Source organism: Leiobunum rupestre, chromosome 7, assembly GCF_980474605.1.
Source record: "Leiobunum rupestre chromosome 7, qqLeiRupe1.1.hap1, whole genome shotgun sequence".
NCBI lineage: Eukaryota > Metazoa > Arthropoda > Arachnida > Opiliones > Sclerosomatidae > Leiobunum > Leiobunum rupestre.
Genome location: NC_143390.1, coordinates 1,941,584 through 2,013,672, shown reverse-complemented (window position 1 = coordinate 2,013,672; position 72,089 = coordinate 1,941,584). Strand labels below are relative to the sequence as shown.

The following is a 72,089-nucleotide window of genomic DNA, read 5'->3' as shown; positions in this document are numbered from 1 at the left end:
TAACCGTTATTAAAGAACCATTTTTTTTAATAAAAATTCGAAGACACATTTAACATGGGAAACATTAAGGTAGATTTGACAAAATCAAGGCTTCCCCGAGATCTTCGGTTTCCCCTTCCATAAAAACTTGTCGAGGTTAACGGTAATAGACGCATTCACATATTGCCTACAGGGAAATATGCAAGAAGGGGCGAAATCCACCAGAGGTAACTTCCTATTTAAAGGGATCCATCACTCACAACAGGGGGAGGCATAGGGGTAACATAAAATCCAGAATTGCAGTGTGCTTCAAAACCAGTTTTTTGTGACCCCTATGCCTTCCCCTGTTGTGAGTGAGGGATCCCTTTAATAATGTTTGAGGTAGATGGCGACACTATAAAGTTTTTGAAAAATAAACTTTTTAAAAAAAGTTATTTATTAATTACTAAATTATAATACTTTAAATTCTTATTAAAAATACATAATTTTTGTAATTTAAATTAACAATTAGTTTTATCAGTAGTTAACACTCTCCGCCATAGATAGCACTATAATACAATTTTAAACTATCCAATCAGGGAAGATAATTTTGTATTTTAAATCTCGACAAAATCGTTCTCCACTAAAAACTGAAAACTTTCAACCAATAGTTGAAAATCAAAATTATGACGTCATGTTGCTATCAGAGCGCCATCTACTAACAAATAACGCCATCACCACGTTACCTCAGATGAATATTACCCCTTTAAAGTTGTCTCTTCCCCTTAAATATTGTAAATCGATCTATAGTTAGTGTAGGGAGCTGTTAGCTCGCGTGGCATGAAGGGCTTGCCACCCCCTCCTACGCATTGTAATCCGGCCACCAAAATTTGACTCGCTTCATGACTTAGGCCTAAGGTGAAGCCTTGTTTATTAGTCTAGCCGATGAATATTATTATAATCTGACCCCCATTGGTACGCCCCTGTACCCACCCCTACTAACTTAATATAAAGAAGTTCTTTATCTCTTCATTCTCGATAAGTTTGGCTGATATTTACTTTTGGGTTAACTTAAAGGGCAACGCAAGTCGTGATGCAGACGGATGAATGTATATTTTCCAGATAAAAACAGCATCTGGCCATGCACCCCTGGCTAAGGAACCAAAACGTTGGGTGAGACTGAGAGCAAGAGAACGCCTGGATTTGAGGGTAATAATAATCACCGCCTTAGGCCTAAGTCATCAAGCGACTTTTGAAGCCATTAATTCAGGTGCGTAGGAGGGTGGTCACGGTGGTGACAAGCCCTGCATGCCACGCGTTCGAGCCAACAGCTCCCTACACTAACTACTACTGTTAACCTCAACAAGTTTTAATAGAAGGGGAAACCGAAGATCTCGGTGGAAAACCTCTTAAACCAGTGGGGAGAGAACTTGCAAACGCAGAAGGAGTGGTTCCAAGTTTTCACCCAGTGCCACAAGCTGCGAGGTGAAAGTGCTAACCACTCCGCCACCCCAGGGTGATTGGCGCATGCGCAGATACCGATTTTATTTATAAGATACGATTCCAACATGAACTAAATAATGTATACATTATTTAGTCCATGATTCCAACCTGCATCATGACTTGCGTTGCCCTTACAAGTGTTAGAGATTGGCGTTTGAATAAAAAATTATCCAATTATTTTTATTCATAACCGACAATTATCCAAGAAAAGACCCATTATTTTTGTATGTTAAATCGTTGTTTCTTCGTATAAAATGTTCATAAATAAACAGTTAACCAAAATTTTTATGATTAATCGAAATTTTGCCGTTTAATTTATTTGTTCCGCCGATCTCTAGTTGACCTTTAACTATTGGAAATAAATTAAAAATCATCCAAAAATATCCAGATTTCCCATACTTGAATAAAAATAGAAACGAATGTGAGCTTTTGATTAATGTTATCCAGTGATAAATATTAATCCGAAAATCTTCAGCATGATATCCGCTATTTACACAAAATCCAAGAGATTTGTGTGTATTGGTTTCACGTACAGTGTCGGCCAATGCCGCCGTGTCGTACATAAATTTCAGCGATATCTAATTCGACATTTACCGGTCTCGGTATCCCAATTCCCAATATATTTATTTTGTATCCGAGACCAAGAAGTTAATCATTTTTCCATTTAGGTGGTTTTTCGTGATATTCGACTTTAATCCACATAATTTTTTAAATTAAGACCTATTTGGTTGAAAATTATATTTTTAATTAGCACTGATCATTTCTGAACTACGATTTTGGTTTCATTAAGAAATTTTAAGTGAGATTTCTGGCCAATTCGCTGGAGCTCATAACTTATGAGGTCCTGCGCTATTGTGACACAGGTTCTAACTCCAAAAAACATGGCTACCTTATGTTTGCGTTTCGCTACCTTATATCCAATACCAGGTGACTCTAAAAATTCTGGTAGTCTAAAAATTAGTTCAAATTAATGAACGTGTTCGCGTTTCGCTACCTTATTTCCAAAACCAGGTAACTCAAAAAATTAGGTTTGTCTAAAAAATAATTTAAATTAGCGTGTTCGCGTTTCGCTACCTTATTTCCAAAACCAGGTGACTTTAAAAATTCGGGTTGTCTAAAAATTAGTTCAAGTGAACGTGTTCGCGTTTCGCTACCTTATTTCCAAAACCAGGTGACTTAATGAAAATTCGGGTTGTTTAAAAATTAGTTCAAATGAACGTGTTCGCGTTTCGCTACCTTATTTCCAAAACCAGGTAACTCGAAAAATTCATTTTCGATAACATTCCTCTTGGGGTTATTAAGTTGATGTACAAGATGATTGAATATTTTATTAAATTTAGATTTAATATTTAAAATATAGTGTACTTAAATGTCTGGACATCTTATTTTGTATTTAAAGCGCGTTTGGAGACCAAGCATCAAATTGAAATGTAATAATGCTATAAACTTTCAAAGAGGTTTCAAGCATCTTCTAAAAAAATATTAACGTCGTTATTGTGTTTTAACAGTTTACAAGGTATATCTGTACTACAAGTTCTACACAATCATAAGATAACTAACGAGATAAAGTTACTCACCAATTATAGCAACCGCGCATAATACAATTTTATTAATCCGTAGTAGAGCGAAATGAACCATTAGCCTCAAACTCGGGCACCCGGCATAAAATTCGCATCTAATAAAATCTCGATCGTAGCGACTGCAGTTAAGGGAAGAGGAAAAATAACAGTACGGGTGTGCGATTATGTCTGACATATTATTGTAAACATACACGATAGAAAAATAACGAGGATATACTGGTAATAATTATCTACGAGATATCGTTACCAAAGTAACCAAAACGCTTTTACATATTTTGGGAATTATCGCGTTTTGACCAAGAAATTCAATCGTTAACGGCAGAGCATAAAGACTTCGTTACACGCCAAACTTAGGCGTAGTGGTGATTGTATTAGCAAGAAACTATGTACATGGTGTTTCAAAAGTTTATGCAAAAAATTTAAGGAGTTGTAGGGGGTGAGTTGAGAAGTATGCCTGTTTTTTCCCCTATTTTCCTACGATGAGTTAAAAGAGCGCCAGAGAGCTTCAAAGTGTGGCCTACTAGCCCCTGGAATTAGGCTGCAACAAGCGCAAAACCAAGTTTACTTTTTTACGCTGGTTACCTCGATTTGTTTACAAAAGTCCTTTTTTACCTTAACCCAAACCTTAATGTTCGCATTTCCCTGCTGCTTGGCTTATTTGTGCTTGTTGCAAGCTATATTAATTCCAGGGTATTATAATATATTATATTAATATATCGGGAATTCAATCAGTTTATAATTCTAAGTAAAACAGAACCAACGACGTAATATGTAAGGCAGAAATGAATATTTATTCCTAATTTACTTTATAATATCAAACTTTTGAACCGAGCGCCACTATACCCTTCGGTACGCCACTGTGCAAAGCTTCTCGTTTAAATCCGCTTGTTAGTAACATTCTTAACATAAACACATTAAATTCTTAATTTTTTTTTAACCATACCTGTAAGAGTTTTACCTCTGAATTAGATACACTGATGGATAATTTAGTAGTTGGGGTTATGCGTAGACCATTTCGCCAACCGCCATTGTATCCCGGAATTTAGTTGGCGTTATGAGCAACCCACAACGCCAACTGCCCAAAATACCAACTGCTCATTTCTCCAACCTTTGGAGTAATGAGCAGTTGGTGTTGTGAGAAAAACAGGGTGTAAGTTGGTTGGGGTAATGGATAGTCAGGGTTATGGTACTTAAAGGGGCTCCAAAGTTCGGTGGAAAAAAAAACAATTGAGCATGCTTTTCCTTCCCCCTAACCCCTCACTCGGCCTTGGCAGAGGCGGGCAGAGTCAACCGTAAATTTCGCACTTTACTGACATTTTGCCACCGAACTTTGGAGCCCCTTTAACTGAAAAGGGTTATCTACTATTTATTAAACTAATGTAACTCAAATAATTTAACTTCTTAACTATAAATTTCATAATATAACTATTCAAATTGGTAAGCCTCACTAAAATAATGTCATTGCCTTCAAGAGAAATGGAGTTAAGATCCGCGTTCCTACATCCCAGCTACTTGTTTTATATATAAAAAGAAAATGAAGCCAGTTTAGTTTTTCAGCTTTCTCGGTTATCCTCTATAATTAATTTTGTACATCACGCGTCATAGAGGTACGAAATTGCGATAACTGGTGCCAGCTTCCACATTCCGAATTCTTAAGGTCTAAACATCTGAAGGCTCGTAATTACTAGAAGCTTAAATTACTGTGGCCAATTATAATTAGAAATTCCGACGTAATTGCCTCGCGCAATGTATTTTGACTGTCTAGAAAGACATTGAGAGAGCATACCATAAAAGAAAAAATCTTTCAATATTTATTTTTACAACCTTACTAAAAGGTAAATTTTTAATTTAAAAATATATTTTTGTAGTAGAAAATGAATGAAAGATTATAAACGTTACATTTCTTATAACTTGGAAACTTGGGCATTTTACTTATGCAAACACTCATGGATAGTGATGCAGCCTTTAAAATAGGCCATTCAATAAAACATCTACAAGTAAATTGCCAAGAAGTGTTATTTCTGAAAGCCAGGACGTGCAAGACACTGTTTATTTGGTGCTAGTTGAAATAATGGAAACATAAGTTCAAAGACGAGGAACTTAGGATAATTTTTTAGATTGATAACGTACAAACATGTTTCTTTCTCCTACCGAGTTTCTTCTTAAGCTTGCGCAACCTTGCAGGTACCATTTGACAAGTCTACGGTTTTTTACAAAGTAAGAAATCGAGAATAATCAACACTATTGTCGTTCAGTTGCGTAGAAGCTAGGTAGAAGGCTTATGGCGTAAACTGAAAAATTGCCGCCCGGAAAAAAACTTATTCTTACGAGGTATCTCTGCTTATTTCTAGCGCCATTTTATGTCTGCTAATAAACTTAGTGAGTGCCAGTGGTCTGCTAAAAGAAATGGAGAAAGAAATTGATGTGTTTTAAATATGCTCCTTGTCTAATTTATAGATAATTTTGTACTAAAAGCCAAGTTACAGTATGTAAATTTTTCAGATGTTTTTAACGCAAATTATTTCAGCAATGATTTCATTTCTTTCAGATGACTTTTAATACATTCTAGTCATTATGTGAATAGTCATGGAAACTTCTGATAAGGAACCAAAAAGTGTACTTTTCATATCTAGGCAGACAGGATTTCAGCTAAAACCCAATATGGAAAGAAATATTACAAAAGACGATTCTAGTAACTCTGAAAAACCTTCGAGGCCTCGAAGTCTCACAGCTCATGATTGGGAAGGTTACAAACAAAAGGATTTTTTTGATGATGGAACGATGACATTTTTTTGGTATGGCGTATATTTGCATGCCATTAAGTTTCAGTGACGTTAGGATAATCAAATGTTTTCTGAAATGGATAAAAAACCTTGTTAAAAATATTGAACTGTTCTTTGGAAACTAAGTTTCACAGTTCAAATTTCTAAGCTTAAGCTTCCTCTTCATTGATTGCTGCATAGTGACTGATATCAGATGTTGTGAATCCTGAAAGTGGAATAACAATTTATTAGCATTCACACATATTTCTAATTTAAATAGATGTTTTTTTACATAAGATTTGTTCAGCTTTTAAAATTTTACTGAAGAAATATCTGGAAAATCTTGTTGCTTCCAAATTAAATTATTTATATCGTTCTTAATTTCTAATACTTCTGTAAATAGTGTTTTGTCTTAAAGTGTTGGTTGGACGAAAAATCAATAGCAATAAAAACGAATGAATGCAGGCTTGTTTTGAAGCCCTGGACGTTCTCTATCCAAAAATGTGATTGTCGAAACAAATTTCCAAGCCTAAGTGTACTAATTTTGAGTCCGAAACTGACCTTTTTCGCTCTCCAAAATCCTGAAATTTTCCGCGAATTTTTCTCCACCATAGCACGAGGAATTTCGGGCAAATCGAAGCTGTAGTTTTATTCCTAAAATAGAAGGAACTGAAGTGGAGCGATTCTGTTTACCCGTAGAAGTTTTCAAACCAGAGATTTTTAATAGGGGTGTGAGAGTATCAATTTTTGACTACCGAGTCGAGTTTGAGTTTTTATAAATTTTCTTATCGAGTTCGAGTTCGAGTTTGAAAAACCTAGCGAGTTTACGAGTTTTAAAATATCACCTTTTCTAAGCTTCGAGCCCTTAACGAGTCTTAAAATTCTTAACGAGTCTTAAACATTTTCACGAGTTTAAAATTTTTTTACGAGTTTCTATTGAACCATTACATTTGGGAGTTTTAATATATTAAAAGAGTTAATTAGATCATCACTTTCATCCATGATTACTTGTAATGAAATGCGGAGTTCACGCAGTATTTAATTTTATTTTTGAAACCAAAAGTAAAACTTAAAACGACACAGCCAATGCTAGCTGTTTTAAACATCACATGACAATTTAAAATTAGAAATCTGTCACATGATCCAATGAAAAAAATAGCTGATAAAGTATGACGTCGAATGTTTTTTGTGAGCCCTAATTGGTGGAGAGCTATGACGTAATATTTTTGAAACTCTATAAGAAAAACGAAAGCTCTGTGAATTTTTCCATTTTTTATCCGAGTACTCGAACTCGATTCGAGTAATTGGTTTATACGAGTGCTCGCATAGCCCTGAAACTCGTATATACGAAAACTGCTTAACGAGTCTTTATCGAGTTTAACCTTGAACCAATTTTAAACTCGAAAGTTTGGCGAGTTTCTGGACAAGGCTTATCGAGTTTTGAGCAGAGTACTCGAGCCCGAACTCGATTTGAGTACTCGATTTAAGCGAGTGCTCGCACACCACTAATTTTTAATCATAATATTAGGCTTATTATTATTAATTCAAAATAAAAGCCTAGAAATTATCTTTTCAAATCACGCGGCGCATACATCTATAAAAAGTGTTATTATTTGGAGAGCGTGCTTCCTAATATTTCCGTGTAGTGGGTCTCTTGCGTTTTCGCTCGACCTCAACACAAACAAAAATGGAGCGCGCTCTCTAATTTTAACTGCACGATGAATGAAATTGCTCGACTCTACGGCGCACCGTGTGCCGCGCACGGAGCACGAGCACCGTATAAAAATTCTGTTAGTAGAATCCCATGGTTCAATAGGGTTTTTTTGTTTTCGTCCACGGAATTAGTAGTACTATAGTGGCACCAAGAATTTGTATGCAAGCCTAAACTCTATGTTGGGTAAAGCGACCAATGAGATAACTCGTTGTCAATGACATCAATGACCACGGCAAAATTAAAAAAAAACATTTCCTGTTCTTTTAATTATATCTAATTATCTACGAAACGTGAAGCAAGGAAACTTTATATTCGGGTATTTTAAACGTAATTTCTTCATTTAAAAGTAATATTAAGGCGGTAACGAATAATTTGCAACTTACTCTTTAACTTATGATGGTGTTACACAAACCTTTTTGTTCCAGTTGTAGTAATAAATTTAGGACAGTAATAAAGCCTTATAAATCTTGGGAATAACATAATTATGGGGTAGAGTATAATGGTCGAAAAAGATATTTGGAAAAAGTAAAAATGAATTTAAGAAAACCACTTATTTTGAAAGTTCTTAGAGCTTCTAAATTGGCGCTTCATTTAGTTGAATGGTGAAATGTTTTAATGTTGTGTGTCACCAACATACATCCTAACAGTGAGTAACTTATAGGGACTTGGCAGCATGACGTGACGCTTTGGCCATAGCCGCCATGCTGGTATACCTTTGGAAAAAGCATGGGTGATGTATTATCTACGTCATGCTGCCAAGTCCCTATTGTTGAAAATATTTCATGGAAAGGAAAGGTTCACTTTGGAAATTTATTATGAATGACTAAGAAAATTTTACAATTTGTAATTATTACTATTTTTCTGTTTATAAAAGTAAAAAAGTAATTATTAATATTTCTGAGGGCTACTCCATTTTGGCCATGGACCTAGAATCTGCAAGACTCACTGTTCCCAGTTTATTTACCTCTATAGGCGTGGCCTTAAAGTCCACTGAATGTAAATTTTGGTCTTAATTTCAGTTGTTTTTTCCACTTCCGTCACACGACTCAGGTATACTTTCAGCTTCCCAAAACATGTCGTTGTGTAGCTGATTATTATGATGAGATGTCCTTTAAAAATTCGACTATTGCTACACAACGTGGTCGGAAATTGTTTGTCAATGAAATGAAATATGCCGCGGTTTGCTAGTTACTTATTGTAAAGCAGAATTTTAGGCCAGACAAAAAGTCCTTCAAGATTTTTGGTCTAATTTTTTTTATGACTTGCCGTGAGGTGAAGTGGCTATTGCAGACAGTGATGTATGGATTTCCACATAACATAACTTTTTTCTAGTTTTGCCATTATTTATTACTGAATTAGCTTAAACATGACTGAACAACTAAATATTAAAAATTTTCAAGCATCATTTCGCGATGCAAAAATAAGGGAATAATTTTTTTGTAAGGAATGGTTTGAATCTAAAGAATAACTACCTATTTTGAGAAATTTTCACATAATGCATGTTGATAATAACATATGATGAATAAAATGATTGTTGGAAAAATTTAGTTAAAAGCTGATGAAATCATTCAAGAGATTTAGCCAGAAAAATCTGAGTGTTTTAAAATAGTTTTTTTTTCAGGAGAGCTCATACATTCATAACACTATTTGGCCTCACCTGTGTGTTGGTTTATGTGGCTCTGTTTGAAACGCCTATGACTGATTCTGAGTACAATGCTAAAAGGTATTTTCTTTTTGGTCTATGGTCCCGGAATGTACATTCGATATAAGGGTTCAAATAAGCTCCCTAGGAGTTAGACCGACCATAGTGGTAATGTTAAGAGTAATATCCTGAAAGATCCGTCATCTACTAGTGGAGAAGCTAAATACTAGCTAGCCTGTGTGTTCTGGCTGTTTCTTTTTTGGATTGGTTGTGGATTGAAGCTCATTTAATCTTTGAGCAAGTTAGTTGTGAATAGACAAGCTTAATCAAAAACAGATCCATGTTGTTGTTATGCTAAAGAGTTAATTTGGTAACAACCTCGAGTGATTTCAAAATGTAAAAAAAACGGTGCCACTTAGCCAGTGCTGTTACACTACGACTGTGGGACAAAAATGTTGTATAGCGCAATCTTCGTCATCCTGGAATAAAAATTTCCTTATTACAGAACATACTACCTAGGAATAGAAAATGTAGATTCATTTAATAAGTGGATCTTAAAATTCATTGTTAGGGTATAAAAGCAGGTAAATAAGCTTGCTATACCTAACAATGTAATCACGCGCTAAAACGTGAAATTGGTCAATTTCCTTTTTTCTAGTTTCTAAAGATAGGCTACTGTTGACTTACTTATTTCTGGTTCATCTGACTTATGTTCTTTAAGGTGTTACTTATAGCGTTTTCCATTTGATTGCTCGAGATTCGTTATAAATATGTTTCTGACGTCGTAGATCTCGCCCCAATCGACTAGAGTAAAACCGCAAATGGAACATGCCATTCGCATATTCCTGCACTTCGCTGTTTTTCATCTGCTAGTAATTTGATTTTTCGTATCTTGGTCAAAAAATCTAAAAGGAAGATGCAAAAATTTTCTTCGATCTCGATCTTGATCTGCTAATTAAAATCTGTCGAAATGGGCAGATTGGTTTTGGGTGATCTCAGAGCACCCAAGAGTGTGAAATGGAACACGCGAAACTTGATCGGAGCAGATCCGAGCACACAAATGGAACATAAAATTTTGATCAGAACGATCTAGAGCGCTAGAGAGCAGTCAAAAGGAAAACGCTATTAGAGCTAGTCGTGTATCTTTTGCTTTTTGCATATTGCAAATTATTCACAGTTGTTTTATTTAAAAATGTTCATATCATGTCATTTCAGAGGGTTGGTAGCTCTACTATTGGTTTTTTTACTTCTTGGAGTAACTCAAATTCCAGATGCATCTTTTATAAGACCTCATCCTGGTAAATTATTTTTAAATATTTCTAGTGAATTCCTTCCTAGATGTAAGGGTTTTGATAATAATTTACTATATGAAAAGATTTTTTACAGTTTAACAACTCCAGCTATTAACTTGGGTTAATTCCTCCAAGGAAGTAATTAAATTATCATAATGGTTTTAACTCTTGGATGATATGGATTTAATGAAACCCTCATTTACTTTTTCTTTGAAGAACTATTGAAATCCAGTTGCATTCTATGAAGAAGAAAATATAGCAATAAATATCTGATTTATTTATTATCCCAAGCCTAAGGTCTCCATAAGTTAAGGGTTAATTCAATTGTTAATTAGGGATATAAGCAACAACAGGAATGAATACCTCTACTTGGAATGCTTATTCGTATCGTGTATGGTAAGCTCACTCTGACGGCTTCGGCCCCGCCTACGAGATAAAAAATCCCCTTTGCGCGTGCTCCCCTTTCATGTAGTTGTTTGTTAAGTTAACATAGTGACGTCGAAAAAAACGTCAGCCACATCAAGACGAAAAATCTACCGCTATAGGAATTCCTGCCAAAAATAGACAGATTGAATGAAGAGGTTTTTGTGACGTAGGGTCCTATGTAGATGGCATTGACAATGAGAAAACAAATAAATTGGGTAGTAGAACAATATTTTTTTCAACTTGGCCCAAAATAATTCTCTTATTTTCCAGATATACTACCTGTTTAGGTTAATGATAGAAAATCCCACACAAAACTCATAAGTACTATCAAAGTTGAAGCTGTTGTTTATAACAATTTGCCCTGATTGAATAACTTATCACTATTTTACCAAAGTAAGCGTTAGTTTTACTTTCATCTTCCCGTAAGCCAAAACAAGCTGGCAGAGAAGATTTCTTTTCATTTTTCAGGTGACGTTATATGGATGTGTATTGGAAGTTAGATACAGCAATAAGTTAGACTGTACCGTAGGTTGGAAGTTTTATAACATGCATGCCTGGTTCGCAATCATACCTTTTGTGAAATAAGTTATTAGAAATTCCTAGTTGAGTACGAAGCTACCAGGACCAGCCAATTGATAATACCTACCACTTCAAAAATAATTCTTAGACCTTGACTTATGGGGGCCTTATGATAGATTTATTTTATTACAGGCCCGGACTGGGACCTAAAACCAGCCCAGGCATTTTAGAGACGTCGGCCCCCTACTTCCCACAAAAACACTACATGTGTCAAAGCACGACCCTTTCAGCAGACCGGCCCATCGGGCTTTTGCCTGTTCTGCCCTATGGCCAGTCCAGACCTGTTTTATTATCTATATACAGGTGCTTCATGAAGGATTTTTTTTTAATTTTCCCACTTCATTCAAGTTTATTTTAGGAAATTACTGATATAGAATCATTATTTGACAAAAAATAACAAAATTATATTTTGTTAATTATTTAATTTAGGAACGAAAAAGTGTGACCAAGCAAATTCTGTGTTACGTTTATAGATTGATAAATTTATTTTACCTAATCTGGTTTTTACTCATCTTTGTTTAATTGCTTTTAAAGTCTAAAAGATAAAACATTTAAAACATTGAAATGATAGAATAATTTTTGACTAACAAAAATATTACGTGAGACACACTATGTCTCAGTACATTAAGCTCGAAATGTGCCTGATAACAGTTGTTCTATAAATTCCAGCAAGATTTTCTAATATTTGGTGGCTAGTACCTCACAAGTTTATCATACCAGGCATAGTTCAGGAATTTGAAAAATAAATTTCAGAGTGAAATTTCATGGGGAATTTTAAAAAATTATTTAATTTTTCTCACCCTATTTTAGGTGATTATATTATATACTTATTAATAAAATAATAATTGTACATTGGTTGTTGAGGTTTAAGGGTTAAAGAACCTAAATTTTTAGATAACACATTTACATTGCATTAAAATTGAACTATTACTTCAATAGTTTGCTTTCTTGGTTTAAGAGTGAACTTTTCATTGGTTTTGGGACCATTTCAAATATTTTGGCTGTATACAAATAATATGCACAGATAAAATGTAAGAACATAGGGTGGATGTAATGCACAACAATTTTAACATCTTGGCAAATCAATTTGACGTTTCGTTTCCGATATTGAACTTTTTCAAGTCCAATTACTAGGGTAGCATAATGGCCTCTGGTCAGAGTGCTTGATTGGGCTGAACCCAACAACTAATCCCCTCTTAAATAAATAAATAGGGTGGATGTATTTCTAACATTAATATATTTATTTCAACCATGAATATCAAATTATATCACTACCCTTTCTAACATCTGGCGCTAGGATGGGCAGTGTATTTTATGTAATCATGCACTCTAGCCAATCAGGAGACAGACGTATGTCATTGACTCGATCTAGATACAAAACGTTTCTGGGATTGCGATTTTTAACTGGTGATGAAAATATCTTGTTATTCTTAATTAGAAAAATACCTATACAGTTTATAATTATAAAGAAAGGTATTTGCTGTTAATGTTTTTAACTATTTTATTGAACTAAGCCTATAGGTATTGAACGCAGCTAAGTTTCAAAACATTGCCAATCATAACAGTTTTTGAGAGGTGGCATGTGATCAACCACCACCATAATAACGAAAACCCTCCCATACTAGCGATTTCGGGGAAATTATCCAATGCAATTTGATATTCATTATTGAAATAATGAATACATTCATGATATTTGTCTGTTATGCTAATTTTCTGCAGGTTTCTTAAGTACTAACACAGTCTATCGTGTATCTTTTACTAGCCTTATGGAGATTTGTTTTCTGCCTTACAATTGTCTATGAACTTTCTCTTATCTTCATATTATTTCAGGTAATGCAATTACTTATACATTTGTTTTTCATAATTTTTCTAATGGTATATTTCTATGAGGTAAACCAATACCAATACAAATTTTGTGTAAACTACTTTCGGGATGGTATATGCATAAAATTCACCCAAAATGCTATTTAAACATGGTTGAAAAACTAGAAAACCTAATATTAGTTTATTTTACGGAACGTTTTGAGAGACTTGTCTAAGATAGAATGTTTTGTTGATTCTTTTAAATAGATATTAGCCTAGGATTACATTTTCCATTTATAATTTTTCGTGAAATATTTTATACAGCCATCTAAATGATACACTTTATCCTTCTTTTTATCAAACAGAATTTAATTAATCCTAACACGGCAATAGAGCCACGGGGGCTCTTACAGCAGTGTCAGAGTAGTATTAAACATTCACCTTAAATTTTTGTTTTTTTTTGGAAATTTTAATCTAATATTTAAATTATTTAACATTTTTAATTTTTTATTTCAGACACCAAATGATGGTAGGAAAATGTTAACGTATTTAGACAAAGATTTAGGAAAACCTTTAGCTGAAAAGGATTACGGTGGTAACTGCAAAATCTATGATCCGGATAATAGAGCGGATCCTTTTCATAATGTTAAGGTAAAGGATAGAAATTTTTTGATTCTTATTAGAACTTAATAAGATTGTTTGTGAAACTGCAGGCAGAAAATATTAATAGTAGTTTAATCTAGAGGTCATTCTTTCTCGTATCAATAATAGTTCAAGAAGTACTCTCACCCGTGACATGGCTCTTGACAAATTAGCTCTTCAATGCAGCACTCTATACTGCTGTTTTCAGTCTCCACTCATAAACAGCAAAAAAAGGAGATCAAAACAGCAACCCTCATTCCTAGCTTTCTTCAATCCATTTCCTGAGGAGATTTCTGTGCTCTCACTCTCTCTCTTAGCTCCTAGTTGCAAATGCCGCTCCCATTGTCTGAGGGGCTGTTCTTATGTTGAGAGAAATTTATTAAGTTGTTTTCTCACTTTGATTTACTTTGTGGGAGCGAGTTTCCTTTTATCGGTGGTAGTGAGTGGGGGGTAAGGTCTTTAATTTTACAGGGTTCGTACATGACCTGGAAAACCTGGAAATGTCAGGGAATTTGAAAATATTTCCAAAAAGTCAGGGAATTTGAAAACGATTCCAAATGGTCAGGGAATATTCCGTGAATTTTAAAATGACCCCAAAAAAATCCGGCAAAATTTGAGGCCGCTGTAGTTCACTTCACCCTAAATGTTGAAAGATGTATTGAAGATACATAATAAATATTTTTCAAGATTTTACCTCAAAACATTTATTTATTCTACAAAAATGGTCAGGGAAATTTGGTAAGGGAAAACCTGGAAATGTCGGGGGATTTAATTCCGGAAATTGTGTGTGAACCCGGTTTTACAGCATCGCCTATTCAGAAAGTTAATTTGACCTGTGTAGCTTTTGCTAGAGAAATACAACTCCATTGACATTGATTTAAGTATTGTATCTATGGTAATTGCATTTGCAAAATAAAATATAGGATGACAATAAAGGATTATATCCCAATTTTAAAAAAACATGGTGGACAAGTTAAAATAATTTAAAAAAGCACTATACAAAAGCAGTTTTACTTACAACCCCTACTGCTGATTCAATATTCTTAAATGGCATCCTCGCCATTTAACTAATTTTATGTAAGATGTACTTGAACAATTGGTAAAGCTCGCAAATGCTTCTGGTCTCACACGGTTCCTACAAACTGGAAATGTCAGGGAATGAGACTGTTGACAAAAGCCAGGGAAATTCGATATTTAAAATAAATTGAGGAAATCAGGGAATATTTGCCTATAGTTATAGTAGAATGCATTAAAATTAAGTTTCACATATACAGTACCCTCTTAACGACAATTTCAAATTCAATTGGTTATTATTATTAGCATAAGTAACATAATAACAATAAGTATGACTATTAACAAGATTTACAACCAAACTGATTTTCATAGTTATTGCGTAATCAAGATATATTTCTCAGCACAGAGCCCTCTAGTGTCTAAAATATGCAAGACTTCTGCTAAGCCGAAATATCTGGTTTCCAATAGATAGGCGGAATATTAGGCTAAAATAATAAATATTAAAAAAGTTTTTCTCCAGAACGTGCTCTCTGATATAAGGCTTAAATTTTTATCAAAAAGTAGTCATCCAAAACGGTAAGTCGCGAATCCAAGTCATAGCTTTAGCTTGAAGAGAGTATCAGTGCCGAAAAAAGGTTCAGTTAGAAAATTAGCATTAAAGCAATAGAAAGTGTCATTCTTATTGTTATTATGTTACTTATGTTATTAGTTATTATGTATTATTTAATTAGTAATAGTGGACTTGTTTGTATTATTTATACTAAATAACTAATACCAAATCTATTTTTTATAATTTTTTAGTTCTAAATGTTAAAGGAAATGCAATTAAGTATAGCCAGGCTCAGGGGTGGCAGTAAACATGGTCAGAGAACCAAATTAATTTACACACTGCTTTCCCCATTCATTCTTCCTCTGCACCATTTTGGGTATTACTACCTTCAATGATAGATGGATGACATGTTTCCCATATCTGAACAAAACAGTAAATTTTATCTCTATTTGTATGGACAATGTTTTTGCGACTCCGTGCCCAGCCATTTGCGTTGCCCTTTAATTAAAAAAAAACCTTTCTTCTTAAAGATTTTTTTTTTTCAGGATAAAATGGATGTTTTTGTACCTTTCCATTTCTTTGGATGGTGGACTAAGGTGGACTGATATTTTTAGTACAATCTTCTCATACTGATAATGATGTTTATAATTTACAGATGTTGATGTTTCGTGACTGGTGGCTCTGTATGGTCATAAGCATAATGTTTGAAATTTTGGAGTATACTCTAGAACATCAACTCCCAAATTTCAGCGAATGTTGGTGGGATCATGTATGTTTCTCTTATTTTTTTATAGTGTATACATTGACTTACAAGGAGACGACCTGAGGTGGTTCTCACCGATTTGGTTCAAAGTTGGGGGATTGTTAGACCTAGATGTAACATGAAACCCGTTAAAGGGAAAAGTTACGCTGGGCTTCCGTTTTGCCATGGCAACCAAAAATGTTTTTGACAACATAAAATAAGAAAAAGTCTATGTAAAATAACATGCGAAAATGACAAATTCCTGTGCAAAAAAACTTCAATTAATCAAAAAAAAATTATTTAAAAAAAATAGTAAATTTAACATTTTTGGATTACTTTGGACAAATAGGGGGGAATAAAAACCTTTTTGGGTGAACTCGAGTGAATTTAAATAAATACATCAAAATTTTAGATATAATACTTAATATTTGTAAAACTTATGCCGTGATTACTGCCATATATTTTCGCCGATAAATCTTAAAATTTCTACATTACATTATCTGAACGATGTAAACAGATTTTTAGATTTCGATAGAAAAATGACTCCATTTTATAAAATGGCGGATACAAATATAAATCATGCCATAAGTTAGGTAATTTTTATCCGACTAACCTAAGATTTTCTACGGTACATTATCTGCCCGAATGAATTCGTACTATAGATTTTTATAGAAATCCAACACCATTTTGGAAAATGGCGGATATCAATAAAACTCATCGTGCTATAAGTATTCGTCGATTAATCAGAAATTTATTTATTATTATCTGCCCGAGTTAATTAGACCTATGGATTTTCCAATATTAATCCGACGCCATTTTGAAAAATGGTGGATACAAATATAACTTATGATGCGATAACTGCCGAAATTATTTGTTGATTTACGTGAAATTTTCTACATTACATTATCTGATCGAATAAATAAGCCCCTTACACTGTGATAGAAATATGACGCCATTTTACGGCAGATATCAATATCTCATAATGCGATAACTGCCGAAATTATTTGCACATTAATTTGAAATCTGCCGTATGCAAAATAGCGCATAACAATATATCTCTTGATTGTTATTAGAAAAATTATCGTTGATCAATAATTTCCCGAGTTATAAATAATTTCCCGAGTTATCAATAATTTCCCGAGTTATCAATAATTTCCCAAGTTATCAATAATTTCCCAAGTTACCAATAATTTCCCGTCTTACCAATAATATCCCGAGTTACCAATATTTTCCCGAGTTACCAATAATTTCCAGAATTACCATTAGTTTCCAGAATTACCATTAGTTTCAAGAATTACCAATAGTTTCCAGAATTACCATTAGTTTCAAGAACTACCAATAATTTCCAGAATAACAAATTATTTCCCAAATTACCAATTATTTCCCAAATTGCCAATAATTTTCCAGATTACCCAAAATTTCCTGAATTACAACCATTTTTTGAATTAACAATAATTTTCCAAATTACCAATCATTCTACAATGCCAATTGAAGTAATTTAATAATATTTCAATTTTCCCAAATTACGCCTAAATGATAAATTTAACCATAATTATTTTCTATTAACCCATTTTATATGAAGTTTCCTATAATTTTTTTTAACAATAACAATATAGAATTTATCGCTCCAAGGGGAAGCCTCGGTGGGTATGTTTACGTTTATAGTACCCTCAGGAGTGAAGAGATGGCGCCACCAGTCCGACGGCGGTCGGCCTTATCTGGGGTTAAACGGTCAGCGACGGCGGGCTCTTTCGGATGCAATATAAGTAGCGGGTCGAGGAGGCCGGGGGTCACTTCTGCCTTGCGGTTTTACTGTATGTTATCGGCTGGCTAAAATAAAGACTTTTTCCTAAGAACGTGTTTCTAATTCAATTCGATTTAACAAATAACTCAGTGGCCAAACCTTGGTCTCACGTACCCCTACAAAGAAATAGGACTAATTTACTCGGTTAGAAATAGAAAATTTCAGAATAGTTGACGAATAATTACGGAACTTCTCAGACATGCGCCATTTTGCAAAATGGCTTCGGAATTCTTTCAAAATAGAAAGGACTTATTTATTCGATCATTTAATGAAACAAAAAAATTCAGATTTATCGCCGAATAATTATGGAACATCCACCATTTTCCAAAATGGCCTCGAATTTTATTAAAATTAATAGGATTTATTATCTTTAATAGGTATTTTATGTTGTCAAAAACATTTTTGGTTGCCATGGCAAAACGGAAGCCCAGCGTAACTTTTAACGGGTTTCATTTTACATCTAGGTCTAACAATCCAACAACTTTGAAACAAATCAGTGTGAACCACCTCGGGTCGTCTCCTCGTTAGTGGGAAATGCAGGGTGACAGTTAGTAGAAAGTGGTTTTTGTTTCAAATGATTCCGTTTTTCACGGATGGACTCTGAGCAAAATTGTTCAAAAAGAAAAAAAATTGGGATCAGATTTCAAATCAGCTAGAATTTCTAACTAAAATAATACGATTTGAAATTTTTAATTTAGGAAATTTTGTAGGCTACTGAATCCTAGTAGATTTTGTATCCTATTTACAAGACGACAAAATAAGTTAATGGAAAATAGTAGTTCCACTGTGTTAAATTATTATTGTTACAATTACAAAGAGGAAATAGTTAGCCTAAAACAGTCTAGCTATATTTTTGTATGAACTGTAACAAAAACAGTTTTGAGCTGTGAAGGGACCCAGTATTTATTGTTACACCATAAACAATGAAGCATTCCACATTTTTTTGTAACCAAATATTTAAAAACATTTCTAGTGGATAATGGATGCTTTGATCTGCAATGGATTTGGAATCTATTTGGGTGTCATAACTTTAAAATATCTATCAATGAAACCATATCATTGGCGAGGACTGTGGGACATCCCAACCTACAAAGGAAAACTTAAGAGGATAATATCTCAATTTGGTCCCAGGAACTGGATTGAGTTTGATTGGAAACCAACTTTTAGTCTAAGCAGATGGTTGGGTGTTCTCTCCATTATTGCGGCTGTAAGCATTTTTTTATAACATGAGTATACAGGGTGTCCACTAAAAACGAAAAATGATAAATAACTGAAAACCTTTTTTTAAGAATTTCTATGGAACATTCCTCATGCAGGGGGACATTTAAAAACTTGAGAACCGTTGGGTTTACAGATTTAGTTCCAATTAGAAAGTTGTTGCTCGCCATATTAGTTCATATAATTATGCCACCGTTGGCTACGATACATGCTTAAGCTCGTTTAACGGCAAAGTTCATAGTGTTGTTCAACATTTCAATTGAAATTTCACCGAAGGCATTAATTATTCTTTCTAGCAAAACTTCAATTTTTTTGCATAATCAATTCATACAAAATCAACAACTCTAGGAATTCAATTTTACTGATTTCCCAGTGAATTGTGTGGCGGATTATATGCGTTTTTTTACAGGTCTGCTATGACAAATTATGCAGATGTGACAAACCTTTCCCATGTTTTTCAAAATCCAGTGTTATTGATATTATAGTTAGCAAGTTTTTCTTAAATGTGTGTTGCTATAATTAAAGGGATGCCCTAGCTCAACACAAACTTTGTGGTTATATCATAAACGTAAAATTTATTTTCATCATTATTTTCAATTGTGATTTTATATGATTTTATTGAAACTCCTATTTCATGGGTGGCAAATTATTAAAAAAAATTACCCAAATTTGAAAATAAGTTAAAATTAGTGTTACTTTATTTTTTATAGATCTCAATTTGTAGCTTTATTTTTTTAAATATATTTGTCTTAAATAGTAAGTGTAGGCAGCTGATGGTTCATGTGCCATAAAGTGCTTTACACCAGTCTCTTACGCATAGTAACCTGGCCACCAGGAATGATGCCATCAAAATTCACTTGGGTATTAGTCTATTAACTAAGCCACTGGTAATTGGCTTCACAAGTCGCTTGTTGACTTCCCCTGTGTGGTTCCTTGGGTATTAGCTTAGCTTAGCTGATTATTGAAGTTGAATTAGCAGTTTCTTTTTATTAAATTTAAGGTTATATTTTTAAATTCACTTGGGTATTAGCCTATTAACTCAGCCACTGGTAATTGGCTTCACAAGTCGCTAGTTGACTTCCCCTGTGTGGTTCCTTGGGTATTAGCTTAGCTTAGCTGATTATTGAAGTTGAATTAGCAGTTTCTTTTAATTAAATTTAAGGTTCTATTTTGTAAAAAGAACAAAAACATTTCACCTTAATTTTGATACAAAGTTTTCACTTTTAAACTCAAGTTTAATGATAAAAGCTACATTAGTCTTAATAATGTTTCTTTCTATTTTCTCCTAAACGTTTAAGATGCTACTTGCTGAACTTAATACGTTTTATCTGAAATTTGTGCTGTGGTTAGAACCTTCGCATTTTCTCAATTGTGCCAGATTAGCTCTTCTAGTTCCAGGAGGAGCGGTTGCTATCAGAGAAGTGTTTCAGTACCTGGATGATCCGTAAGTGTTTCACACAGGATTTTATGAATTTTTTAATGGTCTAATTGGGCTTCTAATTGTTCAGTAGGCCAAATGACAAGACCCCTTATCTTAGTTGGCCTAGCTCCCAAAGGCACCAGTGGTGGCGCCCGTGTGGGGGTTAGGATAAAAAGAGCAGTCAGAGAGAGATAGACAGTGTTTAGCAGCAGTCAGGAATTAGTAGGGGAGTGGTTAACAGTTAGTTTGTTTTAGTATTTCCTCTAGTGGCTGCAAGGTTACATCTAGGAGCAACAAACGCAGCTCCCCACACAAGGAGAACGCAAGCCATCAGAAGTCGTGAATTTTCTTGTGTACAGTTTCCATTGGTTAGACCCTTTAGAGCCTGCTGCCGTTGGAAGGGTAAAATTCAGAGATTGTCTTCCCCCTTTCCGTAAAACGTGCAGCGTAAAGGTTCGTCAAATGAAATTTGTACACAACACTGCGTTGCTCCTAGGTTACATTATCTTCCCTTGGTGGGAATAACCTCATCCTAAGCCTCTGGGCCACATTACTCTAGTGTCTGAAAGAAGGTTGGTTACAGCCTATTTTGTCTATATTTTATGAATATTTATTATGTTTTAAATTATATTTTTATATTAATATATTACATTATTAATATATTTATATTTCTTGCAAATTATAATAGATAATGACAGTTAAGCTAATATGTTCATTGGTCACAAATTTCCAGCCAAACCTCAGATTTGTACATAACATATCACTGCTCAAAATTTAAAGTGCATATTACTTTTTCTAACCATGTAAAATGTGAAAATTACACTGCTTAGGAATTTGTACAAATTAATAAATATTTTTCCCGATGTAATTAGAGTTTAAGGAACTATATATTACGAATATTACCCCAAACTGTTTCCTTCCAAAAATATGTTTCAAGTGAATAACATTAGCAGGTTATTGAGATATATTATTCTTCACGGATAATAAACAGTGTTGTATTTTCAAAATTCTAAATGTTATATTTCCTAAAATGTTAAAATCTTTCACTTACTCTTATTTGCAGAGACTGCAAAGAACTTGGTCGACAAGCTTTTGTGATTTTGGCTATTGTTATCACAGAATTTCTAATAATTGCTAAATTCGACTGGATCACAATCACAAAACCCATACCAACGCATGTTACTTATTTCTGGTTAATTGGATTTCTTATGTTGCTTTTATGGACCATTTGGACTTTTTTCATTCGACCTGCACCTTTGAAAACTCCGAGTCCATCAGACATGTTCAATAAAACTTACGATTTACAACACACAAGCTACCATTACGAGTGTGTCGAACAAAAAGGTAATGCGGATATAAACAGTGAAACAGGTATCAAAAGAGATGTGAGGCAGCGTATTCAAAGAATACAAAAAAATATTTCCTAATATAGTTAATATATTTGTTAGACAAGTTTTAACGTGTGATATTACAATGCTCTTAGATTTTTTTATTGATATTTTGACCAAAGACTTTTACAACATGCAAAATTATTTATCTAAAACTCACTTTAACACTACTATGATATTTCTTCAAGGATGTAATTTTGAAAAATTATTTCAAAGAAATTTTGAATATTTACTACTCATATGCCTGTGCCTCCAGTAACCCTCAAACCTTAGGCATTTAAGTTGTTTAAGAATTTTTTGTATTCTGGTATTTATTAAACATTGCTTCAACTTGAGTTTTATTTCTTGAAAAGCGCTATTAGTTAATTAAGACACCACGCAAAAATGCTACTTCTACAACTCTATTTACATCAACATCGTCATTAACCTTCGTTTGAATAAATTACATTTAAAATGGGGCCTATGAAATTATTGTCCTTAACAAATGTAATCGTACTATTAAAAATAAGCAAAAGCTTTTAAAACATGACGCTTTCTTCAAATAAAGTATAAAATGTATCACGTTCTTTTATAAAATGTTGTAGCATCATCTGATTAACATATATACACACTTGGAATGTCCCAAGATTCATTGCCACTTTGCTGTGAAAGTGGCTCAAGAAACGGGTGGGGCTACATCGAATTTAAATTCATTTTCTGTCAGTCATCACTAAGAAACTGTGTTGTGAAAAGAAAACAAAGGATACTCACTCGGAAAATAGACTTACCAAAATATCGAGTTTAAGAAACCTCAGACTGAGATCTTGGAGGATCACAGTTCTTCGGGAAACTAGTCTGTGCTATGTAAAATCCTAAATTTAGATGGTTAAAAAAGAACACAAAAAGTAAGACAACTGTTATTCATTAATTAATTTGATTAATAGGAATTTCATTAATTGGCTTTTGTACATTTTGCTTTTCTCCTTGGTAAAAATAATTGATAATTAGTATACATTGGAAACAAACTAAAATTAATTGTAATTGCTTTGAATAGAAAACTAAAATTATTAATTACCTTCAAAACAACAAAATTTAACATTCTAGCTAGGCTCCAGGAGGAAATGAGTTTAGGGGTCAAATAACCTCATTAAATAATAAATATCAATTGGGTCATTCCACGTCAAATCGACAACTCATGCAACCATGGGTCAGCCGATCCAAATGAAATTTTTACCACGTAAAATAAGGACAAATTGATGGGTAAATACTAAGTTTTAGCAAAAAATACTAAGCGGTTGCAAAACTAGAGCAATATGAACAGAAGTCACTTTTTCGAAGTGACGTAAAGCTCATTTTGGTACCCCCAAAGGAATCGTTGAATAAAATATAATATACAAATACATTTTAAGGAAAATATTCGGTTTTAGTGTAATACATACTGTAGATTTAAAAAAACACCATAGAAAGTTTCTATCTTTAACCGTTTGTTTAATAGTAATAGTTTTCTTATAATTTTTCTAAAATGGGGGTCACCTTCGACAGCGTATAAAGGCCCAAGTCCCAACTTCGATTTTCAGATACAAGTTATTTTTAAATAGCCCATTACGTAAGCTTGAATTTGATATACTATACTCCTAGAGTATTTGGTTTTTAAGGTTTGAAAAAAACAATATTCGAATTTTGTTTATTTTCGCAAATTTATCAATAGAATTGTAAACAATATTTTTTTATTTTAGAAAGTACTAATACAAAAATTCTATAAAAATTATTTTGAAAAACTTAAATTAAAATCTGTTTGTACATTGTCTAAGCATATTTTAGACATTTTTAATTTGGAACGCGATTTGTGAGAAACTTCTTTAAAAGGTGCTGGAAGTACGACTAGAATATTCTCTAAAGGAACAAAGCAAATATGGCAGTGTAGCAGCCTTCTTGTCTGATCTCACAAGGAGAGTACCCGAGGTGTTTATTGCCGATTTGGTTCAAAGTCGGGTGTAATGTAGACCTATATGAGATATGAAATTTCCCAAAAGGAGAAGTTGCACTACCCATTCAATTTGCTATGGCATCCGAAAATGTTTTTGATCACTTAAAACCAAAAAATCTCCATTTAAAAAAGCATGGGATTTTCTCGGTTTCACAGGGTCCTAGCTACGAAAAATTAAAAAAAAAAATTGAAAATCACGAAATGTGTAATTTGGACCACATTTAGGTAAATTTCATCAATTTTGGGTAAATTGAAACATTTTTGGGGTAAATTTGTAACAAATTTTGGGTAAAATAAGGAAAAAATCTTATTTTTGTTGTAAGTGGTCAAAAACATTTTCGGTTGCCATGGCAAATCGAATGGGTAGTGCAACGTCTCCTATTGGGAAATTTCATATCTCATATAGGTACACATTACGGCCGACTTTGAACAAAATCGGCAATAAACACCTCGGGTACTCTCCTTGTCAGTTGTTAAGTATTTAGAAATAAAGTTACTCCTTAAATCGTGTCGACTTTTTCAAGAACAATTTAATTTCTTACAGGAAAAATAATTATATTTTTGAATTTATTGGACATACTATTTTATTATACTAGGATAATATAGGATTAAAATATCTCAATTACAGAACATTAAACAAAAATTTTCAGCTTAAAAATGCAATAATGGTTCCCAAAACGTTTTTATACTGATACAACAATTATTTAAGATCGAACTACAGGCTGTGGCACCAACATTCAACAGTAGTTGGCAACTGAAAGAGCATTAAGCAAAAGTTTTCAGTTACTCAAACTTACATTACATTTCAAGGATTTACAGAAAATATAGGATAGGTTTATAAATATAGGATTACATGGCAGCCTGTAATTGATAAAAAAAATTGCACTACTTGACTAATTATTTTTGTATTTACCTGAAATTTCCAAAGGGGCTAATATCCTAAAATATTTATTACAACTTAACTAAATGAAGCTCATCATATAAGTAACTTTGACTAGCACAATGGACCTCTGGTCAAAGTGCTAGGTTGGGCTCCACCCAACCCCTCTAATAATAATGCATATTTTAAGATTTCTGCGAATTGTTTGCCCAAAAATAAAGATTAAAGTGTTGATGGGTGGGGCACTGAATTTGGTGCCAGCATGTAACTAAATGAAAGGGCCATATTTCCATTCCCCCTTTCTCTTTATCCAATTAGTTCTTGCGATTACCGTATCACTCAGCAAATTTTGAAACTGAGTAAAAGTGGCACATTGCAACCCATAAGCAATGAAAAATATTGTGCCTTTTTTTAAATATTATGGGTTTACCCATACAACTAATCAATACTAGGGATGATCTCGAGATTTTATCTCCTGTGAAGAATGTTCATTGACAAACCCCACCCACTTGGCATTTCTCTGACCAGACTTGTCAATTCAAAATGTAACTTTTGGAACCGAATGCTTTAAGATAAGATAAAAACTTTTTTATAAGGTTATGGCGCAAACACTTACCCAATGTAACTCTCCACATCATTGGCAAAATTAACCTATCTTTTCAGGAAGGGGTATTGGGTTACTCATTTTATGATTGAAATTTAAACTAAATTGGTTTAATGATACAGTAGGCCTTTATTAATATTATCATCCATTTATTGTTATCAAAAAAACTCCAAGAACTGATTCACCCTTATTTTTTAACATTGGAATTTGCCACAGGCAGTGTTTTCTCCTGTTTTTATAAGCCATTTATTTTTTAGTCTGCGCTAATGCCAAATGAGTAAAGTATTCCTGAAAAACGCAAATTGTTGAAATGTAAGACACATTACTGAAAATGGATTAACCATTTAACCTTGAAAATCTACAGAGACTCTTAGGATAACCCTCCATCCAAAGGTGTTCACCATTATTATGATAGTTTTGATTTATATTATCAAAACGGAAATTTGTTAAAGCATTTTAATTCATAATAGACAGCAAATTAAAATTGATAAGTTTCTCAAAAATTATTAAAATTGCACCAGTATGTTGTACTGATTATGTAAATTTCTGGCGTTTTTTTCCCAATTTTAATTCACTCCTAAAGCGGGGCCTACTGTATTACACATAAAATTAATAAAGTCATATCTTTAAAAAGAAAAACTTATTGATGTAAATTTGTACTCTTTAAAAGTCGCTTGATGACTTAGGCCTAAGGTAGTGCCTTGGGTAATAGCCTAGCTAATTATTCAACTTTGTAAACCCTATAAATTTCCCTCATTTTACTATTAAATGACAATTTCCAACTTTTCTGTTGAGAATCTAATTCGCAGACATTTCCAGGTCTTGAACACAAATTGGTAATTTATCATGCTTATTTGTAAAATAAATTGGGAAAATGAATGATTCTTTTGGAAAATTTATTTTATTGAATTTACACTTTTAAGCAACCAAAGCTGAAGCGGTAGAAGATTCGCTATGAAAGAAAAGAACAAAATAATTACTACCATATTCCACATTTTATACTTGTTCTGTTTAATCATTCCAAAAGCTGTGATACAATTTGAAGTTTAATTATAACAAAAATACTTACTACTTCCAGTTTGGTGCGAGTATTCTCTTAGTCTTGTAATAACGAGCTAACCTATGAATTCTGCTCTCAACCAAAATAAGACGAAACTTAGAGTCCTTATCCTAAAAATGATAAATATTGGTATTGCAATTGCTGAAGGAATTAGATCTGGCCTAAGCATTGTATAATAATCAACTAATTTAAGGGCAAAACTCAAATTCTTAAACCAAAACCCAATTAAATAAGCTCACCTTTCTAGTAATAAGTACCCAGGATAAAAGATACGACTTACCTTTCTGTTCCTTTCCAAATGCTTACGAATAGCAACAGCTTTCTTGATCAGATAATAGAGATCTTCGGGTAAGCCAGGGGCCAAACCTTTGGCTTTTAAAATCCTCAAAATCTTATTACTGGCGACCCATCGGACTTGGGCTACTCCATGAGAGTCCCTTAATATTACACCTAAAAAGACCATAAACTATTTTAGGTTTTTCTTGGAAAAATCATTACTAATAGCAATAAAAAAATACCAATTTGGGATGGGGTAAGTCCTTTCTTAGCAAGCTTGTAGATATGATCCTTCACTTCTTCAGAAGTAAGTTTCAACCACTGAAAATAATATAATAATAATATAATATTTGTATAATAAAAATGTTTAAGCTCATACAGAAACCTCAAACTTCAAAATAAACATTATCTACACATTTTCTTTAATTAACTTCCAACCCCTAACGATCCATATATAAATCTTATTTCAGTTTGTATAATGTTTTTCATTCTCATAAGAAATTTACAAGTCAATGATATTAAAATATACTCACAGTTGGAACATTTCTCCTGTATGGTAAGGCTGACTGGGATATACCCTTCCTGAAACAAGAAAAATATTATAGAGTGAACAAGGTGAGACGTTACCATTAAGTATAAACCATCCGGTATAGCTATAATTTCAGACGATTTTAAAACGACAATCTTAAGTCTCATTTCAACCCTGAAGTTATATACACTCACATGGAAACATCTCAATTTAACAGCCTTAAAAATTAAGACCAACTTTCTAAGAACTATCTGTTGCTTGGCTAGCAACAACCACATAAATATTTTACAAACTTCATTAACTCTTATTCTAGTAACACCATAAGAATAAACTCCCATTACTAAGCTCTTAGCATATTAAGATAGAAAAACATTTATGTAGCCATGTGGTGGAAAGCTAACCATCCAATTTACATCACCATCTGTAATAATGAAAATGCTGGTTCACTTGGAAACAAAAGACGAAAACTTATCGTAAGACCACAGTAAAATAATAGAATCTTAATGGTTCACTATGTAGAAAAGAGGGAAATGAAATTTGTTGGCATGGCGATTGTTGATAAGCCTAAAATATGGCCAAGTCTTAAATGATAAACAGAACGGCAAATGTTCGAAATGGATTTATAAATTAAAAATTACAACGATAATGACTTACCCCGGAGCGTGCATACGACCCATGTTTAGTTATTCGTAAATAAGACTGTTAATTTAAAATTTACCGAGAGAAAATTAGACGGATACGCGGTCCACGTGCCACAAAAACGCAACTCTCATCAGCAAAGAGCAGGAGTTACACAGACCATATAACGGAACAATCCATTTACCAAATATTTGGCTTGATGTCGCAGTGTTTCCACATGGTCGGGTAATTCCCCCTTTTTTGATAAAGCACAACGGCTTTCGCTACGTCCCCTTTGGTTCGCTATTGAAATTTGAAACCTAGGTAGGTAGCGGCTAAAGCAGACGCTAAGTCACGCTATTAGATTTTCCTCATCGTTATTCGTAAATTTGACTTTATAAATAATGATACTAGCATTTTAATATAAATTTTTGCATCGTTTGATTATATTTAGATAAGTTTATAAAGATGCCTCAAAGAGAAAAATAATTCAACTTTTTATTTAATTCTCGAAATTTTCCCTCTTTTTTCACAGCTAACGATATAATTTGAGGGAGTCCCGACTCCCGTGGACTCTTTACCCCCTTTTAAAGACATTTTTTTAGGAGTCCCATGATTTTTTTCAGGGGTTTTTGACGCGTGGACTGCCGCTATTTACAAGTCTGGCTACCATAGAAATCTCATAGGTAACTAGAATGCTGCCGCCTACGGCCGAGCTTGACGCCAGTTCATTTTGAACCTTCAGCCAATGAGAGGCCGTAGAGTGGTTCCGCCAAGGAGGATAATAGGCCTTCTTGATTCTGCTACTATAGTCATTCTCTCTGGTGACATTAAATTCTTGGCAGAACCACTCTTTGAGCTCTGATTGGCTGAGATCTGGCTATCGTCTGCCACGGCGTTTGGTCCATTTTCCAGTTACACGGCAGCATTCTAGTTACCTATGAGATTTCTATGCTGGCTACTAGCTGGCGTTCCCGGTGGCGCCATCTCTTATCCTAGGGGCACTTTCCAACCAGAAAAATTATAGAGTGTTGTCGTCTGAAACCCTGCGACGTCACCAATGTAACTTGCCTATTGATAAAAAACGGTAACTGTCATGGCGGCCACTATTAACACTACAGCTGCTGTGACGTTACAAGTTTTCAAAATCGTATCAGACGACAACACTCTATAACGGCTTTTTGAAAGAGAGGCGTGTCTCTATACTATACACACAGATTGTCTCATATCAGTGTGTGTGGGCCATAGATATAAGAAATGTATATAAAGGTTTAGATAAATTTCGGGGCGTCTAAGCCAAACATAAAATACGGAATTGACGCTTAGCAGACACCGAGGAAGGCACGTGACCAAGAGCGTGAGCTCTCTTAGCATTTTAGTACTCAGTGGGTGACCTTTCCGCAGGCCGTAGTCTTTAGACACCATCTTTTGGTGACTTTTAGTATAGTTTTTAAGCCGGAGACAATGGCTCTCGCGACGATAGCACGAGCTTTCTTACCGATAGATAGCACCTTATCAGGATAGCCTCCAGAAATTACGCGTTTCTGCTAGCTGTCACCTCCGTATTCACTCCCTTTGAAATATTTTATCTAGACCTTTATATACATTTCCTATATCTACGTCACACGACGTCACCCATGCTTTTTCCTATTCATAAAAAATTCGCGCCCACAATGGCGGCCATGGCCAAAGCCACGGAGTGCTACTACTCTATAGAGATGGAAAAGAAATAGAGGCACTATAGTATCTGGCGAAGTTGACCGCGAGTGCCGACCCCCTTTTCGCCAATGTAGGAAGCCATCAGATGGGCAGATTACGTGGCGCCATCGATACGCGGTGAAATGAAATACATTATGCCTTTTTTGAAAATCAACTGTTATTTGATGAAACAAAAGAAGGATAGATGGCGTTGCAAATTCTGCCCTTCTCCGCTTTCATAAATGCGCGAGGGGGAGATGAATTTTCCCGGTCAAAAACAGGGGTGCCTTAACGCGGTAATCTTCCCTCTATTTCTTTTCTATCTCTATGGTGTGGGCCCTTTGATATTTATATTTTAGAATTAAAAATTTTGCGCGCATGGTGTGAAGTCTTCCAGCCATATACACCAAATACTTTCCCCCATTAATATGTGTCTCACCGATATCCAAGTGCCGCTCACGAAAACAAATATTGGCAAAGGGAGAGTGGCTCTCCCTTTGGCAATATTCGTTTTCGTTGATATCATAATTATTGAATATGTCCCTTTATAAGAATACCCAACTAACGCGTGATTTAAAACCTTGTAACTCACGTTACAGCGTTTCTGCTTTCAATCGACGCGTAGTCTGCTACTCTGATCCAATATTGAAAGATTGTCTTTAATTGAAGTTTTGAAGGAATATCTCTGTCTAGTTTCTCAATTTTTGATATTTGACAGAAAAAAAGAATGAATTTATCATTTTTTATAGTAAGTTTTAGTCTACTACTTATTATTTGTATTAGTAGTTCAAGCGCTGATAGAAGCAAGTATTCAAAAGAAATGAACATCAAAGATGATGAACGAAATCTCTTCATACTTGACAAACCCTTCCGAATGCAGAAAATAAATTTGTTGTGGGAAAAAGCGAAGAAGCGATTATCTGCAACCAAGCTGCGTAACATTTATTCAGACCTGAAACTTCAAGACAAAGAAGAAATTCTCCTTAAAAAGATGAAGGCTGAAGCGCAAGATAAGGAAGGCGTCAAAGAAGCTCAGTTACGTAAGAGACTGAATAGTATAATATCAAAATATGGTCTCACAGATCCGTGGATGACTGAAGAGGATAATAATACATTCAAAGTAGATGGGAAATTTGAAAAAGAAAGCAATACACCTCAAGAAAAATGGTTTTTTAAGGACAAGAAGTTGAATAAACTTTGGTTTAAAGCTGAGCAAGCGGGATTTACCACTGAAGAGTTGGATTTACTTAGAGAAGAATTTCAACATCATCAAGATAAAATTGATCAATATCACCAACTAATGGATAATGTCAATCAGAAAACGGAAGACAATTTGGATATCACAAATTCATTAGACAGTTTAGCCGACATTAATTCAAAAGATAAAAAGCATAAAAATCAACCTAAACACCAAATGCTGAAAGAAAAGCATAAAGATGTAAAAAGCGGCTATGAACAATTGACAGAAAAAGTTCATACGAATCTTGAGAAAAAAGATTTCGAAGAACAAGGTCCTCTTAAATTATGGGAACTTGCGCAAAATGCTAATTTTACAAAAAGCGAGTTAAAATCATTGAAAGAAGAACTTCATCATTATGAAAATAGAGTTAAAAAGTTGAGGCATTTTCAAGCTGAATTGGATTTGACTGAGAACAATATGCCAAATAAATACACAGATACCGATGATCATCAGAAGCATTTACATAAGAAAGTCAAAGAAATAGAGTACAAAGTCAGCAAAATACACAATGAACTAGAAAGTAGAATAGAGCAAAGGCATTCAGAACTGTAATTTATAATTACTGCATTTATTTACAAGCCTTTTAATGGTTTCTTATGGTAAGTTTAATTAATTTTAGTTTTATTCAAGGATGTTTTCAGGGTATGACTGTTAAACATCTACCTTGTTCAACATTTTAGTATCATAAGGGAAGAAACAATGTCTCATCTTGAGCCTATCCACAGAGTAGAAAAGGAAGATTAAGTGATTATTTTGCCTATAGTTTGAAATGAAAGTTATCAAAATGAGTTTGTTCCATACATTTTAATTAGAATTAGGTATACCATCCGGGATAATGCCACTGAATGTCAGGTTACAAATGGCTCTCCTACATTCAAACTAATTTTTTCTTTTCAGATCCAGAAAGAAAATGCCTAAGAATTAAATTTTGTCAAGCCAAAAATCTCTTGGATATGAAGTTAACTTCTAAACTAACTCCAATTAATCCTTCCATTTTATACAATACTTTGGACAAATATTACCTTTATTATTGTAAAATATGGATAATTTTATAACTAATTAATATTTATTGAATTCAAATAGTTACAAAATAAAAACATTGTGTTCAATTGCATTTCAAAGATGGCGAATAAACTTGAATGTTCTATGACCTTATGAGTTCCCAATTTGTATGTAAAACCATAATAGAATTATCAGCTCTAACTTTTTTAGTTATAATTCTATAACCATAAAGCTCACATGCTGATAGTCTAAATACAGCCCCTAATCCATGCTTTCAACCACCTGCTCACATCTATTAAAATCTCCATCATAAACTAAGATTTTGTAATTTTTCAGAATTGAGTACATAAAATCTAGGAGCAACAAACAGAAGGAGAACGCAGCTAGCCTTTAAACATGCTAACGAAGGGTTGTGTACGAATTTCATTGGACGAGCGTCACGAGCCTTTACGCCAGGCCCGTACATGGGGGGGAGGTCGCCAGGGGATGCTCAGCGCCCCCAAATGAGTACTTGAGCATCCCCAATTTACTAATTCCATAGGTGGGGAGATAAAAATGACTCAAAGCATTGGCACCCCCAAAAAGAATTTGAGCGCCCCCGAGTTTTGGCGGCTGTGTACGGGCCTGCTTTACGCTGAACGTTTTACGGGCGGGATGGAAGACCATTTCCGAATTTTCCCCTTCCGACGGCAGCAGGCGCTAAAGCAAAGACTATATATATGCTTCGCTTACTAGACAGGCGTCTCCATACAAAAAACCTGTTAACTCTTTCGAAATACGGGAGAAGCCTTTGACCAGCCGTTAGAGGCGCCACTAGTAGCACTCTGAAGCGCGGGGAAGCCAATGAAATATGTACACAAGAAAATCCACGACTTTTGACGGGTTGCGTTCTCCTTGTGTGGGGTGTTGTGTTTGTTGCTCCTAGATAAAAAGTTTCTTAAAAATTTCTTCAGAAGGTATGAATTTATAAGTTGTAAGAAACAAGTTATTTAGTTCAGAGGAGTAGTAAACTTAAATTTCTTTATTTTATTTACATTTGAAAATATTTTATTAGTAGAAACAAAATAAGTGAAACTGGGAACTGGAGGTCAAAATAAGATTAGTTTAGCTTAACACAACAATCTTGATCAGGATAAAAAGGAAGATTTAAATTATATTTTTTCTGTAAAGCTGGAGGAACAAACCTACCACCTAACCAATGGTGTGTGCCTTTAAATTGTTCTGCACATTTTTTTGGTGCTGTTAGAGACACTAACGAATCAGGTTTAATTGAGGAGCCATCTTCATCACCCCTTTCCACATTCCATCCTGATGGAATATCAATGCTGCAAATAGGCAATTTGGTTTTCTTCAACGCTTCAATTACTGGAATGAATAGTGGTCTCACTGGTGGTTTAAAACTAAACCCAAATAAACCATCAACAATAAGGCTGTAATCATTCAAGGTTTCTTCTTTAACTTCTAGATCATTGGCTAAAAAAGGTATTTCCATATGCTGACATTGTTTCACAAGATTTTCATACAAAGGATTTTGGGTTCTTTTAGGGTAGTATATTGAGGGATTATAATTAAATAATTTCAAATGTCTAGCGCATACGAGACCATCACCACCATTGTTACCAGGTCCACACAAAATGATAACTTTTGGGCAGTTTGGATAAGTTTTAGCAATAGCTGTCGCAACACTCAAACCAGCGAGTTCCATCAACTGATCAACGGAAAAACAGTATTCGTTAAATAGTTCTTCATCAATTTTAATTGCCTCCTCTTGACTAAGATATTTGATTGAAAGAGAATCCATATTTTCCATATCAGATGTCTTTCCAAAATAGACTTGGGATATCAATCTTGGAACAGCTCTATTGGATTTTGGTAGCCTTAAAAAATTGCTGTTTTTTGGGTATGTAGTTTGGGCTGCTAATTTTAGAGAGGTGACAAATCTATAAACAACGCAAAATGTTCTCACATTCATATGACCTGAAAAGAAATAACATTGCATGTAACCAAATGCCATAATACTGACACACTACGAAGATTACGTTTGTTAGATTGGCCGATAAGGTATGACCATGAATTAATTCCGGCTAAGTCGGGCTAAGTGGTACATTTATAAGCAAAACGAACAAAATTAAAATAAAGCCATTTGGAAATGGTTGGGTGTACAAACCTAATGCTACTTAAATCATATTGATCTCAAACTCTCAATGAATTTAGTTTAGATTTTGGAATTGGAAAGGGAATTTTAATTTTTAAAATTAAATTGCAGACGAAAACGCAGCCAGCGGTTTCTTAACGGGTCAGGCAGGGTAGGAAATATTTTTTCATTCTTCTAATAACGTTTCCACTTGACTCAAGATTCGCTCCGAATCCGTCGCTTAGCGAAGGTAGTTAGTTAATCCATGGCCGACGTAATTGATCTCACTGCAATTGACAGAGAAGTGAAATATCTTTCGGAAAATCGAGCACTTAATTCCTGAGTTAAAATAAAACACGCAAAAAATATTTCGCAGAGTGTACTGAGCGCGCTGTAACCATTCCTCATCAGGGCTTAGTCAAAGCACTGGAGCTTGCTGGATCGGCCCTAAAATGGCTTTCAGACTTTATTAAAGACAGACAAGACAACACTCCGTCGTATTACCAGAGATCCTGGCAGTTATAGAGAATTTAGAGATGCGAAACTCCCTATACCCTAAGCAAACCAGTTTTTTTTTTTCAAATTTTGCCGATCGCAGTGACGCCTGTACGTGGCGAGTAATCGCAGAGATCCTAGGATTCTTACCGTTGTTTACAAATTTAGGTCTCTCGGCTTTGAACGGGCGCTTCCTTCCGGCCGAAGGGCGGCGCTGATGCTTGCATTTTTTTTGTCAGGTTTTCGGCGGAGTTTCGCATCTCTATAACTGCAGGATCTCTGGTATTACGAGGTTGTTCCTCTGCACCTTGCACTCCTCTTAGCGGGATACCCCAGGGTAGTGTACTGGGCCCAATCATGCTCACCGAGTCATCGTGTTCATCAACTCTATGCCCATAGTCGTCCTGCACTCCCATATATACCTTTTTGAAGATGACTCAAGACAACTTAATCTACAAACAGACGTTTACGTCGTAGATTCGTGTGCTGTTGAACACGGCATGTCATTCAACATCTCAAAGTGTGGTGTGAATCATCTTGGCCGCAATAATCCCCGGAAAGACTATGCAATCTTTGGTGTTGGGCTCTGCAAATTCGATTACCCATTGCGTGACCTTGGGGTTTGGATTGATCCCTCCCTCAACTTTGGATCCCACATTAATAAAGTGATTAAGAAGATAAACTCCCTCATCGGTCTCACGTGATGGTCATTCTTCTACCGTTCCCCCCGTCTTATCTGCACCCTATATAATTATCTTGTTCTGCCCCATATAAACTACGCCTCAGAAATTTGGAGCCCCTCTGATCAGACTGGGTTAACTAAAGCCCATAATAGATACACCAAGTTAACTAGGGGCCTCGACAAAAACCACCAGAGGACCAAAACCAAGAACTTCACATCAAGCGGCTTCGAGAATCACCTTCTGCGGCCATGCCATTAAGAACGTACTCCAGATACGGAAAATATGGACGGGGCAGACCCAAATGGACCCCTCCCCTTTCTTCACTTTTGATACTCTCCACAAAAACCGAAGTCATTGTACCAAAATCATGAAACCACGATCAAGACCAAAGTCCACCTATGGCACATCGCTTCAGTGTTTCCACTCTGCGGTCGAGATTTTCACCTATTTTAGGGGCAATTTTACCAGTTTTCACCGGTCCTAATAGGTGCTTTTTTTCGCCTGTCCCAGGACAAAAAGTGTAAACTTTTTACCCTAAAACGTTTTATTCGCCTGTTCTCGGGGGTAAGATTTACCCTGTCCCGAATTTTGTTCGCTTGTTCCAGAGCTCAAACATTACACTTTTTACTCCTCCTCGAAAGGAGGTGTAGAGGGAGTAATCTAGCTTATATAGAAAATTCGTCTGCTTAAATTTCGTTTCACGAAAACATGACGGGTTTTGAACATCTTCACATGTGGCAAGCTTTTAATAACGAAAATCCAATTGTTAAATACTTTTTAATGACTTTAAAAGTTGCTTGATGACTTAGGCCTAAGGTGGTGTCTTGGGTATAAGCCTAGCTGATTATTATTATTATTAAATAAATAAGAAAAATGGGTCTTATATTGATGACTTCACCACTGATCGCCATCTTAAAAACAAAACAAATAAATAACCTTTAAGCTTTAACTACTCATTCTTACTCCAACTCGTTTTTTTCGTCAAGATACAATTGGAGTAAAATGACGTCACAGGGCTACACTTTTTTACCTGCTCAAAAAACCCAGAACAGGCGAAAAAAAACCTAAAACTCTTAAACGCGCCTTCCCAATCGACCGCCATTACCTTACAGTCGACGGGGAGGTTGATGAAAAAACCAGTTTTGGGGGGATGAAATTCCTGTGGTAGAGGGCTGGCTCGTTGGTTGTCTGTACGATAATGGCGGCGCCCAGTAAACGTTTCTAAAAAGAGTGTCATTGCCGAAAGAAACATTTTCCAGTTTAACTCGGTGTTTCAGAAAACAAATTGGTGACGTGGTGTACACCTCCGGCGTCAATTCAATACAGTCAACTATTAGACTAACTTATTTTCCCCCTTCGATTCTTGTTTAATATGATTGGACTAACTTAAAGTTCTCCTTCGATTCTTGTTTAATATTAATAGCCTAACTTCTTTCGATTCTTGTTTAATACTATTATCCATTGTCCCCATTGCTCCACTTTTTTCTTTTCTTAATTGATATTGTACAGTAAAATTGTATACCGTATTATTTTCCTTTTTTTCTTATCTTTTATTTTATCTCCTCATTACTGATTAACCTGCCTGTTTTAATAGAAACTTACAAATTTTTAGTAGACTGTACGAATGTTAATAAACAAATAAATAAAGATTACGTTTAGAAGACTTCGCTTTACTTGTGTCACGACAATAAGCAGTTTTATTGAGTAGTTTTCAACTGTATTCTTATTCTCGCGTCTTTCAACTCTAGATTATCTTCCATTGGAAAATGAAGTACTACGTTGAACATTTTCTTTGGTACATTTATACGGGGGAGCTACTTAAAGGGAATATAACTTCTGATATTTCTGTCGCCATCCGAGGGTTCCAGTGTTGTTCCGGCTGTTTTCGGGAACGTACTTTGTCCAATCACAAAACGTACTTTCCAAGTATTTTTTTTTGGAAAAACGTACTTTTTGATTTTCCGCTTAGGGCGCCATCTATGTAACAAATTTTCGTTGTTTTTCAAATTTGGCGTGAAGTTTGAATTAAAAAAAAATAAATTAAAGGGATACTGAAGTGGTAAAAAAGTACTAAATATATGCCAAAAACTAACAAAACGTATTTTTATATCATAAATTTTCAAAACGTACTAAATACGAATAATAAAAACCAAAACGTATTTTCGTATTACAAATTACAAAACGTATTAAAAAAGTACAAATGTACCGCTTAGCACAACACTGGAGGGTTCCAATATTGTCCGCTGCCTCCCATGGCTTTCCACACCTGCGGCGCTGATAATCGCTGATTGTGAAGGAAAAATGGAAATTGATGGGGTCTTCCATAAAGAACGCGTTGGAGGTTCTATTCCCTTTAAAGGGTTACAGACTACTTGGCCTATCTTTAGCCAATATGAGTGTGACTCTAGCTAATTTGTTATGATAGTTTCTACTGCATTTATACGCGATATTTTTACAGTTTAGTCTTAATGTAATTAAATCGAATGTATAATTACTTAATTATAAGTTAATAAGCAATTTCAAAATGTAAAAATTGTGAACGGACGTAAATCGATTATTTTACCATTTTAAGCGGATTTACAGTGGTAAATCCGCTTTAATAGGTAAATTAATCGATTTAAGTCAGGTAGGCCACTGATAGGCCCTTTCTTAAATAACGTAAATCCGCCTAATTTTTGAAAATAAATGATTAACCAAAGGTAGGCCCTTTCTTAAATATCATTAATTCTACACAAATTGGAAAATCATCAAGTAACATCAGGTAGGCCCTTTCAACAAATTATACTCAGTGGATTAATCAACGTAAACATGAAAAATAAACGATTAACGGGCGGTACGCCCTTTCTAAAATACCGTGAATGCTCTTCAAATTGAAAAATAGTCGATTAATGGACGGTGGTCTCTGGTAGGCCCTTTGTTAATTTTCAAAATTTTTAAGGTTTGAAATAGGCGCTTACATCTTAAAGGAAATCGCCAAGCAGTAATATATCCGAGAGCCACGACCTGCAAGGTTGAAGGTACTGTTGTTTGAAATAATGGAAACTTCTCACCTTAAAACAGAACGTCGTGTTTTGCTAAGGATCACAAACAGTTGGCTAAAGCGGCTAAGATCGCACTTACCTTTGCTAACGGTAGGCCCAGTATGTCGGTAGGCCTTTTAGTATTTGCCCATTTAATTACGGAGGTTCAATGAAGGAATCGCACCTTCCTTTAAAACCTGCTTTGTAGGCTCTCCAAGAAGTTAAGATTTTGGGTCATGCACAAAGTCATCTTTTAAAAAATCTACTGAACATACTCGTGAGCGATTCAGATTATATTTATCCTTTCTGTTAGAGCTCGGAGAAACAGATAAATTAACCGCTAAAGTTTTGATTAACCATAAAAATTACGATTAACTGTTTATCCATGGATATTATCCACGGCTATATAGCAATTTAACATGTAAAATAATCGTTTTTTCCCGGATAATTTTCGTTTGTGGATAAAAATAAATAAAGTGATTATTTATTATCCAAACGCCGAGCTCTACTTTTACAAGAGTTGTTACAAAAGTTGGGAAATATTTTTTGGTTACATTATTTTTTTTGTACTTTCTAAAATTTAGCAACAGTTACTTTCGGAATTAAGTTAGTTATTAAATTTATAGTTATTTTAATATTTTAAATTCAAGTTTAAAAAATAGGAGAGCACTTTTTATTTTTTTAACACAACCGATTGAATTAACCTGCTCTTCAAGCTGGTTTATTTGCAACGTGCGGTCATTTTGAAGAAGATAAATATAAGACGAATGATCTTTTGTTTAACTTCACAAATATTTCATTGCGCGATTGAAGTGAAAATATTTATAAAATTGCAGTGTATTCCACTGATTACGATAGAATTATCAATTGCATTTTAGGGAGTAGCAGTATGGGTAATCAAAGTGTACTTGATAGAATGGCGATTAACAAATTAATAAAATCGGACCTTGGACGAAACCCACATTTAATTAAGATCACTATAATTTTTGACTTTTTGATTATGTATATTTAATAAATCATTTTCTAAAGCGACTATTAAAAAAATATCTTTAAAGGGAATATAACCTGCAAAGCAATCTTTACGGAAGACCCCTTCAATTTTTCAAATGTCCCTGTACAGTGGCGCCAAACATTTTTAAAGCCGAAGGCAAGAGCGGCCAGAGCTGCAAGCGTTGGTGTTCCACACCAAATACCTGAGGTTATATTCCCTTTAATGTCAAAAAGGCAAAAATGATAGTGATTTTATTTTAATTAAATCAGGAAACTATATAGGTATACACTTGGAATGTCTAAGGAAGATTTTTCCGGCCGCGATGAAGCTTGTAGATATGGGCGTGTCTTAAAGCGGGAAATCTCACGAGAAAAAGTCTCGCGCCTCGCTACCCTAATTCGAAGCCTAGTCATGGTTATTAGCTTACCTGATTATCTCTTTTATAACCATACAAATACCTGAAATTAGGTATCACTAGACTTCTTTCGCGAAGAACATTATAATTAATTTAAAATATTAAGTACGATAAAAATTTGAGGTTTTTAAATTTTATAAGTCTATTTTGCGCGGGAAGATCGCCTATTGGTTACGACGACGACGCATTCTTTTCGCGTCAAACCTGGAGCCAATGAATTAGAAATGTCGTGTTACGTCTTACACTTAATATAGTTAAGCCCCGCCTTTTTCTCGACGCGCTTTCGTATCACCGTCCCAATGGAACCTTAGACATTCCAAGTGTATACCTCTATAGTTTCCTGGTATCATAGATTTATATTTTATTTTAGCACACGCTCTAAAAAAATTGTAAGCGAACGTTTTATCCTTTGAAAAGTAATTTAAGCCTATCAATGGGTAATACCATTACGGCGATTACAAATTTTATCTGTGTAAAACTTAGGCTTGCCAGCCACATAGCGCGAAATTTTAAATGAAGCTTTTAAGGAATGGTACCATAAGGAATTCAATACACTCACAAAATGGGCAATTTAGCTGATTAACTGCAACATGAAACCTAGTTACAAAGGCTTGAGCTTTTTTATTGGACGAGCGTCACGAGCCTTTACGCTGAACGTTTTACTGGTGGGGGGGGGGAAGATAATTTCCGAATTTTCCCCTTCCGACGGCAGCAGGCGCTAAAGCGTCTAGCCAATGAAAAACGTACACAAGAAAATCCACGACTTTTGACGGGTTGCGTTCTCCTTGTGTGGGGTGTTGTGTTTGTTGCTCCTAGCTGCCACTGAGGCTGATCCTAATAACTAAAAAATTTCAAATGAGCATTTGTGTCTTTACAACACGTAGCAATATTATTCAACCTAACACTGTTTAAGCCTATCTTAAATATAGGCGTTGGTACTTCTTGTACTTCAATCATACTATTACTAGTAGATATATAAAATACCCACCCGGAATTTCCCGGGTGGGTACTTCTACCCACCATACCCACATTATCCGCCGGCCCATTCCGAATGACACTGTAATTTGCATAGGAAGATAACGAAAATCTATCAACTATAAAGGTGTACACCATGTGGGAGGATTCATTGTAGATAAGCTTCAAAAACTTATGAAGAAAATAAAATGGCACCGCTGATAAGGGAGGAATTTATATTCAATCTGACGAAGCGGAGTAGTGTAAAAAATTGGTTATCAAAATATGCGCAGTGGACAAAAACAATAGCCCGTGGTGCTTTAAAGTATTTGAATGAAGAAACCTTTGGCTTCTTGTACAAAATAGCTCAAATAGCCCAAAAATACTACGATTCGGCAGCTACTGAAAATACTCTATAATGGTTTATTCGAATTTAGTTTCAGAAAATTTTGAATTAAAATGTTTTAAAATTGTCACACAAACCTATTTTAATACTCATGGTAAAGCTTTTACGAATATCTCACCGAAACATTTCAACATGGATTCCTTATTTCAACTTATACACTCTTTTATATCCTTATTTGTGAGAGCTGCCATTTTATTACAGGTCTGATTTCAAATAGTGAATGCAAGGCCGCTTCACGCGGTCAAGTGCGCGCGACGTCTCGAGCTGATGAGCACGTGCAGGCGCCCTTGCCTTGCCTGTACTATTTTAAATTAGGCCTGTAATGAAATGGCCGACTTCGTAAAGGAGTGTATATATAAATAAATTATTTTATTTACATTTTCAAAATTGGTTTCATTGAAAATTATTTATATTCAATAGTAGGGATGCAACGGTTCCACTTTTTTGGACTATCTCGGTTTCGGATCCGGTTCCGGTTGCAAAATTTTTGCTTTATCGGTTCCGGATCCGGTTCCGGTTCCGGTTCTTAAAATTTTAATTTATCGGTTCCGGTTCTCAAAATTTAGAACCGATCGGTTCCGGTTCCTAAACGGTTTTTATACGGTTCCAGTGTGTTTAGTATTAATTAAAGTTAAATTCACAAGCAATTCAAATGAAGTTAAAGATAAATAAAATCCACCACATTTATTTATTTATTTAGAATATAAAATTTGTTTTTGATAAATTATATTTAAAAAAAAGTAGCTTTCTCAGTGACGTAGCTATGGATTCGGGGTTCATACAGTTATCATACGAAGTGTATTTTAGTCTTTAGAGTCGTTTATGAATTTAAGATACACAAATCCACAATAATAAAATGAGAATGGTTTTGAATTTTTAAAGGAGTGTAGCTTCATCGAATGCATGTGTTACTGTTTGACTACTATGTTAATTGGCGGGAAAAGACACAGTTGAGCTTCTATAAGGTTTTTATGATTTTAAATTGAGAATTTGAGCTTTTGAAGATTTCGACTGACCAAAAAGGTGAAGGGGCAATAACATTAGTTGCCCCTCCCAGCAAAATTCTAGGGAGCGGCATTGCCCCCTGGTTCCTACGCCCCTGCCTCATTTCATTGAAAAATATAAAGACGGGATTTCTATGACTCGTTTTGATTTCAGTTGAGTATATCGTTCTAAAATAATGGAGTCCATATTATTTCGTTCAAAAAGCATTGTCATTTCTTAAATAGATTTTCTAGACAAAAACTACCCAGGCTAGCGATTACATTATGCAAACGAATTAGCCTTACCTTTAAAACTTTAAATTCAGAAACACAACTTAGTTATTAATTTACAAGCTTTAACGATCTGCTATAAAACACGTGTCTTGAAACTTTTCAAACTTCAGTATGTTTCTTTAATTATGTTTGGATATTTATGCGACGGTTATTGTGGTTGTATTTATAAAATTTTGGGCGCGCCTGTTGAAACATAAAGAAATATTTGAAGCAAGTAAAACATTAACTTGAGCTGACAAGAGAAAAAACTAGACGAGGACTCGCGCGGTTGAACTGTACACAGTCCCATAGGAAATTTGGGGGTCCCTTGATTGAAGGCCCCCCCCCGCATTGCTGAGTTTGCCGGGGCACAGTGCCCCCGCCAGCAGTAGGCACAAGTAGGCACGTGCTTATGTTCAAAAATTTTAGGCCTATTTTAGGGGCCTCTAAAAGTTTAAAAAAATTGCCCCTGGGGCCTCCAAATGTGATTTTTAAATTTTATTTCTAAAAATTGGTCATCTAGCTCCCTAAAAAAAGAACTCTCATTCAATTCCAATTTCCAAGAGTCCTAAATGGCCCTAACAAAACGTTCCCTTTTGAACAACCTATACTCGAAATCAATGTTACTTGAGTACACAAACAAAGGCAGCGAACTCTGTGGTTTCTGCTTTTGGTAGTATACTCTGTTAACATTGATATAGAGTATATGACAAAAGACTGGCCCGGGAAGTCCGTCGTGCAAGAAAAGCAGCAAAAAAACCACCTGTTCGCCTCAGTGATAACTTAGCTCCAACCAACACAATAAACATAAGCTTAGTTTCTAGGAATTCTACAAAAGGGGGCATAAAGTGAGAAACTGGATTTCTTTAATACGACTTAAACCGTTGCAGCGCTTAAACGAAGGGAAATCCCAGCGGAGCTGAAGTCGAAGCGTAAAGCATCGTACCAGTTACTACTTTGAATAGAGAGCGTCCTGGGGATTAGGGTTTTTTATTTTTTACTCCTTGCCCCTTTTGCGAAATCACGTGATATCATTGACAACTGATCGTAGAGAAAGGACCTAAACTTTCGGTGGTCGGACTTGTCCCAGATAACGCGCGTTTCTTCATTTCGTTTTCTGCTCCTGAACAAACAGGTAGTTCTCAATTTCGATTATCTCCCAGTCAAATTTTTTCTAAGTCTCTTCCGAGACTAACTTTGCCAATACAGCCTTTTTAAAGGCTATTTAGCTGTTTTAAGCTAATTTTTAAACAGCCTTTTTCAAGGCTAATTAGCTATTCTAGCTAAATTATTCAAAAAGCCCTTTTCAAGGCTAATTAGCTATTCTAGCTAAATTATTCAAAAAGCCTTTTTCAAGGCTAATTAGCTATTCTAGCTAAATTATTCAAAAAGCCTTTTTCGAGGCTAATTAGCTATTCTAGAAAAAATATTCAAACCGCTTTTTTCAGGGCTTTGATATAGCTGGTATTATTAAAAAGTCTGTTTGAAGACTACATAGCTTTAAGGGGGAAGTCTGAGGTAAGTTCAGAAAAACATGGTTTTTTCTTGAACTAATTACAGAACAATTAAAACTGATAAAAATAAACGGTTTGCGGCGATTTGAAGTAAAAGGTTTGATGTATTTCGGAAATCAATTTCATAAAGCTAATACTAAAAATGAATTAATTCCAAATGACTAAACGTAACTTACTTTTTGTCACAATAACTCAAATAATGCTGGTCGGATTACTATGGTTGAACCTTCGAAAAGAAGAGAAACCAACAGGGTATTTACTGAATCTTTATCAAAGTTGTCATATAAATTTTACTAATAAAAAGTAACGTTTTTCCGTAACCCCACCGCTTTTTCGTGGTTTATATCGAAAGATCAAAGATGTCGCTACCGTTAAATATTCCGAAAATATAGGTCTTTCGAAAATTGGAGGGGGTACGCGCTAATTTTCGGTATTCGTAGCAGGGAGTCCCGCGGGCCATCAAACCACCCTCTGGTAGAAAAATACCCGTGGGCTAAGTAAGGAATTCTTTATTATAACAAAAGAAAATCCCCTTTCAGTCGATTTCCCCGAAATAGAGGATTTGTTTTCCACAACTCCGTGGCCACAGCAGAAGTCACTAGGCGCCAAGCTTCGCTAAATGGCTGTTGGACTAAACAAGGGAGGGGTATAGCTAAACAAATTGAAACGAGATATTTTGGCGCGTGATATCACACCAAAACTTATTCTGTAGAGAAAAGTAGATTTTTTGTCATTCTTGATCCGTTATTGTTTAAAAAAATTGAGATAGAATATTTTGTCTTTGGACTAAATTATAGCTATTGGTATCAACGGACTAGGTTTGTTTTCATTATATTTATATTTCTGGTTTACTTGATATATCGTGGTCACTTTTGTGTATTTCAAACAATATTGGTAAAAATATGTGGATTTAAAATTTAAACGATTTCAGTAAAATATGAAGCAACCGTTTTTTAATATACCTTTTTGTTAAAATATATTTATACCCTAATTCGGGTGTAAAATGAACCATAATTTAAAACCTGGTCTAATATTTAAATTAAGATAAAGCTTACAAATTATTTGGTCAAGTTTAATTCTTAAATAATTAGCTTGGAATTGTTTTTTTTTAGAAATAGTGATAGAAAGTTGTTTATTTAATCTGCATTAATTATATTAAAACTTTATTTATATGGTTTCAATAACATTAACAGCCCCTTGAGACGTAGAATAAAATCATAATCTTAAATATTTTCTATATTTTAGTTATTTTATTAATTTCAGTTTTATTTAAAATGTAATTTTTTTAAAACTTGACCCGTGTCGAGAATAAACACTGAGGGCCCGTGTAAAAACGGCTTATACTACAATATAATATGCGAGAAGGCTTCCATGAAAGTTCCTTGAGCAGTATCTTTTGTCTACTTACAACAAAGAATATAAAGCTTACAATCCCCAAACTCCACATGCGGTCTTTCTCCCTTCCACGCTAAAAGCCTCTACGTCGCTCTGGCTAGTCGATAAAGATCGACTATATTGTCACCCACCTGTCAATCAATATTTCAAGTTGTAAATTCCAAATTTTCGCGCGTAAAATTTGACCCAAAATATATTTCGGCAACACTGCCAAGAGACGAGTTTTAACGCCATCTAGTATTTTTTTCTCGAAACACAAAACCTCTTACTTCCCCTTAACTAAGCTTTATTTTCTTAAACCTTTTTAAGGTTATTTCGCTATTAGTATATAATAGTAGCATTTTCAAATATGAGTACCAGAAAATTTTTATCTGGGTCCCAAAAATGAGAAAAATGGAAAAGGGAAGATAGTTTCGTTAGTAATCAGAAAGGTGCAATGGCACGTTTTTTGAAATCGTCGGCGCAAAGCCATAACTATAGTTCTGAGAAAAACCTAGTCAAAGAATTGGGAAAGGGTTTAGAATCCTTGGGGACTGATAACAGTCACTGTTTTAGTAATACTGCTGAAGTTCTTCCAAACGTCAGTACTGATATGGAAATGGAACTAACTCATGAAGGAGAAATTGCAGAAGTAATTGCAAACTCCAACTCTAACCATGCACAAAATACATCAAACAACGTGTCCAATTCAAAAGAAATGGGCTTACACGCGTTGAATAACTTGGATATTAGTCTAGATAAAGATTGCCTTCCAGTTCAGCCTAAACTAAATCCTTTTCCTAAAAGATTAATTGGCGGTAAAAATCGAGGTTTCAATTCTTCTTGGTATGACAAATATCAAATGATTGAATATTCAGTTGCAAAGGATGCAGTGTATTGTTTTTGTTGCCGTCATTTTTTAGGCAGTAGAAACATTGCATTTCTAAAGGGATTTTCGGAATGGAAAAACATGGGAGACAATTCGAAGAACACTTCACTTCCAACAAATCTTCTCACCAACTAGCCTACAAAATGTACTTAGACTACATGGAATCCAAATCCCATGGATCAATAGTTTGCCAGGTTAACGACCACCATAGACTAGACGTTATTAGAAACAGAGAAGTCCTATCTACACACTTGGAAGTGATTATTTTATGTGCCCAACAAGATTTAGCACTTCAGGGGAACACTTACACATCCGCCGACAATATTGGGAATAGGGGAAACTTTATTGCAATATTAGATCTTTTAAAAAGAAAATGTCCTGATTTAAAAGCCAAGTGTGATAATATGCCGAATAATTCCAAATATTTGCACAGCACCATACAAAACAAAATAATTGGCATTTGTGCAAGTTTAGTGAGAAAAATTATTGTTCAAGAGGTCAACGAATCCGGTGGACTCTACTCTGTAATAGCTGACGAAACACGAGACAACGTGGGAGTAGAGCAGTTAAGTCTTTGTATTCGATATACTAAAACAGAAATAGGTGTCGTAGAACCATTCATATGGTTCACAGATTTAAACAATTTTGATTCTGAGAGTATCAGCTTGGCAATTATAAATCTTTTAAAGGAGGGTGGTTTCAAACTGGAGAATTGTGTTGCACAGACTTATGATGGAGCTAGTGTAATGAGTGGACACGTAAAATGAGTAAGGGTTAAAGTAGAAGAAGCAGTAGGTGGCCATTGTCCGTACGTTCATTGCTACGCCCACCGCTTAAATTTAGTTTTAGTTGACTGTTGCTCCAAAATATCGACAGTTAGGGAATTACTTGGTTTGGTTCAAGCCATTTACAACTTTCAAAGCAATTCGGTTATTAGAAGTGAATATTTTGAAAACTCTCAAAAAGATCTACATGTAGGGTACGACATACTGATAATGCCACAAAGCTGCGACACTCGTGGTGGAGCAAAAAAAAACGAATTCACTATTTAGAAATAGACTCGATTCCGTAGTTTTAACTTTAGAGAATCTGATTGAAAACGGGAAACCCGACGAGGCTGCTGAGTGTCGTGGGTATATATCCCAATTACATAACTTTAACAACTTAATATTAGTCGTTGCATTAGACGAAGTATTAGGCGTAACAAATTCCCTGTCGGAATATTTACAAAGTTCCAAAGTTACTTTTATGGAAGCCGTTGCCATTTGCCAAGCTACTGTCAAGACCTTAGAAGATTGTAGAAACTCTGAACGCTTTGATTCTATTTGGGAAGAAGCTACTAAAATCGCGGAATCGGATATTATTGCAGTACCTGACCGTAACAGCGAACCATTAGCTTTACGTAAACGTAAAATTATCCCTAACAGGAGATTAAAACATAGTGTGGTAACAATTACAACGGAGACCAGGGAAACTGAAACAAAAACCCTAAAAGACTGAATGATGAGGTCCACCTATTTCGAATTAATAGACAAATTTATTCCTGAAATGAAAATCCGGCTATTAGAAAACTCTGGTCTATATAATGGTATCATGGCGTCTGACCCTAACTCTGAGAACTTCCTAAACGAAATCGATATCCTAACACATTGTAACACATACGATAGGTTTCATTTCGACCTTGATTCCTTAAAAAGTCAAATTAAAATTGCGAGAAATCTAATTATCCCCAAAAAATTTAACAGCGTAAGCGACTGCTTCCACTACTTAATGCCCATGGAAGATGGCTTCCCTGACCTTGTTAAGTACTACAAGGTTGGATTTATCACCTGTCCGGGCTAGGGGGACGCTGGCGTAGGGCACTATGATGATAGGCCTCCGGTGGTATGTTAACAGGTACACCGGGCTATAAATTCTGACACACTGTATTGGCTGTTCTGTCACCTGTCCAGGCTGTTGACGCTGGCGTAAGGTATTAGGATGATAGACTTCCAGCGGCTGCAGTTTGACGGAACGGCTGGCTGCGGCTGCAGCTTAACGGAACGGCTGGTGGCGGCTGGCGGCAGCTGTGACTAAAAGGAACGGCTGGCTGTGGCTGCGGCTGGACGGGAAGGGCTGACGGCGGCAGAACTCGTTGTAGAAGCGGCTTATTAGACTCTAAGTCGGACTCATTTTCCCTCCAAAATAATATTTATTTTATAAATCTAATCAGGAATTTGAGAATAGTTCGAGGTCGGAAGTTAGAGCGTCGTGGCTGAACGGGAACGGTTTACGGCGGTGGCGGCCGGACGGAAATGGCTGGCGGTGGCTGCGACTGGGCAGAACGGCGGGCTGCGGCTGCGGCTGGACGGGAATGGCTGGCGGCGTCAGAACTCGTCGAAGAAGCGGCTTATTAGACTTGAAGTCGGACTCATTCTCCCTCCCAGATAATATTTTATTTTATAAATCTAATCAGGAATTTGAGAAATTACGAGGTCGGAAGTTAGAACGTCGTGGCTGGACGGGAACGGTTTACGGCGGTGGCGGCTGGATGGAACGGCTAGCTGCAGCTGCGGCGGTTTAGAGCACCGGTATATTAATTCTGACCACCTGGCTGTGGCTGGACGGCAACGGTTGGCTGCGGCTGCAGCTGGACGGCAACGGCTGGTGGCAGCTGTGACTAAACGGAACGGCTGGCTGCGGCTGCGGCTGGACGGGAACGGCTGACGGTGGCTGGATGGAACGGCTGGCTGCGGCTGCAGCTGGACGGCAACGGCTGGTGGCAGCTGTGACTAAACGGAACGGCTGGCTGCGGCTGCGGCTGGACGGGAACGGCTGACGGTGGTGGCGGGAGGACGGAAATGGCTGGCGGTGGCTGGACGGGAGCGGCTGGCGGCGTCAGAACTCGTTGTAGAAGCGGCTTATTAGACTCGAAGTCGGACTCATTCTCCCTCCCAAATAATATTTCTCTTATAAATCTGATCAGGAATTTTAGAAAAGTTCGAGGTCGGAAGTTAGAGCGTCGTGGCTGAACGGGAACGGTTAACGGTGGTGGCGGCTGGACGGAACGGCTGGCGCTGTCAAGACAGGAACGTACAAATTTTTTTTCTTGTATACTTTTGCCATTAGTGTTAATATTATATACTCTTGACCTACACCAACGATTATAATATATAAATTCCCCTGACTTATAGAAAATACTGCTCTTGACCATCTAGTTGTCGCGTATAAGGAGTAATGTTTAGCACATTAGTAATAATTAACTACATGTAATTCGAATGTTCAATACGTCAGACTTGAAATTTCAACCGCCGCCAATGACGTGCATATACTCATGACATATATTTGGCTCAGTGGGGTGGCGGAGTGGTTAGCACTTTCGCCTCGCAGCAAGAGGAGCCGGGTTCGATCCCAACTTGTGGCACTGGGTGAAAACTCGGAACAACTCCTTCTGCGTTGAGTTTGCAAGTTCTCTCCCCATTGGTTAAAGGGGTTTTACCTCGAGATCTTCGGTTTCCCCTTCCATAAAAACTTGTTGAGGTTAACGGTAATAGTTAGTGTAGGGAGCTGTTGGCTCGCGTGGCTTGCAGGGCTTGCCACCACCCTCCTACGCATTGTAACCCGGCCACCTGAATTAAAGGCTTTAAAAGTCGCTCGATGACTTAGGCCTAGGGTGGTGCCTTGGGTATTAGCCGAGCTGATTATTAATCGTGATTAAATTGAATTTCATCAAAAAAATCACGATTAAATCGGATTTAATCTTTCGAGGGGTGCGTCGTTAATCAAGGAAGTGACCTGCCCCTCAGATTTAACAGTTTTCTTCAAAATTGTCTCTCGGTTTCTCCGGCCTTAATTTTTTAACACTTCCTTTTCTCGGGCAAACGTTTCTATTTGAAGTTTTGCTTCTTCAAAATACTTCATACATTCAGCACTTTTTAGATGTTGTAGAGTTTCTTGACTTTACGTGCCGTAGTTTTATTAAATTCAATTCGTTTTGGATATGTTATAAAAGGGAATATAAATTACCAATACATATTCTTAAAGAATTAATGAATACTAAGATAATTATATAACTGACTTCATCTAAATCAGTGGGAATCTTAATTTTTCAACAGCCCCTTTCCGGGCCGCTACCCAGGCTGAAACGAAGAAGAGATCCAATTACTCAGTGCTTGAGTAACACTATATGTTTAAAGCAGTGGCCATCGCTATAGGTCGTAGGATTCGATCCGTCACTAATAGCGTTTTCCATTGGGAACCTCCGAGCACTCCCGGAGTGCTCCAAAATCCAAATCGTATTCCATTGGGAAAAAAAGGGGCAACTCCGAGAGGGAGGATCGTCTTCCATTGACCAAGGTACTCCCTCCCGGAGTGCTCCCAGCTGCCCCAACTCAAGAGTCGGAGGGAAACAAAAGAGTGTTCCGAAAACGTTTCGTATTTCATTGGAAGCTACCAGGGCGCCTCCTACAGAGAGCAGTGACGTCATTCAACAAATCCGGATCACACTCAGAGGTTCCCAATGGAAAACGCTATCAGTTTCCTACTTAATCCAGCGCTTCGCCGTCGTAGTTCAACGAGGTAATGCCTCTTCGACACTGCACACCTTCCCACCGGGAACTTCCCTGGATGACTATTAGTTCATTATAAATAAATTACACCAAGTGACAATTAAAACTCTCAAAATAATTACTACTTAGACTTAAAAAGCTAGGGAAGCACTGATTCTATGATCTGTATAAATTATATTTAATTCTTATGTATTGCTCGAAATTTATTTAGAATAAAAGTTAATTTTAATTTTAAATACTTTAGCTAGTATTTATCTATGATATAAACACTATTATCAAAAGTATACAAGAAATCAAAAAATAATTACAACGAGTTCTGTCGCTGTCGTACATCCCTGTCTTTACGCCGCCATCGTTTCCGTCCAGTCACAGTTGCCGCCAGCCGTTGCCGTACAGCCGCCACCACCGCCAACTGTTCCTGTCCAGCCTGCACCGCCGCCAACCATTTCCGTCCATCGAAAGCGCCGCCAACCGTTCCCGTCTAACCGCCGCCAGCTATTTCCGTCCTGCAGCCTCCTCCGCCAACCGTTCCCGTCCAGCCACGACGCTATAACTTCCGACCCCGAACTTTTCTCAAATTCCTGATCAGATTTATATAATAAAATATTATTTAAGAGGGAGAACGAGTCCGACTCCAAGTCTAATAAACCGCTTCTACAACGATTTCCGACCTCGAACTTTTCTCAAATTCCTGATCAGATTTATATAATAAAATATTATTTGGGAGGGAGAACGAGTCCGACTCCGAGTCTAATAAGCCGCTTCTACAACGAGTTCTGATGCCGCCAGCCGCTCCCGTCTATCCGCAACCGCCGCCAGCGGTTCCGTTCCCGTCCAGCCACCACCGCCAACCGCTCCCGTCCAGCCACCGCCAGCTATTTCCGTCTAGCCGCCAACACCGCCAACCGTTCCCGTCCAGCCACCGCCAGCTATTTCCGTCTAGCCGCCAACACCGCCAACCGTTCCCGTCCAGCCACCGCCAGCTATTTCCGTCCAGCCGCCAACACCGCCAACCGTTCCCGTCCAGCCACCGCCAGCTATTTCCGTCTAGCCGCCAACACCGCCAACCGTTCCCGTCCAGCCACCGCCAGCTATTTCCGTCCAGCCGCCAACACCGCCAACCGTTCCCGTCCAGCCACCGCCAACTATTTCCGTCCAGCCGTCACCACCGCCAACCGTTCCCGTCCAGCCACGACACTATAACTTCCGACCTCGAACTTTTTTCAAATTCCTGATCAGATTTATAAAATAAAATATTATTTGGAAGGAGAACGAGTCCGACTCCGTGTCTATTAAGCCGCTTCTACAAAGAGTTCCGACCTCGAACTTTTCTCAAATTCCTGATCAGATTTATAAAATAAAATATTATTTTAATGATTGTGAGGCTGTTTTTTTATTTCAGTAATTTAGTATCTGTTTTTTAAAAATTATATATTGTCGAGAGAAAGACCATAGTAATTTGGTAAAACAGTGAGGTAATCTTACGATTGAGTTTCGGTAAGATGCAAAATGATTTTCCAAACACATGCAGATCTCTTCGCTCATTCGCTGACCACTCCCGCTCACTTGCAGACCATAGCTCAAGTCATCGATTTTCCAAGTCCAACTTTACTATAATTCTTTAAATTTCATTAAAAAAATCTGCGACTACATAAATTTTACCTCGTATAGTGATTTTTTAAACCTAATTGGCTATAACGCAATTTCCTTCGATAAATATTGTTCCACCAGTTCACTCATAAACTTCATTTCTAGTCTAAAATTTATTGTCACTCGTTCTTAGATAATTAATATAATAATAATATTTAATTTATATTTATTTGTTAATTAACCTTTTTTTTAGAAATTTTCGTTTTATAAAATCTTACTATTTTATAAAATTTATTTATTTTGGTTTTAAAACTATAGTCAGGGCCATCTTTATACTTTTGCCGCCAAAAAATCTGCCACCCTTTTATTTATACAAAATCGTAAGTCTTTTCGGTGCAATGCATAAATAGGCCATATAATTATCGAATACAAAGAATTTTGAGAAAAGAGAAGAAACAATAATACATTTTTCACTAAATAATTCAGCAAGTGAAACAATTTGTGTGATTTTGCCCAACTTGTTTAAATGGAAAACGACGCCTTTAAAATTCAGTCAGTGGCGACTTTTAGCAACGACAAGGGGAATCATTTCCACGTTATTCAGTTTCCACGCTATTCAGTTTCCACGGTATTCAGTTTCCACGTTATTCAGTTTCCACGTTATTCAGTTTCCACGTTATTCAGTTTCCACGCTATTCAGTTTCCACGCTATTCAAGTCGCTGTCATTTTCCACGTAAATCAGGATGCACGTTATTCAGTTTCCACGTTATTCAGCGTCTCCGTATACACTTTGAATGCAATGAAATTTTACCTCATTTTCTACCCTTCTGTATTACATATTCCAAAATCTAACCCAGATGGCGAATATCAATTCTGTTCCATTTTGTTTTTTTTTTATGCGAACAGTTTGAGGTTGAGGGTCAAGTCATAAGCGACTTATAGCTCTCACTATATTTATGTTTATTCAACTAGAAAACTATTTATTTATTTCATATTCAGTAAGAATTTATCTCATTATTAGAAACATAACTTTTATTCGTCTGTCAAGTATTACCGGAAGAGTAATATTATTCGAGATAAAGTTCGTTTGGAATTTATCGCTTCGTGTCTCTACTCTCCAAGGTGAAAACTTTTTTATATAAGGAAAGTTTCGGCTGGATTAGACGGCCCTTACTGGACTGGATAAATCAGCCGAAACTTTTACTACGGGAAAATGACGGCCGAATTAGCTGGTTGCTGATGGAAGACTATTCCGGCTGAAACTTTCAGTTTGGAAAATTTCGGCCGTAATAGCCTCCAACAATTCGTCAGCTATTCCGGCCGAAAGTTTCGGCCGTTTTAGCCACATTTTAGTTGAAAGCTATTCCGGACGAAAGTTTCGGCCGGAATAGTGTGGGAGCTAATGCGGCCGGAATAGCTTCGTCCTTTAAATATAGAAACTTTCTATTTTAGATTACCCATATCAGACGGAGACCTAAAACGAAAATGGGAAAAACATTAAATCTATTGCCAGGGCTTAAGTAAAACATCATGCCTAGACAACAATTCTTAATAAAACTTGGTGGATTACTAATAATGAGTAATCTTGCAGATACAAATATTTAATTTACACGTTATTTCCCAAATTTATTCTAAATTATGGAAAATATAATTCATAAATACCTGAGAATTTCTTCGGCCGTATTTCTTCCGCCATATTAGAAGGACGTCACGCAATATGATTTTAACCACGTGATCGTCAAAAAAATCCGCAAAAGAGAGACACCTAACGGAGCATAGGTGCAGATTCAAAATGTCATTTAAAAAATCTCTACGGTCTACATTTCCAGGTAATGGTTTGATCCACGAAGACTTCGGTGTTTTCCTGATTGCGGCTCCAAGGATTCTTGATTCCATTTTCTTATCAAAATATATTTAGCTCCTTGGGACAACAGAAATCTCACTATAGCCACTATCAAAAGTGACATAATTACCTATACTTTCCAATACTATAGATTTACTGAATTTACCACATAGAAGGCTAGGCTACATGTAGGCTAGGGGTACTTTCAGCAGCGCTCATCGGACTGTCCGATTACTAATCGGTGACATCGGTTTCCTACTGTACGCTTTTTCGCGTTTCCGGTTTTGACGTCACGATGCTCATCGGTTACTCAACGAAGTCATCGGCTGGAAGAGTCGATGTTTCCGATGACCTACGTAAAACGCGTCACTTTTGGCGGGAAATTTTTGTAGCTTAGAAGGGTTAGTTCAAGTTTCTTTAATTGATAATTTTTTAAAATATGACATAGCTGTAAGTAAGGAAGATCACCGTAGAGTAATGTTAGGTAAATAAATTGATTAAACACATTTTGCTTTGATGATTTTAATAATATGTTGTGTTGTTAATGTGAAACCTTAAACAATAGATCCTGTGTTCGCCAATTATTTTTTAAATGAAGCAATAAAATTGGGAATTCCAGCAGAACCCATTAAGCAAAATGTTTTAACTGGCCAAAGTGAAATACTAGAAGTGCTAGTTCCCCATGTACTAGATGAAAGTAATGTCAGTAATGCCTCTTTATCAACAGAACCTTCTACTGAAGAAGTAGAAGAAACGTCATTCAATGGTTCGTTAATGTTCTTAATTGAAAAAGTTTTAAAATATCAAATTTGGTTGTATTAATATTTATAGAGTTACCAACTAACAATTGTAAGTTGGAAAAACAGAACATTCTGCTTCTGATTGATTTATTTAAAGAATATAAAGATGAATTCGAAATATCACGTAAAAAGAAGAATGTATGGAAACCCATTTCGGATAAAATGAAGAAGAAGGGTACGATTTCTCAGGAGATAATGCGATTCCATATTTCGAAATTTGAAAGCAAGGTAAACATTAACTAAGTTAAGTAGTAATTTGTTCAATAATTATTTTATTATGCATAGCTGTAAAAAATAAATTATAAATCAGGGAAAAGTGGTCGGGGTAAACAGTCATTGAATATTTTGAAGAATTTGATACTATATCTTTGCTAAAGACCATGCTATCACTCCTGTCAATCTTATGAACACCATTTCTTCAGGTAATTTATTTTATTAATATGAATGTTAAAAATATTAACATTTTATTTTTCAGCTACCTCATTACCATCACTGTCAATTGAATCTCCTGAAATTTCAAGATCATCATCTGCTATGTCCTTAGCTTCATGCTCATCACATTCATCGATAACTTCCAGAGTTTCCAGGTCATCATCTGGCACTATATCACCACCACCTTCATGTTCGTCACATTCATCACTGCCACTAGAAAATAATCCTGAAAATAGAGATTTTGAAGAGGTATTCTGCAAAAAAAAGGAAAATCAAAACTAAATCTGATTGGAGTAAAAAGACTGAAGAAATAGAAAAACAAAACCAGGTGTAAAGCAAAGAATTTCAAGATGAATTATTAAAAAGGATGGATGACAGAAATGAAACTGCGGCAAATGGTCAACGCTTTTATGCAAATGTAATGAAGAAATTCAAATATGTAAAGGGTTTTCAAGTTTCTAAAGTTAATGAAATAAAACGATAAAAATACATTAATTTTGAACCAATTAGGGCATTAAGCCACGCGCAATATTTAAACGTTTTGTTTTAGCAGCATCTGCATTTTCAGCTTCTTCGGCAATTGGAGCAGTTACATCCACCAAATTGATTTCGCCAACATACTCTTCAATATCACTGTTTCCATCTTTAATTAAAATAAAATTATGCAAAATACAAGCTGTTATTATAACTTCAGATATTTCTGCCACCAGCAACATGTCCAAATATTTCAGGCGGCGAAAGAGTCCTTTAAGCAGGGCAAATGTACGCTCGATCATTTGCCGAGCTGAGCTATGGGCTGTATTATAATTTCTTTTCATTGGTCTTAGATGGCCATTATCCTTGAATGGGGTCAAGCAAAATAGATCTAAGGGATAAGCGCTATCCCCCAATATATGCCCATTTAAAACACTCCGGGATGATTTTTTAAACAGGTGTAGATAGTGCTAGAAGGCCACATCCTGGCATCATGCACCGAACCTGGCCAACCTGCGCAAGCATCAATGAACATGAGTGATTCATTCCAGATACCTATTTAATGGACATTTTTTATTTATTTTTTTATTTTTTTAGGTCCACAAATAACAAACCTTGCAATAAAATAGATGTTTGTTTCTTACGATTGTAATAAGAATTTTTGTCATATTGCGGCTCCTTTATCGGAATATGGCACCCATCTACGGCCCCTACTGTACCAGGAAATCCATAATGTTCTTCACATTGCTCTATGGTTGTTAACATGGTTTCTTCAGTTGGCCAAGCTATAAAATTTGATCGCTCTCTAGAAATAACTTTAATAAACTCTAAAAAACATAGTGGGCATTCCCTTTTAATAAATCGAAGCGGTCACCTCTAAAAGATTCAGGAGTTCCAAGTATCCACAGAGAGACTAAAACTCTCTTTTCTATAGATACTGATATACAATCTTTTTCTTTAGCGATGGCTGAGCTGTAAACATTAAGTAGATCCTGCAAAAGTAAAGAGTAAGGCTTAAATAAATAATTTATTTTAATATATCGTCCCTTAAGTAGCAACACCACCTATCTAATTTCTTGCAACTTTTCAGGAGCTAAAAAACAGTTTTACGAGTTACTCATTATATTTTTAGGAATCAATTAGGTATATTATTATAATGGAGTGATTATTCATGTTTACCACTACTTAAGTAGTGCAAAGAAATTCGTATCTGAAAAAAGGCATTAGATAGCTCGAGTTGTCTTTGGAAAACGTGAGATAGCCAGTGTTGTTTTTTTAATTTGATGGCAGATTATTTTTAAATTTTTCTATTAGAATGTCCAATTATGATTCGATATTAATATTAAGGAATGCAATATTAATAAGAATAAATTTAATATTGATATAATAAATTTATTTTAATGAATGTAATATTAATAAGAATGACTTTTATACAGGGTGTTAACTAAAAAACGATACAGAGCTAATTACTCAAAATATGTTTTATGTAAGAATTTGAAATTTGCAGATTACATAGAGGGGGCAGGGGGACAAATGACATGAAAATTTCAATGACCTTGAACCAGGTCTTGAAGGTCATTCAAATTTTACCATTAGGATAAGAAGAATGGTTCCAATTAGAAATGTGTTCTACGTTTAATTTTAGGTCTAAACAGTTTTAACCCGATCTAATTTGACCAATGGGAAGCCGATAAATGTTAGATCAAAAACCATAAGGTCGTGTGTGGTATTCTAATAAAGACACGACATTTAAGGGCTTATAAATCGAAAACTACCAGATCTAATGGATAAAAATGGTCGTGACACTCTAAACTGAGTGGGGGAGTTAGAAATTTGTAACTTATGATGAACTTGAAACATTAGTTCAAGATCATTAAAAATTTATCTCGAGAACCATTAGGATTAGGAGATCGGTTCCAATTAGATAAATGCCCGAGGTAAATAAACCAATAAAACTCAAAAATAAACGTTAATTAATTGATTTAAGACGTACCAAGTATTTTATTAACTTTTTTAGTTTAAATGTTTTAAACACAAAAGAAACTAAATAAGCAACTAATAAACGTAAGAATTATTTACAAATAATTTAAATAAATAAATAATGAAAAAACTGAAGTGTTCAAAAATAGCTCCATTGGTTACTACGCATGCCTGCGCTCGTGTGCCCACCGAGTTCATCGTATTCTCTAGCATTTCTTCGCTGACATCGCCAAATGCTTCAACAATTCTTTCACGAAGAGTTTCAACGTTTATTTTGGAGTTTTATTTGTTTATTTACCTCGGGTAAAAGGTAATTTGACTTACAAAACCGTGGCGGGCATTTTTCTAATTGGAACCGATCTCCTAATCCTAATGGTTACCGAGATAAATTTTGAATGACCTTGAACTAATGTTTCAAGTTCATCATAAGTTACAAATTTCTAACTCCCCCACTCAGTTTAGAGTGTCACGACAATTTTCATCCATTAGATCTGGTAGTTTTCGATTTATAAGCCCTTAAATGTCGTGTCTTTACTAGAATACCACACACGACCTTATGGTTTTTGGTCTAACATTTCCCGGCTTCCCATTGCTCAAATTAGATCGGGTCAAAACTGTTTAGACTTAATATTAAACGTAGAACACATTTCTAATTGGAACCATTCTTCTAATCCTAATGGTTCTCGAGATAAAATTTTAATGACCTTGAAGACCTGGTTCAAGGTCATTGAAATTTTCATTGTCATTTGTCCCCCTGCACCCTCTATGTAACCTGCAAATTTCAAATTCTTACATAAAACACATTTTGAGTAATTGACTCTGTATCGTTTTTTAGTTAACACCCTGTATTAATAAAATGTATTTATTGAATTTATCATTAATATCATAAGTAACATAACATCTGTTATGTTTCTAATAATAATAAGTACTGAAAATAAATCTTAATGAATTTTAATATTAAATTAAATGCTATATAAAAATGGGATACCAGTAATTAACAGACTTATTGTACACACAACTAAAAATCTTTATTAACTTTAACAACTTTATCAACAATATTTAAAATAAAAATTCGTTGACGAATTTCCTAAAATATAATAATAATAATAATCAGCTAGGTTAATCCCTACGGTACCACCTTAGGCCTAAGTCATCAAGCGACTTTTGTAGCCTTTAATTCAGGGGGCTGGGTTGCAATAAAAACTTCTTAAAAAGTTTATTGAAACACTTCACTCTTCAATCGCAGTCTTATTTCTCATTTTATTGTTTTTCTCTTTCTGCACAAGTTGACGTTTTAATTGTCTTCTACTTTCTTCTTCATACGGAATGCTTTTGTAGAAAGAGTGGGGCATCGGATATTTTTTGGCAGTCAGAGAATGGTCGACGTACTGAGTTGGTACGAAGAAACATTTCTCGACAAACTGGTATTTTTTCTCCTCTATTTTCAGGTGATAAAAAAAGATGAATTTATTTTTGAAAAAACTTTAGTAGTTTTTGGTTTTGTCTCGGTGATTTCTATAAACATAAATTTTTTTTGAATCCCAAGTCAGGTTTTTCCAAAAATCATTAAATCTTTTTTCTCTCATTGTCTGTCACTGAATTACAGTCTGTTTTTTCACTTTCTACAAATCGGAGATTCACAAGACGGTCCCATCACTCTTGGTTCTAGCGGAACATCATGCAGTACTTTCGTACTCTTTCGGTCCTCTCTTCTAAACCCTAAGTAGGCTTCCCCTTTCATTTGCCTAATTTTGGTTTTTTGACGACTCCATTCTTCATATTTCGGTACTTTTTTTCTCTTCCTAAGCGAAGGCTCGCTTAAATGTTCACTTTCAGAGACTTCCGCAGACGCAGTTCTAGGGGGTGGCCCAGTGGGCCAGTGCCCACAAAAACTTAATGATTTATATAAACTTCGATTTCCTCCCCCACCCCTACTATTTCCTGAAGTATGGGCCCACCTAAGAATAATTTTCTAGAACTGCGCCTGGACTTCCGAAGGAGCAATTTCGTTAAGGTTGTTTACATTTTCGTTAGTGTCAGTGTTTTTTCTTTTTGTAAATATCACAGTAAATAAATTCAATATTTTATCTATACGTAGAAAGGTCCACATTCTCAGTGGGTATTGAACTGACCAATATGACCATGTTGAACGTGAATCGGTCATTGTAGCTTGAACACAAAGGTTCGTTGCACTCGCTCATCATAATGATACCTAATATAAAAAAATTCAATGAGAAATGGTTCAAAACACTTTTTTTCATAATTTATTTTCCCTAGAATACCACTGGATAATTATTTTTCAAAAATCAATAGTGGTTATCTCCAACAAAGTATTCAAGTAATAACACAATGCAATCTCAAAGGAATTTTTAACTAACACTTGTCCTTTTTTTAAAAACGGTTTTTTATAACTACTAAAATAATAATGCGTGGTAATAATCTACTTAATGTTGAGTAATAATACAGTAGCATTCGTTATTTTAATCAAATTAATGCTTACCTGTTCAGAAAAATTAAATGAAAGACAACCAAACTGAGGCTGGCAAACGATTTTACATGGCCACTATTTTCGCGTTTTGTGTCAAAACCACGAATAGATTCGGCGCCAAATTTAACAAGTTGGCAAGCCAAAATATACCTCTCCTCGGAAGAATGGTCCCTAGTGGTATTAATTTCTCGACACGACCCCAAAGATATCTCCGCAATTCAGAGTTATTTACGAAAAACGTATTCTCTGTCCAAACCCTGCCCGGTATAAAATTTTAATTTTAATTTAAATAATTGAGACGAAACAATCGAGTTTAATTTATTCAGAATATTATAAATTAAGTAGTTACAACAGCGAGTTAGACTTACTAAAACAATGCACAATTGAATTTAACCCTTTTTACAGTACATGTTTATCAGTTGAATATAATACTAAGCAAATTTTAATGAAAGAAATATCTACAGATGGTAATTGTATTTTTCTCGCTTACGAAATACTTGCCGCATCTTTAACGCTCATTTTATTTCAACACTCGTAGACTTCCAGTTGACGTTGTGACACATACCGCATGAAAAAGACCAATGCCGTCCAATTTCCAATATCATATAATGACTCGCACACCCAGGAAATCATTGACTGCGTTAGAAATCGTAGATATCCAAATATCCACACCAAATATATTTACAAGAAGCAAAAACCTTACCATCAACAAAGCACAGAGAGCCACTTGACTAACCGCCAGCTCTTAAAGCAATACACGTTAAATTATCGTCTTTGAATTAACACAACTATATATAGGTCGTTAAGAATACCCGTAAATAAATAAAAAAAACTAACAAAGTGGACCACCCACAGGGTCTACCCTTTAACCCTCTTATCTCGGCTGACTGCGCTAAAACAAGATTTAACCTTTAAAAAAACCAGATTAGGCCTTCATAAATTCATTAATAAAAAAAGACTTTATTACCTATTATGCTTACGATGCGGGTCTTAATTTCAGTGAACCTAAGCAGCTATCGGTGGTTCTGTGGTAGAGCGCTCGACTGCCAAGCTGAATGGTCTGGGTTCGAAACCTGGGTGGCGCATTTGTTTTTAATCAATAGAGAAACGCTAAATTAGAATTTCGTCGATGCAATAATTTCAATTTCAATTCTATTTCAATTAAACCAAAATTTCGTACTCTATTAAATACGTTTCCGATAAAGCTGAAGGTCTAATTTTCAATAAGGCGTAACAAGTGTCGGTGGTCAAGCAGGAGGTCTCGGGTTCAAATCCCGCCCGATGCAATCGCAAATTGATACTAAGACGAATACCGTGTACAACTGGTGGAAACCCTGCCATTGGACGTTGAGGGGTAGCATTACACTCAGCACTCGGTCCGTCCCAAAGTCATTAAGAAGAAGTTGGAGAGAAAACGCCCATATAAACACAACAGACTCAACGTGCACAACCATCAGAACACAAACACAACAAATTAAACACTCACAACCTACGCATAAAGATTACAAAAACGTAATACACCAAACCGTCACGACGGTGAGCGAAAAAACACCATCCAAACCAAACCGCAAATGAATCCGTTAACGCTCACCGTCACACGGTGGTTTTGCCAACCCTTCGAGAAACTGCGAACGCAGAGATCTCGAGAAACTGCGTACGCAGTGATTAAACTTTGCACCGAAAATGCGAACGCGTTCGCAGGCCTGACAGATAGACCCACAGACCCACAGACAGACAGGGTGGTTGTATAACCCCTCCTAGGGGACTTTGTCCCCTCGGAGAGGTAAAAATAGGAACTGTTATTAACTTAATTTGAGCGATTTGAGATAGGTGGGGTTGCCGCTTAAGGGACGATATCTTACCGCATCTGCTGTCCTACTCATCCTAAAGTGACTTTTGAAGTCATTCATGGTATAATTTGGTATAACAGTTTTAACATAATCTGTTATTCTGGCAAGGTTTGACCTTATCTTAACATTTTCTAGAAGAGCAGTAATTGCAATACCCGATTTTACTTTTTTTATATAAGAGGTTTGGTTATTAATAACGCTTTCTTCCACGATATCATCATTTGCAAGTTGTTTTATAAATAAAAACAAACATTTTCTTTGCATGTGGTTTTCTGGTCCAGAAAGCCTAACAGGCGCCATTTTGCAAGATAAAAAAAAGCCGTACAGCAACTTACTACGTCACGTAACTCATCGATTGCTCACCGAAAACTTTTCCGAAGAAACAGGGCCGTCTTTACGTGATTGGGGGCCCCTGGGCAAAGCGATACGCGGGGCCCCTAATAATTCCAGACAATTTCTTAAAGGCCTAGGTTTTTTTCTGCTTGTCCCCCTTTAAATTAACTTATTGGAGCACAAATACCCCGGTGGTAGGCCAACCGCTGAACATGTTGGCCTAATTTAAAGGGAGGCAAGCCGAAGAAAAACTAGGCTTTTAACCTCCAATGCAAAGTCCATCGTCGCCCTAATCTTCAAATATTGGTTCAAATAAAAAAAATGCGACGGTCTACACCGTCTATATCACGAAAAGACATGTTTTAGATAGTTTAAAAATTTGTAAAATGTAAATAGACAATACTACAATTTAAAAAATGTGAAAAACAATATTTGTAAGATTCATCTTTTTCACCTTACAAAAGTTGAAAATGGGGCCCTCCAGAATCTTGGGGCCCTAGGGCAGTGCCCTATTTGCCCAATGGGAAAGACGGCACTGCGAAGAAACCGGATTTTAACCGATGAGCTCTGCTGAACAAGCGAGGCCTTGTTATTTTTCCGCCTCCCGCGACTGCAGGGAAAATTTCGAATGCACCACGGGTAACTAGACCGCCATCTAGTGAGGCTAGGATAAATTATTTCACCGAAGAAGATCGTAAGAAACGTGGTCCGTAAACCTAGGCTTAGTCGTTTTTTTTTGTTTTGATAGAGGTCAGTTCTTGGATTATTTATGTTCATAATTAATCCAAGGTCAGTGGAAGGCGGTAGTGGAAAAAGTAAATGAATTAGAAACCTTTTCGACTAATCTTACCAGACCATTTATGTATGAAAGAACAGATAAATACTTAGTTTTCTTAGAATCAGAAAATATACAAATTACTTAATGGAGCTACTTAAGATATATGAAACCCAGATAAAAATATTTATACCTGCAGTAGCAAAGAATATGGGAAGACCAAAGTAACAGAAGGCTACGGAAGAAGAAGAAACTGAAATATACCACAAGAAAAGAACTAGTAGAAATTAGCAATAGAAATGATGATTTCGTTGCTATTCAGATTTATATTTCAAATAGAACAAGTACAATTATTTTAACAAAATAATACAAATATTTATTGTATACAATTCTTAACGTAGTCAAGTTAGACTAGTTTTTATTAGTCGTTAACTGGGCTTCATTAATTAATAACAATTAACTGATTACGATGATATTTGCTTGATCTATTGTTTCCTTGGACGTTTCTTCTAATAGTGACAGCCTTTCTTCCACAGACACATGATGCACTTGTAATTTTTCCCCAGCAACATATTTTATTTATTTATTTGTTTTTCGAGAAAGTTTCGCTCGGCCGTCGCCAGGTAGCGTATTCAAACCTTCGCCGCGGAGGTGGGGAGGTTCTCTTTTCGAGGAGGGGAAGATGACACGTGGCCACTAAGGTGGGGGAAAACGGGGAACTTGCCTCCCGTGTTAGAGGAATAGGACGCTGATAATTTCGGTTCATGTATTTCTGTTATTATGAATTATTAATACTTTTTTAATTTCTTTCTCTCCCAAATTTATACCCTCCCATCTCCACTCCCCATTTTTACTTCGCTCGTAACATTCGTTAAAAAAAAGCTCGACTGACACACTTTTGTTAATTATGTCACTTTTTATCACTATTGATAAGGCTGTTTAAAATGGTTTTGTTCAATCTAAATTGTAACACGATCAAGTTGTGAGAGAACAGTACCAAAAAATTTAAGTCCTGATGTTTCATTAAGAATAAACATCATTTTCTCTTCTGAAGAGAACTCCCATTCTTCAAAGCAGTTCGCAAAATCAATTTCCAACCACTAAAGTAAACTAAAAACAATTAGAACCTGTTTCATACAGCTTTAGCTGAAAAGTAATTATAAGCACGTTATTACTTTAAGGCGTTCGTCATTCTGGGATTGAAACGGCTCCATATCTGGATTCCGACGGTGAAATGCGTTTTCAAAGAATTTGTTCATTAATCTGAACGCTTTCACTCGCCTCATCCGCTATTTCCTGTTCCATTCCAGAATTTCCAGCAGCCACCATGGGCGAAACTATACTTGGGCTTCTAATTTAACTTTCATTTTCCCATAGCTATCCTGTTTGACCTTTGACGTATCTAAACTTCAACTTGGTTTATTTCCTAGGAATACGCTTACAATCATTATCATATAATGTCTTTGGGTGGGATCAAAATATGCACTTGTTGTTCTTTCACAATATTAAGGTTTTGCTATTAATGGGACTACTTTCAACAGCGTTTCGGAATGTTTTGAGAAATGGAGGATCAAAAATAAACTAAAGAGAGCGATAAGCAACCTCTCTAAAAATGGATTAAAACTATAATAGGATATTAAATTTTCTTGTTCTTGGAAAAAATTGGACTTGAAGAAATCTATGTTGGTACTCGCTCCATTACCAATAACAGTGAGCTCCCTACAATCCATCGCTTCGAGCCATTCAATTGCCTCCAAGAGCAGGTATTGTAGATCCCCAGCTTTGAAATAGCTACCAAGGTAAGTATTACAATGAACACTTCGTTTTGGATGCAATTCCTTTGACCATTATTTGAAGTATTGATGAAGCGAGTTTGTTTCTTTTTAGGATTTGATTCATCATGTTAAAGTCTCATAAGATTGTTAAAAGACCTTCCCAAGTCTGAAAATCTCACAAAATAACCTGCCGTTCTTTTATAGAACAAGTCTTGTTTCACCTGTATCCCATCAATTTTGAGTGAAACACATTACGTATGCTCGTCTCAGACACTTTAAATTCTGTCATTTGTTCGTTAAGTAGCTCAGAGGTTTCTTTATTAAAACCTGGCTAACCATTCAGTGGCAGGGCAGAATTAGTGTTTTTATCTAGCTAAATTTAGTACATTCGCCCTTCTCATTAATGCATACGAACTGGGTAACTTTCTATGGACTACTAAGCACCATTTGAGCACGTCAGGATGCCATCTCATTGATTCTCCGTTTCTGAGTCAAAATTGGTTTCACCAATATACTAATAATGTCCATGGTTTCACGAATCTTTCTAAGATGTTCGCTGTCTTTTTAGATACTTTAATTGTGTCTTTGGTTCGTCGCATTTTTTTCCTAAAACTTAAGCTTGCTTGATAAATATTTTTATCTGTCGCCCATTCATAAATTTTGAAAAAAATTCTTTCTGAGAAAGCAGTTAACATTATTTCTTTCATATCTCGTTTCTTTGCTTTGTAGCAGGGTTGGCAAATTTTAGAGAAAGAAATTGCTCGATTAACGCATTGCTATTGTGACAAGTAAGGTAAAGGACTTAATAGTAAAGAGTTGGATTCAAAGGTCTGCTATGAAATTGGCTCTCGTATAAAGCCTATGGCCAGGGCCGTGCTTAGGGGGTGGCGAGCCGGGCGGTCGCCCAGAGCCGCTAAAATTTTCCCATGGGGATGTATGTACCGGAGGGCCGCTAAACTCATAATTTCAGTTTCGACCATGCATTTCGCCCGGGGCCGCGAGACCTCTAAGCACGGCCCTGCCTATGGCTTTATTAAACTCCATGCAGGATTTTGGTTTTAGTTAGAATAAAATTCGCGAAGTCTTCGTAACGTTTTGAAGCTATATATTTTTCTATTCGGTAATAGTAATAATCAGCTAGGCTAATACCCTTAGGCCCAAGTCATCGAGCAACTTTTAATGCCTTTAAACAGGTGGCCGGGTTACAATGAGTAAGAGGGTGGTCGCAAACCCTTGATGCCACGCGAGCTTAGAGCTCCCTACACTGACTATTACCGTTAACCTCTACAAGGTTTTTCATACTTTTGACGAGTTGTGACTCGCAGTCGTCCAAATTTGAATAATGTAGACCAAATAAAATAAATAAAAAATAGTGCGTCCTTAAATAAATATTTTCCTTTTTTCCAGCGTATTTACGTGATAATTAATTCAAAAAGGAGAGTTATATAAAATGGTCCTGATTCAGATAATACGTCAAGACTAGCAAAGAACCGTAGGATCTATATTTTCAAAACCAATAAAATACTACTCCTGAAGGGAGTTCAATAGTTTTCAGTTTATTTACTTTTTGGATTTTATTTGTCTTATCCTTCGTTCTTATCCTGGTCCATTTACTTAAAACGTGTCTACCCAAGAGCAGAAGTGTATTTTTAAAATTTCAGGCTTGATTAAATTATTTAAATTGAACAATATCCTTTTCAGTGTTTTAAAGATTTTTACTTCTACGCTTACATAAGTTGTTTGACAGCTATGATGACGTAGGAAGCTAATAAATGTAATGCTAGGCTGCCTTAAAATACTACTTTCTCTAAAAATTTATCCTTCTATTGATAAGTATGGAGAAGAATTTAAAACGTGTTTTAAACAACGTTTTTTAATTTTTTTTAATTTTTTTAGTTTATATTAAAAACAGTTTAAAGCAACGAATTGCGTTTTAAACAATAGAAAACAGTGTTTTGTTTTTTGGAAACACAGACTTCTCATGGTGGCACGATAATTTTGGCAACTTTTTCAGCATTTAACTCTACCATCTTTTTCCAAGAGCAGTTGACACTTTAGTGAATGGTAAGATTATGTTGGATTAAAATAAATACCAATTCCAGTTTTTCCATCTCGAAATTCAACCAATTTATATCAACCACGAACTTTATAATTTTATAAATCACTTAATGGATAACACAGGATGGAACTGCATGCTGTGCCATATCCAGGGCCGTAGCCGTTTTTAGGAGGGGTGAGTAGTTAAAACTCTCGCACTTGGTTTTAAAACAAATGTTTCTTTGCCGGTTTTATCACATTGGCGCTTTGATGTATTGGTAATTAATTAGGTTCTGGCTTGCGTTAGTACAGAGACTGTAGGCGTAGCTTCTCCGTTTTCGGTATTAAAGGGAGAGGGGGTAGGGTTCTGGCGGATCCTTCGAGGGAAACGGTTAGTGATTAGTCAAGTAAAAATAAGTACATGCTCGCGTGCGGTCTAGGAAAAAGAGGCACCGGAACGTCAAGATGAATATTAATTAAACGCTCAAATGTACTACTGCATTCGTGTATTTTACCATTATACCATTCATGACGGAAGATGTGTAGCAATTACAAATTCAGCAATTTAGTTCAAACAGTTAATAAAAAATCGTCAGTAGATATATAAGTGTTTTTAAATTTACCCGGGGGATACAGTTGATGCATAATTTGCTGAAAGACCTCCGAGGCCGTACAAATTCCGTACGGGAGGCGCAAGAAACGAAATGTTCCAAAAGGGGTTGCAAAAATGCATAAATACGAACTCTCAGTAGTCAACTCAACTTGCCGGAAGGCACTTTTTGCGTCAAGAACAGTGAAAACGATATTCCCGTGGAGATCCGAAAATATTTGCTGTGCTGTAGGCATAGGGTAATGTTGTTTCTTGATAGCCGGATTTAGCTTCCTCAACGACCATTGGGTGGACCCATTCTGTTGGGCCATGTACTGTAGTAATTATCCCGTCCTTCAGCATACGTTGTAGCTCATCAAAAACAGGTTATTGAAGTGCATACGGAAGTTTATAAATGGGGTAGCATTTGGTTTTAATTGGATGTGATATTTAATGGGATAGGTGTGGTGGAGGCAGGAGTGATATAGAACGGCAGACACTTCAAAGTCATAAATGATGCAGATGAAAGGTATGCCATTCCCATGCAGAGTTGGTACATCATGACCCATGTACGTCACAATCCGACGTAAAGGTGGCGTAAGTTTTGGTTGATATGAAAGGCAATATATTCACCTGTGACCCAGTATCAAGCTTCACAACGACAGGGGAATTTTTGAGATATAATTGATTAATACCATTGTTCGTCGTGAGGTATAATGTCCTGAGTCAGCGTCGTGTCACAGACAGCTGTAATTGTATGCAGGCTGAAATCGTTGCTACCAAAATAGCTAGGTGCCTGGGAATAATCTGATTCCGATGAGTTGTGTGTAGAAAAATAAGAATCTTGATTATGGCTGTCGGACTCCTGTGGATGAACTATAGAATCTTCATAAAGTTGAAAAAATGTACCTGAGTCATAGTCTTCTTGTGGGTGATGGCCATAAACATAAGATTGGTCATATAGAGGCTGAAGAACTTCAAGAGAATGGGCAGAGTTTGAACGGCATAGACCAGCCCAGTGGCCCCTCCGTTGACAGTTATAACAAGTGGCCCTTGCTGCCGGACATGGTGATCGGCGTAAATGTTGTTAGCCGCAAATTCGACATGGAGGATTAGTATTAGCAACTGTGACCGTTGGGTGGACGAATGTGAGTAAGTTGGTACACGAGTTCGTAGGGTAGGTTGTCGGGAGAAATGACGACTCCTTGAAGTGGTAAAGGGCCGATGTTGAGGCAAGCCCCGGCGAATAGAAGTGCGTGGATAGCGCGATGAGTCATGAAAAACAGCGTCAAGGGCAACCGAAGAACGTGTCACTGGAGGCTGGTGCAATTGGGCATGTTTGGTTGAAGTTTCATTGGATTGACAAAGTGTTATAGCTTTGGAGAGTGTTAGATTTTGTTGAGCAAAAAGTATCTTACGTAAGTCGACCTTAAAGATGCCTGCCAAGATTTGGTAACGTAGAAGAGAGTCATGAAGAGTCCCAAAGTCACAATGTTTGGCTTGTTCCCGTAAGTTAGTCAAAAAATTCATCAAAGGGTTGATGTTGTTGTTGTTCAGTATTAAAAAATACGTAGCGATGAGAATTCGGGTTATCATAAGGAGCATAGTACGTATCGAAGGCGGCATATATTTGATCCAACGTGGGTGCAGCTTGATTCTGGCCCAAAGGAATGTCGAAACCGTCATATAGCTTGCGGCCTTCCGGACCTAGTGTATAAAGGAAAATAGCGACTTGAGTACTTGCTGACTCAGTAGACAGCTTGGTGGCCGAGGCATATATCTTGAAGTTGTCCCTGTAAGATCTCCATGATGCAGCTGGATTTGAAGTATTAGGATCGAAATGATCAGGCCCTCGAAAAGCAGAAGCCATAGCGTTATGCAAAGCATAAGTCCGTAGTAAAAGTGATTAAGCGCAGACGAGGGCGTAGAGCACGAGAAACAATTCTGACACCATGTTATAGTTAATAAAGAGACGGTTTATAATCAAAGTTTATTTACATGACTCGTCTAAGTTTCGGTGATATCATATCACAATATACATTAGTTTATATACCCTTCAGATAGAACTTTCTAGAATACAAAGTTCATACAAAGTTTTATAAGGCGCCATCTAGATATTATTACAAGGACTTTCAAACTTATTTTTTGTTGTTTTGGAAAATTATGTTTGTACTCAGTAGGGTGGAGTGAAAATGACTAATTTCAATTAACTAGATAGGTCAAAAGGTGCCAATATTTTTATAGAACACTGTGTAAAAATTTTAAAAATGTTCCACAATTTTTTTCCCTTCTCAACTTTACTTTACAGTATATATCACTATAACGATATAACCATTAACCATATAAAAATGGTTTCGGTTACCGTTATTACGTCGGTCTGTTCATGTATTCACTATTCAATTTTCATGATGTTGGTTTTTGAAGTTGACAACGAATGTTTACTATTAACGGATTTTTGGTACATTTCCAATATACTAGCTTATAGAAATTTTAAAATAATTTTTTTCACTCAGGACACGTCCCTAGTGCGTATTTCTATTTTGTTGGTAATTTCTAAAGCGTTACCCATTAAGTCGATTTTCAAAATATAGCTGAGGTAGTCTGCGTAAATATGGTGTATTTCAAAGAATGGAACATCCATAAGTGCTTTATTGAGATAATCAACGAGATAGATATAGTAAAATTACTATTTACAATGGTTGGTACAAAACTATAACTGTTAAATGACAAGGTTTTTTTATCTTAAATCCACTATTTAGCCAAACAACTAGGTTGGTAAGTTTGCCAGATAAGCCTATTTTGAGCCTCCCTGCTTCATGAAAAATCGGGCCATCAATGTGAACAACCAAGAAAGTAATAATTTATAGAATAGTTTATTGTGATCGAGTGCAGGATATCGAAATGAGTGATAGGGCAAATAAAAAGAAGCGTACAAATCTTCGTTCACTCAAGCTTTGCTTCCCAGTCGGAGCAATGAAACTCGAAACGAAAAGGGCCCCCTAACTTCAAGCCCCCCTTCCGCCCAGTTGCGGGGTCTTCTGCACCACCGCTATACCATTTCCTCGGTGACTGTTTATCTGGGTCCGCAACACGTTTGGTAAATTTAAAATGACGTCAAGCAAAACGAAATACCTGGCTTTGGAAATCTCAATTAAGAATTCCAGAGTGCACGTGTTACATAAGGCTGGCATATTACTGAATAGTTCTAAATACTTTTAACTTCCTTTTTCAGTACTTTAATTGTAATAATAAAAAGATGTAAAATAAAAATCTGTTTATTTTAAATATGGATTTTTAGACTCGCTTGAATTTGGCTCTCAACTAGCGAAATAGTTTGAACGGTTTATCCGATTGCAATAAGAGACCTATGAACTTTATCTGTGGTTAATCGTATTTTGTCGATGAATAATCCGACGCGGCTAAACATATTCAAATGGATAAATTTCATTATTCTTTTAAGTGAAAATGTGCAATGTAGAAAATATTATTTTATAAAAAATATAGACTAATCTGAGAGATAAGGTATTTTTGGCATGGCTTCTTCGGATGAAAGACGATAAGTTATAAGCGAAGTTTTTTATCCGTAAATACGTATTGGTTGTTATTTGAATAGTCATATTATTTATAGATAATATAACTCAAAGGGCGTTTATCCAAACGGATAAACCTATTTTAAAGAGAACCTAAAAATGTTACAATTTTAAGAATATATTCGTTTGTTCGTTAGCCGAAATTAAAGATAGAGGTACTTTGTTTATCGGATAACCATCCGTGAATAAATTGTTAAAAAATAAATGAATAACTCACGAATATGATTACCCGATTCCGAGCTCTAAGCCGACTTAACCACTCGGTCAGTCGTACGACTGCTTTATGGTAACCAAAACCTGAATAAATAATAGCATTTGACGTGCATATAAACTCGATACGCCCGCAGTCGGCAGGATTCGAAATTGAACGGGAAGATCTAAACATATTTCAAGTCTGTCGCCTTAACCACTTGGCCACGACTGCCTGGTGTTAACGCAAATTCGAAAACCTTTTAAAAATGTATTTGACGTACATGTAACCGCGATTAAATTATATGTCTGCAGTCGGCAGGATTCAAACCTGAACAGAAAGATCTGAACCGATTTCAAGTCTGTTGCCTTATGCACTCGGCCACGACTGCCCGGTATTAATAAAAATCGAAAAAAAGTTTAATAAGAAATATTTTTCAAACACATAAATACTGTGAGATAACACGACCGCAGTTGGCAGGATTCGAACCTGCGCAGAAAGATCTGAACCGATTTCAAGTCTGACACCTCAACCATTCGGCGGCCACAACTGCCTGCGAAAACTGAAAAGAAAATTTATAAAGTTTTAATGAAAAACCTTTTACGTAAATTTAAACACTATAAGACTACACGTCAGCAGTCGACATGATTAAAAATTGCGAGGGAAGCTCGCAACAAATTTAAAGCCTATAATACATATTCGAAAGATAATATTAATAGATTAGTTGACATTCATGTAAACGGGATGAATGTTT

The 72,089-nt window shown here is 35.8% G+C and overlaps 4 protein-coding genes across 11 annotated transcripts in view; 2 read left to right on the top strand and 2 right to left on the bottom strand.

The window, feature by feature from the left end:
- The window catches only part of LOC149933885 (phosphatidylserine synthase 2-like), a 24,366-nt gene extending 1,999 nt beyond the window's left edge, over positions 1 to 22,367 (top strand). For 2 of the 5 annotated variants that reach the window (XM_090180666.1, XM_090180665.1), the window contains exons 2-11: positions 5,590 to 5,836; positions 9,139 to 9,240; positions 10,375 to 10,457; positions 13,219 to 13,286; positions 13,776 to 13,910; positions 16,011 to 16,061; positions 16,121 to 16,234; positions 18,985 to 19,218; positions 20,528 to 20,673; positions 21,713 to 22,367. In XM_090180666.1, the coding sequence (XP_090036792.1) occupies positions 5,628 to 5,836; positions 9,139 to 9,240; positions 10,375 to 10,457; positions 13,219 to 13,286; positions 13,776 to 13,910; positions 16,011 to 16,061; positions 16,121 to 16,234; positions 18,985 to 19,218; positions 20,528 to 20,673; positions 21,713 to 22,076 (1,506 nt within the window). In that variant the 5' untranslated portion in view covers positions 5,590 to 5,627 and the 3' untranslated portion in view covers positions 22,077 to 22,367. Of the gene's footprint in view, positions 1 to 1,035; positions 1,229 to 5,364; positions 5,527 to 5,589; positions 5,837 to 9,138; positions 9,241 to 10,374; positions 10,458 to 13,218; positions 13,287 to 13,775; positions 13,911 to 16,010; positions 16,062 to 16,120; positions 16,235 to 18,984; positions 19,219 to 20,527; positions 20,674 to 21,712 lie in introns of those variants that run through there. The other 3 variants (XM_090180664.1, XM_090180663.1, XM_090180662.1) reach the window with 3 other exon arrangements.
- A 3,999-nt stretch (positions 22,368 to 26,366) lies between these two features.
- Positions 26,367 to 28,173, bottom strand: RpS13 (ribosomal protein S13). The gene is made up of 6 exons (XM_090180746.1): positions 28,007 to 28,173; positions 27,357 to 27,405; positions 27,066 to 27,144; positions 26,828 to 26,997; positions 26,557 to 26,657; positions 26,367 to 26,439 (listed from the first exon to the last, which is right to left on the bottom strand). The coding sequence occupies exons 1-6, from the start codon at positions 28,027 to 28,029 to the stop codon at positions 26,406 to 26,408; spliced, it is 456 nt and encodes a 151-aa protein (XP_090036872.1). The 5' UTR covers positions 28,030 to 28,173; the 3' UTR covers positions 26,367 to 26,405.
- A 2,148-nt stretch (positions 28,174 to 30,321) lies between these two features.
- LOC149933883 (alpha-2-macroglobulin receptor-associated protein) lies at positions 30,322 to 32,043 on the top strand. 2 transcript variants are annotated; one of them, XM_090152931.1, is made up of 2 exons: positions 30,322 to 31,507; positions 31,806 to 32,043. In XM_090152931.1, the coding sequence occupies exon 1, from the start codon at positions 30,396 to 30,398 to the stop codon at positions 31,458 to 31,460; it is 1,065 nt and encodes a 354-aa protein (XP_090009057.1). In that variant the 5' UTR covers positions 30,322 to 30,395; the 3' UTR covers positions 31,461 to 31,507; positions 31,806 to 32,043. The 2 variants fall into 2 exon arrangements, with proteins under 2 accessions (XP_090009057.1, XP_090009058.1); XM_090152932.1 differs by lacking the exon at positions 31,806 to 32,043 and adding an exon at positions 31,589 to 31,740.
- A 945-nt stretch (positions 32,044 to 32,988) lies between these two features.
- On the bottom strand, positions 32,989 to 34,259 carry Naxe (NAD(P)HX epimerase). 3 transcript variants are annotated; one of them, XM_090152934.1, is made up of 3 exons: positions 34,078 to 34,193; positions 33,950 to 34,004; positions 32,989 to 33,887 (listed from the first exon to the last, which is right to left on the bottom strand). In XM_090152934.1, exon 3 carries the CDS (start codon positions 33,880 to 33,882, stop codon positions 33,010 to 33,012), a length of 873 nt encoding a protein of 290 aa, XP_090009060.1. In that variant the 5' UTR covers positions 33,883 to 33,887; positions 33,950 to 34,004; positions 34,078 to 34,193; the 3' UTR covers positions 32,989 to 33,009. The 3 variants fall into 3 exon arrangements, with proteins under 3 accessions (XP_090009060.1, XP_090009061.1, XP_090009059.1); XM_090152935.1 differs by lacking the exons at positions 33,950 to 34,004; positions 34,078 to 34,193 and adding an exon at positions 34,248 to 34,259; XM_090152933.1 differs by lacking the exon at positions 33,950 to 34,004.
- Between the last annotated feature and the right edge of the window lie 37,830 nt (positions 34,260 to 72,089).

What these genes read in the sequence shown, in the direction of transcription:
- Naxe (XM_090152935.1), bottom strand. Translation starts at nt 33,882, where the DNA reads ATGAATGTGAGAACATTTTGCGTTGTTTATAGATTTGTCACCTCTCTA.
- RpS13 (XM_090180746.1), bottom strand. Translation starts at nt 28,029, where the DNA reads ATGGGTCGTATGCACGCTCCGGG. An exon ending in ACAGGAGAAATGTTCCAACT is followed by an intron (nt 27,145 to 27,356) that starts GTGAGTATATTT and finishes TATTATTTTCAG; the next exon opens with TGGTTGAAACTTACTTCTGA. An exon ending in ACTTACCCCATCCCAAATTG is followed by an intron (nt 26,998 to 27,065) that starts GTATTTTTTTAT and finishes TGGTCTTTTTAG; the next exon opens with GTGTAATATTAAGGGACTCT.
- LOC149933883 (XM_090152931.1), top strand. Translation starts at nt 30,396, where the DNA reads ATGAATTTATCATTTTTTATAGTAAGTTTTAGTCTACTACTTATTATT.